The sequence below is a fragment of the Lepidochelys olivacea genome (genome assembly GCF_965140295.1).
Source record: "Lepidochelys olivacea isolate rLepOli2 genome assembly, chromosome: 1".
Taxonomy (NCBI): Eukaryota; Metazoa; Chordata; order Testudines; family Cheloniidae; genus Lepidochelys; species Lepidochelys olivacea.
In genome coordinates this window covers 137,725,626-137,797,714 of record NC_140411.1, presented here as the reverse complement: position 1 = coordinate 137,797,714, position 72,089 = coordinate 137,725,626, and the positions used below count along the sequence as shown (strand labels likewise).

At 41.4% G+C, this 72,089-nt stretch overlaps 1 protein-coding gene across 1 annotated transcript; it reads left to right on the top strand.

Moving 5' to 3' along the window:
- The first annotated feature begins 36,241 nt into the window (after positions 1 to 36,241).
- On the top strand, positions 36,242 to 71,728 carry GEMIN8 (gem nuclear organelle associated protein 8). The gene is made up of 4 exons (XM_084616732.1): positions 36,242 to 36,334; positions 42,714 to 42,750; positions 45,603 to 46,050; positions 69,831 to 71,728. Exons 2-4 carry the CDS (start codon positions 42,748 to 42,750, stop codon positions 70,085 to 70,087), a joined length of 708 nt encoding a protein of 235 aa, XP_084472858.1. The 5' UTR covers positions 36,242 to 36,334; positions 42,714 to 42,747; the 3' UTR covers positions 70,088 to 71,728.
- Positions 71,729 to 72,089: the final 361 nt, after the last annotated feature.

Here is a 72,089-nt window from a genome sequence, read left to right as displayed (position 1 = left end):
AGTGGGTGAACCCCAGGCTCGGGGAGGCTAGCCTCTGGCCCAGCCTGCCCCTTCTACATGAGGTCCCACCCCCTCCCACTGAAGCCCAGAGTCATCGTCCCCTGCACAGCCACCAGCTTCCCCCCAGCCCTGGGCCACCCGAGCACACTCTCCCCACCCCAGTGCGCTGGGCAGGCGGTGCGGTCCCCGTCCCCGAGCCCCAGAGCACCGTGGGGGGGGGGGTGCGCATGGCCCACGGCCCCAGAGCACCAGGTGGCACAGCCCACAGTCCCCCTCCACCAGCCCCGGAGTGCCAAGTGGGTGGCATGGTCCCCCTCCCTCCAGCCCCAGAGCGCAGGCCGGCCCCCATTAGCCCCAGCCTGGGGCCACAGGGGGGGAAGAGCCCCCAGCATCACAGCACTGGGATTGGGAAGCAGGAAGGGGTCTGGGGGCGGAGTATGGGTAGGGCCATGCAAGACTGTTTGGGGAAGCTCAGCCTTCCCCTGCCTTCATTACCTGCTGCCCATGGACACCAAGCAATGGGGATTAAGGTCAAAAGTGTCCACTAGTCTGAGACACACAGGACCTGATTTTTCAGAGTATTTAGCATTACATAGCACATTATATGTTCAAAGACACCTCCAGTTGATTTCTGTTGCAGTTGTGAGTGCTCAGCACTTCTGCAAGTCAGGCGCCAGTGTCTCAAGGCAGGCAACCAGAAAATGAGGACCCCATAATTAGTGACTACCTGTGAAAAGTTATTTTAAGTGACTTAGCCAGCGTCACATGGGAACTCTATGGCAGAACCAGGGACAGAATCCAATTCTCCAGGGCAGCATTCAATTGTTTGGTCCCAAATTCAAATCACATGCTATTTTTCAATTCTGAAACATCACTGTGATTTTCTAAACATAAATACTGTCACCAATAAAAAGGTATTACTGGCCTCAGTGATCAAACAAATAGGAATGGGGAGGAGGGAATCTCAAAACATAGTGTGGAAACAGAATTAAAATCAGTTAAGATAAATGGGTAGGGAAAGGATAGTGAAGGAGACTTAACACAAAGCTATTTTGTTCATAAAAGGTGAAATTCAGAGATGCTCACACACATCCTGAGAAATGGACTACGTGGGATGCTACTCTTGCCTTAAGAGGAACCAGAATCCACCACTCTAATCTGGGGGCAGGTTGCAGGCGTGTTGCTCCTTCACAGGGGCTGAAGCAATATACAATTCCCCTCCATGCTCCTGTGTAGCTATTCCCACCACCATATTTAAATAAGAACCAATCTGTAGCCCCACCTCCAATATGCTCCTCCACTCTGGTATATTCTGAGCTGATTAGAAATCCATCTCCCCAGTGTGCTAAGGATGTTTCTCCCACACCCCATCCCATGAAGGGATGCTGTAAGTCTTCTGCAACACAGCCTTCTTCCAGGGAAGACTTTAACCCAAATGGTATCAGAGGAGTTACTAGAGGATATAATTACATAAGTGTTCAGAGAGAAGTTTAATAGGTCTCTCTGCAGGGCTAGAACTTGGGACCCTGGAGGGCATGGGCCACTGATGCCACTACATCACCACTGCCTGGGCTCCTGTATGAAGATCCTGGGAGGCTAGGCCAGCACGAAGTACCACCCAGCAGGTGGCAGCTCCTAGCATCACACTGATTGACTGGCACCAGTACTTAAGCCAGGAAGACATCACAGGGAATTTTCTGAGCAACAATACATACTGCTCCCTTGTCTTGTTTCAGACCCTGCATGTGAGATCCCAGACTCCAGCTTCTGACCCTGCCTGCCTCCTGGCACCGGTCTTGGTTTACCTTCCAGCCTACCTCAGACTCTCACCTCCTGGTAACTGAACCCTGTTTGTCTACTGATGCCTGACTCTTGGTTTGCCCTCTGGTACCTGACTCAGCGTGACTCCTGATTCCCGCACTGACCAATAGGTCTGACCACCCATGACCCAGTCATGACAGTTTATATGTTAAATACTTTAACAGAAAAATTAACTAAATTCATGAAACTCTGTATTGAGCAGCAGGCTTCATCCAGTTCCTTTGAACACTATCTTCTCAGGTCATTAACATGCAGGGGATGTAAAGGCTGTGAGTAAAGGCTTCCAAATTCAACTTTAGCAGAAAAACCCAGACAATTTATGGCTAGAGTCCAATACCTTTATTCACAGCAAGTGGCATTTTCCTTTGTGAGTGGTCCTATTGACTTCAGTGCCCCACCCGTACAGTAAACACTGACCAACATGACTGAGGGTATCAGAAACAGCCTTTTCTTATGTGCTTAAATAGGATGTACGTTGTGCTTAAGTTTTGTGCTGGCCTTCTGCATAGGGTGATTTTCACTCAGATACCAGGGCACTGCTTTCCTTTATGAACCAGCAAGTTCAGAACCATTGGTTCTTCTTCGAGTAGTGTCCCGAAGGGTGCTCCACTATATGTACAGTACTGCCTCTGCACCTGGGATCAGAGCTCTTCGGTAGCAGTGCCTGTTGGACTGCACACGTGCGCCTCCTCATCTCATGCCGTGAGCAGCATCTACATAATGCTGTGCGGTCCAACAGCCCTCAGTTCCTTTTCAACTGCCTTTGGTCTGGGACAGAATACTGAGCAGAGCCCCTTATACATCCTTAGCCTTTAGCAATAATAGTGTTTCTGTTATGAGGTTGTAGATATTAGCCATTTCCTTTATTTCACTTTCCCCTCGAAAAAAACCTTCTCTTGCTCTTCCCTGCACGTTATTCTTTAGCTTAGCATAGGTTTCCTTTCCTACACCCTTCACAGAGTTCTCCCTTCTCAGGGTTATGCCCTGATCGCCCAGGTTCAAGAGGTGCCTCTTCTGTCAGGAGGCCTTCCCCATGAGCGACAGTCACTTAGAGTGCATATGCTGTCTCAGTGAGGGACATGTCTCACAGAAGTGTACCCACTGCCTCAAATTGAAGGCTCAATCCAGAAAGGAGCATGAACTGAGGCTAAAACTTTTATGAATGGAGAGCTTTCTGCAACCAGCCTAAGATCCTGGCCATGATACCTCTCCTACAAGGCGATCGCCATTAGCATAGTCATCGGCCGACCCTCATTCACCACGCACCACCAAAAGAAAATCTACTGTCTCCTATCCAGACAAAAAAAAAACAAAACAGGCCACTAGTTCACCCTCTAAGGAGCCACCTCAAAGAAAGGCATCCCCTGTGAGATCAGTAGCCTCAATGTCTTCAGGGGTGAGACTTAGCTCCGGCAACCAGTACCAGTGGTAAGGAGAGGTCGGAGGACCCTAAACGGGCAGGACTGCAGACAGAGACACTGTCACCCAGGACCAAGAAGGACAGTGCAATAATTTCAAAATCAGTACTGACCACCTCAACAAAAACAACCTAGTGCTTCAGCATCTAGCAATCCCTCGGCACCAAACAAGCCCTTGGCACCATCTACTGGCTGCTCAAAAGAATACACTGCACCCTTGGCACCAGCAAAATGCTCTGAATCTCTACACAGCCACCTATGCTGATGATGTTCCTCACAGTACCACAGGAGTTTCAATACCCAAGACACCTGATCATCTCTGATACTCCAGAGTCACTGCTTCTCCGTAGTGAGCTCCCTACAGCTCATGCCTCTTCCTCAGAGACACAACACCACTCCCCTTCATCACCAAGGATTGCACCACCCTTCTCTAGCAAGGAAGAAGAGGAGGAAGAGGAGAAGTACTCCATTGCACCATGCACTCCACCATCGTATCAAGGGAAGCCACAAAGAGAATCATCTCATCCTTCTCATCCTTGATATCCAAAGACCAGAAGCAAATCAGGCCACTGGTACAGACCCCATGGATGCAACCCCATATGCCAGTGGTTTTCAAACTGTGGGTCGTGACCCAGTACTGGATCGCAGAATGTAAGGCACTGGGTCGTGACAGCTCTGGTCAGCACCACCAATCAGGCCATTAAAAGTCCTGTCGGCAGTGCTGCCTGGCTAAGGCAGGCTAGTTCCTACCTGTTGGGATACCGCACTATGCCCCAGAAGCGGCCAGCAGCAGGTCCGGCTCCTAGGCGGGGAGGCCACAGGGCTCTGCGCACTGCTCCCACCCAGAGCACTGGCTCCTCACTCCCATTGGCCACTGAGAACTGGGGGTGGTGGTGCCTGCAGGCAAGAGCTGCACAGAGCCGTTTGTGCACCTCTGCCTAGGAGCCGGACCTGCTGCTGGCCGCTTCCAGGATGCAGCATGCTCTGCAATGCCACGACAGGCAGGAAGCCTGCCTCTGCACCAACACTGCGCTGCTGACCGGGAGCCAACGGAGGTAAGCCCATGCCCCAGTCCCACACTCCAATCACCTGCCCCAGCCCTGAGCCCCCGCCCAAACCCAGAGCCCCTTCCTGCACCCCAAACTCCTCATCCCCAGCCCCACCCCAGAGCTTGCACCCACATCCCAGAGCCCTGACCTCTTCCTGCACCCCAACCCCCTGCCCCAGCCCAGAGCCCCCTCCCACACCCTGAACCCCTCATTCCCAGCCCCACCCCACAGCCCTCACCCCAACCCTCTGCCCGAGCCCTGAGCCCCCTCCCACACTTCAAACCCCTCATCCCCAGCTCCATTGGGTTGCAGGCATCAACAATTTTCTTCAACTGGGTCACCAGAAAAAAAGTTTGAAAACCATTGCCGTATGCCAGTTACCGTACATTGGCCCTATTGGGACCCAAGGGCTGCATATAGGGTGCACTTTCTCAAAACACCTGCAGAGCAGAGACAGAGATAAATATACGCTCTGTCTTCATCAGCTCTATACCACCTGAAACTGAACCAAAAGCACTAGAGAAGCACGAGGAAGAAACTGAGGTAGAAGTTACACCGCCAACCCACGATTCCTCATCTTCCCCCAATGAGGCCATCATGCTATCACCTCCAATATCGGCAGACACTTTTTAACTGTTCCAAAAACTGTTCCGCAGGATTGCAAACTCCCTCCAGAATCTTCCTCTAGGGAAAGTCAGAGAGCAACAGCACAAGTTGCTTGGCATCTTGCAGGCCTCTACATCAGCAAATATAGCACTCCTGATCAACGAGGCCTTGCTGAACCCTGCCAAGGTGATCTGGCAGACCCCAGCATCAATACCACCCATCTGCAAGTGAGCAGACAAAACTATGTCCCCACTGAGGACATGGAATTTCTCTTTTCCCACCCCACTCCAAACTCCCTTCTTGTCAATGTGGTACAAGAAAAAAGGGAAACAACACTCTACAACAACTCCCTATGACAGATTAGACCTCTTCAGTTGTAAAACATATTCTTCAGCTACACTCCAGTTCCATATCGCTAACTATGAGGCACTTATAGCCAAATATAATCAAAAACTATTCCAAATTCTAGGAATTCTGTCAACACCTCCCAGATGACAAAAAGGAGCAGTTCCAGGCACTGGTGACAGAAGGACAACTTCTGGCCTGTACTGTACTGCAAGCCTCTCTGGACTCAGCAGACATAGCTGCCCACTCTATTGCATCATCGGTGGTGATGAGACGGGCATCATGGCTTCACTTCTCTGGGTTCCCTAAAGAGGTACAGACCACTGTCGAGGAACTACCCTATGAAGGATCTAAACTCTTCGCCGAGCACATGGACGAGTCCCTACGTTCTTTAAAGGACTCTATAGCGACACTCCGTTCACTAGGCATTTATACATCACTGTGAAGAGAAGATGGGGTATGCTGGTATCTACCCTAAGTTCTCGACCTGCACATTTCACCCCTCAGCAGCAGTATGATGCGCAATGCAGGTGACAGAGGCCTCCTCCTAAGCAGAGGCAGACACCAGCACAAGGGGCTATGCCTCACACATCCACCTCCAAACAACAATTTTGAAGCTCTGGTTGAGGACCTGAGATGCCTCCCTCGGGTCCAGTTACTGCAACCATTTCCAATAGCCCATCAGTTTGGAGACTGCTTGGCCCCTTTTTACCCATCATGGCAAGAATGGACAAGTGGGTCTTGGAAATCATCAACATAGGGTACTCCATTACATTCCTCTATCTCCCATGCACTCACCCAACCCCTCCTATAAATGAAAAAGATTCCAGACTTGGTGCAACACGAAACATGTCCTGGCAATGAATGCTCCTTTCCACTCATCGTAGGCTACATTCTAGAACTCAAAAGATCAGGACTATCCACAAGCTCCGTTTGCGTACACCTGGCCACTATCACTGCATTCTACCCGAAGATAGAAGGTCATTCCTTATTTACCCACCCACTAAAACAAAAAAGATTCCTTAAGAGCCTTCAAAACCTTGACCCTCAAATATGAGACCCCACACCACCGTGAGATCCCAGCTGAGATTTGCACTGTCTCACTGACCCCACCCCCCGTTTGAGCCCATGGCTACGTGCTCAAATATACACCTATCCATGAAAACAGCATTTCTCGTCGCCCTCACGTGCACCCAATGAGTAGGAGAACTAGGTGCGCTCATGGTGTACCCTCCATACACAATCTTTCACAAAGACACTGTCACATTATGACCACCCCTGAAATTCTTACCCAAAGTGCCATCCGCTTTCCATCTAAACCAACCTATCCACTTTCCCTCCTTCTTCCCAAAGCCACATGGTATCTCAGCATGAAGCCATGCTACACCCCTTGGATGTCAGATGAGCATTAGTCTCTTATCTTTACAGAACTAAATCTTTCAGGCAATTGCCACACTTATTCCTTTCTACGGCTGAAAGATCAAGGGCATCAGCCATATCCAAACAATGTCTCTCCAGATGGATCTCTCAGTGCATCCACCTTTGCTACCAATGACACAAACTATGACCCACACCTGGAACTTGAAAGCATTCCACTTGATCACTGTCCGCCTTGATTGCCACTCTAAACACCGTGCCAATTACTGACATTTGCAAAGTGGCCACCTGGGCATCCACACACACTTTTAGTCAACACTATGCAATTACCCACAATGCAGCATCAGATGCCATACTAAGACACACTGTCCTATCATCCTCAGTAGATGCCACTCCAAAGCCCCAGCCTTCCATTTGAGTACCCATAGGGCCACCATTCAAAGAAGAAGAGAAGGTTACTCACCTTGTGCCATAACTGAGGTTCTTTGAGATGTGTGTCCCTGTGGGTGCTCCACTGCCTGCCCTCTTCCCCTCTGCTTTGGAGTTCAAACGTGGACTCTGTGGTAGAGAAGGAACTGAGGGCAGTTGGACCATACAGCGCTATATAGCGCCGCTCATGTCGTGAGACAGAGAGGAGCACATGTGCAGCCCAACCAGCGCTGCTACCGAAGGTATTTGATCCCAGATGCAGGGGCCTTACTGCACCTGCAGTGGAGCACCCATAGGGACATACATCTCGAAGAACCTCAGTTACTGCACAGGGTGAGTAACCTTCCTCTTTTCCAGTCCAGACATGAAGGCCTCTATTGGGCCACCACTCACACTACAGAAATGCAGAAAAATATGCATGTGACTCTCCCAAAATGCCCTCTCCTGCCTCCAGGCCTGCCCTTGGGGACAGAGAAGCAGCACATGACCACTTGTAGAAGCCTTCTGCAGTGCCTGTGCCAAGAAGAAAAAGTTGGGCCCAAGTGGCAGAGGAGAGAGGTGTGTAGTCTTTTCCCCTACCTGATAGAGGCAGGGAGGAAATCTGTCAATTGTTAGCTACAGCCCCAGAGGAAGAGTTACTTTATTTTATGCTATTTATATCTTATTTTCAACCACTAAATCATGCCCTGAAGCAAGGACCTCAAAAGGACTTGGGTGTGATGTTTGCTTTCCTTTCCAGAGCAAAATAACCCACTATTATACACACCTGCATGTCAGGTCACAGCACAGGAGACAATTAAAAAAAAACCCACAGAGCTCAAAGTGGCATAAACAGCTGCTCCTGAAGTATCTGATTGCAAACCAGGAGCAGATACATTCATCTTTTCTATAAATTGTAAGCCTTACTCACTGAAAACAAGCTTTTTTGTAGCTGTTCTGTTTAAAGGTAACTCATTGCTAGAAAGTCTTCGTCCCAGTAATAGCATGAACAGGTTTCATAATCTTATTCAAAAGAGTACACTGATATACTAAAAGATGGTTGTATTTCATTTAGGGCCAGAAAGATGGAGGAGAGTCATCTAAACTGAACCTCCATTCCCATTTTTAAAATGTGAATAAATATGGCCTTAAAAAACTAGATCTATCCCTTACCTGTTACAAGGCATCCAGTCCTGACTGTCCATTTTCTGGCTATAAATTCTCACTACTTTTGAACTGACTTTTCTTACTACTGAATCTGATGTGTACAATTTACAATTAAATGCCACTCATAAACATTCAGACCTAATGTAACTCACACCAGTGATAATTTGGTCTGCTGAACATACTGTAAGAATACTGGGCTAAATTCTGGTCTTGGTGTACATTTATTGTAGCTTGAAAGTAACTCCCCTTAGAGTTACTTTGAATTTACATTGCATACATGAAAGCAGAATGTGGCTTACTATCTAATACCATTCAAAAAGTTTTAACAATATTTACCCACTTTTTATGTGATCACAGCAATTTTTCAGGTTGTGATCAGTGGGACAGAGTGTAGAAGTGTATGGAACTACCAGCCTTCACTTCATTAGTATGAGCAGGCATAATCTGAATTTCTACTAGTATTCAGTCCTTTGATCCAAGACCCAATTTTTCCATTGATACCATTTTCAGAACTCAACTTTTCTTTTCTTTTTTTGCAGTGAAATGGCAGTTTTTTCCTCCACTGAAGCTGCTTTTCAATGTTAACAACAACAACAACATCTGAGGAAAAACTACTAAGTTTTTCTTGCCAGAGGTAATTATTTACCACAGCGCCCTCAAGCAGATCAGCATTACCGGAGAGTATAATAGGCCTAAATATATTGATGATATGAAACATCCTAATTGTCAAGTTAGGAAGCCCCACAGATCTGGCCACAGTCATCCATGCATTTATGACCTTGAGGCATGATTACTGCAAGTCGTGTCTAGGAATGAAGCTACACAACTTGCGGGAAAAATGGTACAAAATACAACAACTGATTTGCTTAGCAACACAGGTTACCATGAGTGTATTAGTCCATGGCTCTTTACGCTAGGTCCCCATTGACTAGATACACAGCCTATTTCAAGGGCTGTACTGTTGTTCAAAGCCTTCCAGAGGCTTAGACTTTTGCTACCTGAAAGATCTCCTTTTCTTCCCCCATGACCATGATTTCCTATAACAGTTAGACTCCACTGGAACAATGCAACTCTTGACTAGTATGGGGGAGCTTGTCAACGCAAGAGACAGAACTTTTGCAAGAGCTGAAAATGATGATAGATCTTTATCATTCTCATTTTATTTGTTCATCATAGCTTTCCATTAATAAATTTACTCTCACGCTCACTCGCTCTCCCTCTCACACACACACAAACTAATCAAGCTATTTTTCCTTTATGCTGAAAAGAGAGGGATTGTTATTGCTATTTCCACTTGTAAGTGTTTTGGAGGCATCCAGATAATATGGTGATAGGACCGATAACAAAACCTAGTTAGATAGAAGTAAAGCATTTAATATAGATCATGGAATTGAACAGTAATATTGATTATGGATGATCTATGATCAACAGTTGCATCTATTTGTAATAATTCACTTAAATATATTTTTGGATTATCATTGAGGCTGATACCTGTGTAAAAATGTGACAGGTATAAACACTATGGCCAACATTTTCAAATCTGAATGCTTACAGCACCCATACCTTCCACTGAAGTTAATGGAAACTCAGCATCTCTGAAATTCAGGCTGCTTTGCATTAAGGAACCAAATCCCTATTTAGGCTGCAACTTGGAGCACTCTGATTTGACAATGTTGGTGTTACACCCCAATTCTGAAGTCAATAGGAGTTAAACTACTGTAAGAGCAGGGAGAATTGAGAGTGAAATCTATTATCCTGTAGAATAGTTTCCCAAGGCAAGTGATGAATGTCATACTAAAATACTAGAAAATAAACTGTAGGGAGGAAACTGCATTAATAAAACCTTTGATTGACAATTTATATGCACAAGAGTCAGGAAATTCACAACTATGGATCCCAGCACAATTGTGGGATTTACCCATGTATATTAAGCAACAAATGTAAGATTACGATTTACTACCTTATCACTTATACAGTAACATTGGTGTGCATGGCACTGTGCAATACATTAGCTGTGACAAGGCAAAAGAACTGGTCCCTGCTCAGACAGAGTTTACAGTATAAAGATGGTGACAGATTTATGTTACCAATCTGTGTGAGATGTCAGGTGATCAGACTGAGGCCACAGGATCGTTAAGGGAGGAGATGACGTAACACACCAAGTGTCTAAATTTTAAAGCTTTATTGATAAAATAACAGCAGAGAGTGCTGGGGGGGGGGTTCCCCCACATCACTCAGAGGAAGGAAGAAAGCCTTAGTGCCCCAAGCCTTAACCCACTTTCATACTCACACCCGCACTACCTGAGGCTGGCCAAGCCTGGGTGTAACATAAGAAGAAGAGGGGGAGGGGTGGACAGGAGTTCTTGTCCCATGCACAGGTCGTCCAGGAGCCACTGTGATCTCCGAATTACTCCAGTTCTCAGGAGGATTTTAAGTCCTGGGTTTCTTTGGGGATGTTCCATTCCACAACCTCTGTTCCTGGTGCTCTTTGTGCCAGTCCAAACTGGCTTTCTGTGGTCTTCTTCGCTTTCCCAAAACACAACGGCTCCAGGGACGCAAAGCTCTGCTCCCACTCCCGCCCCCCATCATCTTCACCTGTGTTTTTCATCTCTGCAGCCCTGTTTTTTTCATGGCTGGCTGTGGCTGGGTGAAAGATAAACTTCTTGTCTAGCGCCATGACCTTGGACTGCGGCCAGCGTCTTATCGTTGGACTGAGCTTGCTAGCTGCAGTGTTGAGTTAACCCATTCTCTGCTCTCTTTCCCCTTCCCCCTTTGGCCTCTTTCAGCCTGCAAAAGAATTTTTCACTCTTCACTCACAAATGCTCCCCAAAATGCTTTGCGATCCGTGCCACAGTGTTAGCAACATGCAGTGCTGATCTGCCTTCCCCAGGGAAACCCCTGAGGTTGTGATATTGATACAGCCCATATAGTGTCATATAAAATACTGACAGCCATAGTATAGCTGTAGGCATTAAACATGCTTATTTGCACCCCCCCTAAATAGACAGACATACGTGATACAGAGGCAGCATTAATGTAAGCCTGTATTCTGGCTGCTTTCAGCTGCATGCAGAAGCTTCCCTATATATATATATATCATTCCTAGGACTAATTTGTGGTAGGGGGGTCAGGGTAGGGTGCAGGTGAATTTTACCCTTTAAGGTCTAAACTACCACCTCTAGGTATGGGTGACCTGTGTTTAGGATCTCTGCAGGCAGTCACTATTGGGACACACAATTCCTGTCTTGTGGTTTCCTTTCCAGGCCCCAGCTTTTCAGTTTTATGGTACATATGTACAGCACAAGCCAAAATTAAGCCAAAAATCACTTAACTGGGCTAAGTTTGATTGTTGCTGGATTTTCTCTCATTTTTGTATCTTTAAATTCTCAACCATACTGCTTCATTAATTTAGGTTTGGGGGGAAGGGTATTTCCCATTGAATAAATTTGTGCTTAACTAGGACATCGTTAGATGATGGCTTTACACTTCTGTATTGCCCTGTTTCTTGTTTCATGGCCTTCTGCAAAATTAAATCCAGTTCTACCTGATACATACTAATGAGTCCAGGGTACATTCATCCACATGTTGTGAGGCTTTTATGGCATATGTTACAGGTTGGAATGTATTTCGTATGTTTGCCCCAAAAAAGAAAGAAAACAGAAGCTGAAAATGAAATCCTTAAGCAATGAAACAGCACCAAGAAAATTCCCCAATTACTACAAGACTTCGCTCACTCAGACCTGCTGTGCTCCCAACAGACTACTAAAACCAAGTTTGCACTATTTACACTTGAACAAAAATGCTGTAAGTCTACAGAGCTAGCAGGAAAGTCAGTGGCATAAAGACAACCCCAAATGACAGGAACATTTAATGAAATCACTACATGAAACATAGCCACTGATGGAATTTTCAGTTTTATTGAGGTCAATATTGAGTTCATACCTCTCTGTAAAAATTGTATCTGAAGATGATAGTCTCCCCCGATCTGTGTCACTATTATTATAAAGTTCTAAAATAGTGTCCATCCTGTGCCTAAGTGCCTAAACCGTCAATTAAAAAGCAAACAAACAACTTCCCATCAATATAGTCACTTCAATCCACCCCTGCCTCAACAGCCTTAGAGGAGAGAGAAAAAAAAAATGGGCTTTGCAACATTCCCAGAAGACTAACAGATCTGGGCTCTGCTGCACCAAGAGTGGATGGAGATCTTCAGCTCCTCCAGTTATATATTAGCCAAAGAGAGCTGGGGTACTGGGAATTCTGGCAATCTGGGGAGGGAGGGAGGAAGAGTTATTTTCTTTCTCCCAGCACAGAGAGTAAGTGGGTGAGGAAGAACAAAAGGGAGGTCTAGTGGATTGCTGGCCTGGGGGACAGGAGAGGAATCACTGGGTTGGGGAAGAGCTCAGTGAGTTGGGAGACAAGGCAAGAGTGGGGTTTCACTGGTCCTTGCCCGAGTTGAAGGTCAGAGAAGGACCTTGTCTGTAACAGCAGCCCCCTCCTCTCCAATAAAACAAGTTGTGGTCTATAACACTCTGCTCCCTGATGAAGGGATCCTCTGATCCATGTCACCCCTACTGACTCGACAATCTTGATTTTATTTTTTTACAGTGCCTAACCTGCTTTGCTCTGCAAGCACCATCAGAGCTCCTTCAAAGGACAAAAATCAGATAGGCAAAACTCTGAATTGCCCATGTCAATAGGTTATTTTTATAGTAGTTTTTATTTTGTTCATTTGACTCGGATTTCAGACTAGCTCCTGAGGATTGGAAGTACTTCAGATGCCGTATGCTGCCCTCAAGGCAAAATGTTATTAGGACAAATTTAAACTCCTCTTAGGAGATTAAATCAAATCTGACACAGAGAAACAAAATTATTTACCTTTTCCCTTATGGGAGAAGTGGAACACTATTAAAATAAATGCATTTCCAGTAAATAAAACTGCTCAGTTTTCTCTCAATTTCATTTTTAAAGCAACATTTTAAGATTAATAATACTCTTAAAAATATGGAGGAATGGGAGAGGGAGAATAAACCCTCAACTTTCAATTAGTTGTACCTCCTGGCCTTCAAAGGATCCTTTTCGTTTTTGAGATTGTTTATACATTATTCACAGTCTATTTCCAGGAACACCCAAGATCTTTGGTTAAGTATTTATTGAATTGGTGTGATTTATCTTGTCACACTAAGGGCAAGTCTACATTACAAAATTAAGTCAACCTAAGTTAAATCGATGTACAACCACCCCAGTAATTTAGTCGCTTTTGCATGTCCACGCTATGCTTCTTGTGTTGGCAGTGCGCATCCTCACGAGGAGTGCTTGCACCAATTTAACTGTCAGCATGGGGCATTGTGGGACAGCGTCTGAAAGGAACAACAGTTCATGTAAGCAACACTGATACTGTGTCAACTTAACTATATCAATTTAAGTCCTACGCCACTCGTATATGTGGAGTTATTAAGTCAGTGTAGTGCAGCGGTTCCCAAACTTGGTTCGCAGCTTGTTCGGGATAAGTCCCTGGCGGGCCGCGAAATGCTTTGTTTACCTGAGCGTCCTCAAGTATGGCCGCTTGCAGCTCCCAGTGGCCGTGGTTTGCCGTTCTGAGCCAATGGGAGCTGTGGGAAGCAGCACGGGCTTGTTAGTGTAAGTGTTATGCTAATTCACACTCCATGCTAAACAGACCTCAGCTCAACTACTCCTGGGGTTTGCACAGCGGTGTTAAAAAGTGAGACACAGAAATGCTTTAGGAAAAGTTTCCCCAAGTCTCTTTTATACGACACCCTCCCTCACCACAAATCACAGAAAAACTGACATAGTACAAAGTTGAGTAATCTACAATATCAAGGGAAGAAAAAGGAGGCCTGATTCTAATATCCCGAGTTAGACTACTATAAATGAAAAGAAAGTCAGACCCTCAATATTTTATGCCCTTTGCACAGGTGTGAGCAATCACATCAGGGATAACATAGTAGAGACTCAGGACCTAAGTATTTATTGAAATGGACCTTACTTGTTCAGACAACTTTCCTGGCTTCACTTGAATTTTCTGCCCCCAGGTAATGGCTTATCTATTGCAGTTTCTTCAGTAGCTCGGTCCTCAGCAGCAGACCCCCTCAAGCACTCTACATTGTGTGTGACATGCCGGTTGTACCTGCTGTTCTGACTCAGTTGGAGAGACAGCCTTATGCTGGGTCTCTTGCTTCTCTCCTTCCCCTCCAAGGAGCAGAAAAAGGCATCCACGGGAGGGACCCAAGTTGTCCAGGACCCAGTGGCTGTTTTTGAGATATGGGAGGCCAGAGGGGAGGAAGTAGCTGGATGGATGGAAGAGAGGAGCATTCAGCTGCTGCACTCTTCACAGCTCGCTACAGTACAGTGATTGCCATTAAAATGACAACATTTGCCAGCTGATACCAAACATCTATCACAGCTATTGCCTGTTAGAATTATAGGGGGAAACTGGCCATCTGAGAAACGCCCATGAGGATAGTGGTAGCAAATGCTGCATATCACAACTATAAATAGACCCAGGCACAATCTAGCAAAATTCCTCCTCCTAATTAAAGGTCTGAACTGTCATATTTGGACTGGATCCAAGCTTCTCCCAAGTCCAAGGTTGTTTGGTTCTGGTCTATCTCTGCTTTTAATCCCCATTTCTAGAGGTATTGTAGCTGATATAGGTAACTCTGAGCCGTCTTCTTGCTAGAACTGATAAAGAGACAGGAAACAAGTTTTCACAGTCATGGATTTCAGTCTCTAGGGTTGGCTAATTATGTTTCTCCATGGATAAAAATTACATGGTTTCTTTCAGTTTGAATCACTTACTTTAGAAACATGAAGAACAAAAAAACCTCCATAAGAGAGCCAGCCCAGTTTCTGCCTGCTCTGTGACATGCCACATCAAGTCAGCTGCATCAAATAGCAGCTGCTCTGCAGACAAACCCTTTAGAAACTGAAAGGTACAATACATAGAAAACCAGTTGTATGTTACATAAATGCATATACCATATCATCTGGTCTGGAAATTGTACCCAAATCTTCTGTGAAGATTTAATTTCACACCTAAATTGATGTGGAATCACCACTCCTCTCTCTGTCTTCAGAGATACTGAATTTGTCATAAATAGCACCTATGAATTAGTATTGAGCATCCTCTTTGAAAATGCACACTACACCAACTTTAAAGTGCACCTTTTTTAAGCATCTGAACGGCAGGTTAGATGTAATGATCCTATGAAAAGGAGGATTTTCTACAGCTGCTGTTGTTTGATTTCACCATTCATTTTAATTATAGCTCATTTGATTTGTTACATTATGAAATATACTGAAACTATGGTGCCCTTGGTCAAAGAAACATTCAGTGAAGATAATTGTTGCCATATTTTATTACTAAAGTTATTGCAAGGTTATATAATAACTTGTATGAATTACCGGTAGTACTGAATATTTTGCCTTGCCAGCATTAATATAAGCCAGCTATTTTGCCCTTGACCTACAACAGTTTACATAAAACATGACAGATTTACAGGAAGAACAGGACATTTTCCCCATAGTTTGAAGAATGTTGAGCATCCATAGAAAGAAAAGCAGTTTAAAGGTAAACCAGTACTTTGTTAGGCTCAGTTGTGTTCAAAATGAATAATGAGAGAAGAGTATTAGAAGATTGGTAGGAAATTATTTATTAGGATATAACTACATTAATTAAAGCATTTACTTGTGGTTCACATATATATCTCTTTCCTATCTCAAGTGTATAACTATAATATACTGTGACACCCTGCATATGGCTTTTATATTTATACACATTGTGCTTTTTAATGTATTGATTTTTTCTTGTATATTCATCTTTCATGTCTTTCCTATGTAAATATTAGAAATGTATAAAAAAAACTTTAAACAAATAGCCAGATAAATATACAGCTGGCCACATAAATGGGTTGGACTGTTTTCCAGTTCTGACAACAAAGAATCTTATATCACAGTGTATTTAAAATAAAAAGTCTCTTCTTACTCTTTTCAAAAATGAGCTCAGTACAACAGGGTAAGCACAATACTTTTGTATATCCAGACACTGTACATTTCCCTTTATTACAAATACTTACTGGTACTGATTTTACCCACTGTGATTTTCTTTCCAGGGATGCTTTGCATGTTTATTTTTCAAATTACGAGGGCAAAAGGTCCTATTCTTCCATAACTCTGTCATGTTTTGTGTAAACCGTAATAGGTCAAGGCCCTAATAGCTGACATTTCACTGCTGGCAAAGCAAATCTGCAGAATCAGGGACTTTATGTGCAAATAACATGTCTTTAAGGTGATAATTTGACATATACCTGCTTGACAAATTGTACACTTACTTTATAACTAGCTAACAATATATTAAAACTTCAGTAGATAATCTGGTCCTATATATATATATATGCATGAAGTGCTGAGATGGTCTAAAAGTTATTTTTTCATTAATTGTATTAATTTTAAAATATATATCAGCACTTTCTAAATAAATAAATGAATAAATATTAAACATCTTGAAATTAATTCATTTCACTTAGTTTTCTGCATTTGAAAGAATACCAATGCTTTTATTATTTTAGGCATGTCTTTAATATCCTCTGTAGAAAGTGAGAAGGCTGAGATAAAATGAATCAAACTTATACTTGTGGATTATCGGAATGTAGGCTGTAGAGTCACTTAGTTTATATGATTCTGTGTCAAATTAAGAAAAGGAGTACTTGTGGCACCTTAGAGACTAACCAATTTATCTGAGCATAATGTGCCAAATTAGTGGCAATCACCAGCTGATACTATCTAATAAAGTCTTGTAAGTTGTGTTTAATTGAATGTCTGGGCAGATAAGCTTGGTGAAATGCTTGTTGATCATTAACTAGTTATTGATTATTAAACATTTAAATTGTGTTGCAATGCAGTTCTTTTGGAAGCTGTAGATGTTGTTAAAAAACATTTGATCCCTCCTTCAGCTTCTCTGCCTAAAATAATTTCTTAGGTTCAGTTTGGATGCCTACTATTTATACCCACACATGAAGGATGCCTACACTTTATACCCAAATAAGAGAATATAAACATTATCATGTAAAAAAAAAAAAAAAAACCCGCTGTGGTGTCAAAAACCCTAAAAGTGCAGAAACAGTCTAAGGAAAACACCTAGCTAATAAGGAGTTTGATGAACTCCAATAGCATAGTGCGGCACTATTAAGATCCCAATTAAGACTGCAATCCTGTAATGAGATACATGCAAGTGGACCCCTATTACTTTCAATGCATTGCAGGGGTCGGTATACATACATTCCATTGCAGGCTCATTCCTAAATAATTAGAATACAGTTTTCAGACACGTGGTATGAAACCCTTTTGTAAAAAAGGGTAGCACAGAGTGCCCAGGGCAAGGTGAAAATGTAGGCAGTGTAAGTGGTAGAGGAGCCATCCACATTACCATATTTTTATCTATTGCAATTAAAAAGAGCAACAGCATCATATGGCAGAACAGTCTTCTTTAAGCAACATATAGCACCATCCAGTGAATTCCCCAATAAACTCACATAGAGACAAGAAGCATAATTTTAAAGGGGATATTTTTATAAGGGAAAGTGTGATGAAGTATTAGAAATTAATAGATACAGTCTACTATGATGGAAAGCTAGATGTGGGGTTCTTTGATTTTCACTTTCCATATTTTTGTCAGTCTCCTCCCTGACCTGAGACCAGTATGCTTTTGTCTTGTATTTTGTCTTTTGTTTTTTCTATTGCTTTGCATGTTTACTTTCATTAATTTCAGAATAATACTGTTTGAAGAATCTCTTGGGACATTTTTGTACGCCAGACAATTTTTCAGCTGGAAATGTATACTGTGTGTTGAAATTTGAGAACATGTCTATGGACTAGGAAGTGCAGTATCTGAGACGGATTGTGCTTTTAAGTCTCAGTGTAGGGTTATTGGGTGCAGAGGGGCTGCATTGTAGAGGGAGCTGCAGAAGGAATTCTTCCTGATGAGGCTAGTAGGCTTGGAGGGAGTACACACAGTGGTGAAACCATCACCTACCCTTTGCCCTTTCACAGCCTGCCAGCTCTGGAAAGGATGGGCATTGACCCTGACTTCTGAGAACACTACTGTTGCCTATCCCACTAGTTTCAGAGTGGTAGCCGTGTTAGTCTGTATCAGCAAAAAGAACGAGGAGTACCTGTGCCCAAATAAAGCTTATGCCCAAATAAATTTGTTAGTCTCTAAATTGCCACAAGTACTCCTCGTGTTTTTAATCCCACTAGTGTGTAAGTACATCAAAATAGCAATCTTTTTCTACTGAACAAAATTATATATACCACTAGTTAGACAAATGTTAGATACGTCAATATATTAAACATAAATACAAATTGAACAAAGCAATGAATAAATATAACACCTACAAACATAAAGCAATATGTTGAATAAACATAACTGATGACATCATAAAAATATGCCCACTATGTTAAAATCAAGAACTATTCTTGTACTAAATCACCGCATTTGATAATATGGAACAAATCATTCTCACTCGTATGCCCAATATTTACCCAAAACCCCAGTCTCTCCCTCTGCTTATACCAGCCCTTATACCAGCCAGCTTCTACCTCTGCCCCACAATGTTCTACCTCTGCCTCCTTCTCCCCGCCCTGATCTCAGACTGACAAACACACACCTGTTCTCTCCGTGCCTCCTGCCTAGTCCTCATATTTAATTCAGTCTTACACTCATTGAAGTTATTGGCAAAGCTCCCATTGACTTTAATGGCACAGATTGAGGGGTACGTACAAAATGGGTAGCCATCTTAGCTGAAGGCATCCTGACTTTATTCCTATCTTACTAGGGGCAGCATCACAAAGACTTGAGAGAAATTATGACCATCTTAGCCAAGGAAGCCTGGTTTCATTATTATTGAAAGTAATGTGAGATTTTGAAAAAGGCCAAAAAACTAAACAAGATTGTTGCAATAGTTCATGGAAAGCTTTTTAAAAAACCTGATACCATGAGACTCATAGAATCATAAATATGTACGACTGGAAGGGATCTCGATAGGTTATCACTTAGTCCAGTCCCCTGCATCAAAGCAGGACTAAGTGTTTGTCCCTGACAAGTGTTTGTCTAACCTGTTCTTAAAAACCTCCAGTGATAAAGATTCATGGTAATATAGCAGGAGTTGACAACTCTATAGAGGGTAGACCCACTAAAAAGAATTTTGATAATGTTCATTTTTCAATGTCTGTAACTCAAGTTAACAGATTTAACTGTAAAACCTCAAAAAATATTACTATACATAACAAAGATTTATTTTTGTCAACCATATTACAAGATGTTGTGCAAGAATGGAAAATATGTTCACAGAAAAGTTGTATAACTATCCACTTAAAGTGCACTGCATCCATCACCATCATATCTGAATACCTTCCAAGTACTTAAAATAGGAATAACATTCTCTCTCTCTTCCTTCCCAATTTTAGAGAGGTTCATTATTCTTTCATGTTCATTTCTAGGTTTGTTGGTATACATCATGTGTGTACAATGCCTAGCACAAGTGGATCTGACCTCTGCTGGAAGGTGCCTCTGGGCACTAGCACAATAAACTCCTCACTTAACATTGTAGTTATGTTCCTGAAATATGTGACTTTAAGTGAAACGATGTTAAGCGAATCCAATTTCCCCATAAGAATTAATGTAAATGGGGTGGGGGTTAGGTTCCAGGGAACTTTTTTTTTTGCCAGACAAAAGGCATTATAAACATTTTAAACAATTTTCAACAAGCAAAAGTTTTAAACAATTTTAGAACAAGCAATTTAATACTACAATCATTGCTGAGTATAGAGCTTGGTTGAGGTGGTAGAGTCAGAGAATGGAAGAGGGTGGTTTGCCCGGCTGCTCTTCTTGCTGAACTTTCTGAACTCGAAAAAACACATCTAGAGATTGTTGTTTTGCTTTCCCTTTTTTCTTCCCTCTTGGTAAATTTCTTTATAGCAAGTCATTAGATGACCAACTCCCCTAATCACTTTGGAGCTGCGTTCCCTGTCAGGATCGTCATCACTCAGGATTTGCAAGCCAGCTTCGATCATTTGGAAAGCTTCAGAAAGACGTTTGGCAGTCAAATTTCAATGGATTGGTGGTTCTTCTACTTCTTGGCCCTCTTCTTCCATGCTCTCGTCACCTCTAGTTGCATCAGATCTTCATTGGTTAGCTCTTCTCCGTGTGGTTGTAGAAGTTGTGTAACGTTGGCTTCTTCCACCTCATCAAAACCTGCTTTCTTGGCCAAGCTGAGGATATTTTCTTCATAGCGGGGACAACATCTTTAAATCCTATTAAGTCACTGGAGACAATGAGGCCGGCAAGGAGGCTGAAGGTGCTGTAGGCTAGGAGAAGCACGTTGTGCAGCAGCAGCTTACCCTACTCTGCAAGCACCAGGGGCAGAGGCCTCAACCCTCAGCCTGCCCACTCCACCCCTTCCCCCAAACCCCCACCCTTGACCCGCCTCTTCTTCCCCCTGCCCCCCCGACTTCATCCCCCTTTACTTTGCAAGCTGCTTCCTCACTCCTCCCTCCCCGTCCTTCTGAACACTGCAAGCCAGCTGATAGCCATGGGCAGGATGCAGGGGAGCCTGTGCTCCAAGTCCTCGCTCCTATTCCCTCTCTCCTGCCTACTAAATGTGGCAAGCCAGCTGATTGCCGCGGGCAGGAGGCAGTGTGGGGGAAGAAGGGAAAGGTGCTGATCCGCAGTGTCTGCCGGCGGGGGACACGGTGGGGGGGGGGGGAGTGTAGGGAGGCTGCCTGCTGTGGAGAAAGCAGGCAGCCAAGCAACGTAAGAGTTTAGTCAAACTTTAAACGAGCATGTTCCCTAATTGATCAGCAACGTAATAACGAAATGTTAACCGGGACAACTTTAAGCAAGGAGTTCCTGTACAAATAACAACGAAGGATGTACATATCTTTGTTTGCTTGTTTATGCTGGCGTGTGCGCGGGTGAAGACGTTGAGGGAAAGCTATACTGGATCAATGTGAGTTGCAAATAGTTCTGAAAGCAGCTACTTTTTTGAGCATACTAAAAACGCTTATCCTGTTTGACAGAAAGTTATCTTTACTCATGAGGACTTTTTGCCTCACTACTCTGCTCTGGCCCCCAAACTAGGCCCGCACACCATCTGGTGCAATAAGCCATCAGGAAATGTGCTGACAGTGAGATTATGGTTTTCGCATTATACTATTCCACTCATTAATAAAAAGTTTCATTGATATCTTCTTTGGGAGTTTTTCTGCAAATGCTGAAAACAAACATTAGGGTTTTATTTTTTAATTTAAACAGGCAAAGGATTTATCTGTGGATTACAGCATACCAAATAGGAAAGATCATTTAAATTAGCAAAAGATGGACCCTGCAACGTCTAATTAATGCTTTGGGAACTAATGTCACTACCATTTAACATCAAGTACGTGTGAAGGAATAAAAAGCTCTCTTACACTCCCTCATACTCCTGTGTCTTTTGCTTTCCTTATAGCATACTTAATGCTGGCCAGATTCCTCACTTGTGTAAATGTACTGAAGTCAATGATCAATCTTCCACTGACAACTTCTATAGAATTGCACCATGGATGAACTTGGCCCAGACAATCTGCTTTGACTAACTTCCATTCTTCTCCAGGGATAAAAGAAGCAGTACTTTAAAAGCTTGTTTATTAATTCAGTTTGACTGGCTGTAAATGGTTATTTGAAGGTGTGACCGAGGGATGTAACCAGACCATGCTTGATACATTTTTAATAAGCTCTCCTTATTTATCCTCTTAAATTTGTAAGCTTTACTTTTATCTGAGTTTAGCTGTATCAGTGTGAAATTAGAAGTTGCTCTTGCATCTTGATTAAAAGGAGATCAGGAACTGCTTTGATCATGGTGCTAAGCCAGTATTTGTTAAACCAAACCCTGTTTGGTAAAATGGCCAGCTGAGGAGAAATAGCACTATTTTTGGTAGGATGTTGTCTAATCTACAAGCAGTGAGCAGTGTTCTACACCATGAGTAAAAGCCTGGTCGATGAGAGTTTTGCTATTGACTTCAGTGAGGCCCGGATTTCACCACGTGTCTTTACAGTACATTCTCTTACTAAATTCAGTAATATTTACATTTAATATCAAACAATTATTGTTTTACTGTCTCGTCAGCCTTCCGTCACAGCGCTGGGGAGATATGAATGTTCCAATATCAATTTTAAGTGAAATTAATTATTTCCTGTGAATAATTTCTGTTTAACTAGTCTCATGCAGACGTGGGGGCTGCAGTCACACAACTTCCATGAGAGCTGTGCACCTAAAGCCCCAAACAGATTGGTATTCATCAGTCCTATTCCCTACTTTTGGGCCAAATCCTGAAATCCTTACTCAGGCCAAACTCCCATTAACTTCAGTGAGAGTAAGGACTACAGCCCAGATTTTCAAAGGCATTTAGGCATTGCTGTGCTCAGTGTTACAATACCTAACTGATTTAGAAGCCTTAATCTTACTTTCAAACGGGATTTAGATGCCAAAATCCCATCAACTGAATGGGATTTGAGCTCCTAAATCAGTTAGGCCTTGCAACACTGAGTGCAGCAATGACTAAATACCTTTAAAAATCTGAGCCTGAGGGCCTCATGCAAAGCCTATTGTAACTTTGTAAGAAAACCACTGCTGCAGTTTCCACGGTATGCATCCGATGAAGTGAGCTGTAGCTCACGAAAGCTTATGCTCAGATAAATTGGTTAGTCTCTAAGGTGCCACAAGTACTCCTTTTCTTTTTGCGAATACAGACTAACACGGCTGTTACTCTGAAAACTGCTTTAATAATGGGCTTTGAATGAGATCTATCTAATGATTGCAGGACTTGGCCTTAAGTGCAGAAAACCAATTGCTTGTTTTCATTTAAATCATGAAAACAAGACCTTCATGAAAATATTATTACACATGTCCTAGAGTTCAGTCTGATGGTGAAGTTTTGGGGTGATTAAACCAGTTCAGTTTACATAAAACCAGGAATCAAACTGTACCTGAAATTCACACTCGAACACAACTTGTTTAGAGGCTTGATTAAATATTTTTAAATTTCTGGATTTTTAGAGGTTTGTGCTGGGATTTTAAGCAGAAACAGCTAGCTAAAATAAGAGAAGCAATAATCCCAATCTGGTCAGAAGCAGTAATTAATGAAACCTCGTAAGAGAATATGTACTCATGCCCTTTCTATGACAAGGAGATTTAGAGAGACAAGGTGGATATATTGGACCCCATATCAAAGAGCTTCTTCATAGAGAAGAGCCCTGTGTAGCTCAAAAGCTAGTCTCTTTCACCAAAAGAAGTTGATCCAATAAAAGATATTACCTCACTGTCCTCCTCTTTCTATTATCCTGGGACCAACATGGCTATAACAACACTGCAAACAACAAAGGAGATTTAGATTAATTCAAATTCACTTCCACATTTTGTTTCCAGACCCTTTGAGGTTTGCTCAACACTAATATAGATCCATTCTACTTACATTAATACTGGCTATTGTTACTTTATCTAAATTTAGCAAGGGCTAAATGTTGAGGCACTTGCTATCTTTAAATTAAGCCTTGTGCCAGATCCTGAAGTCCATGCTCAGTTTTTATCCAGTCCTTACTCAGGAGTGAAAAATGAAGTGAAGGCCTCAGGTTTGCACTGCAATACGTAGCATCATGTCTCCCAGATCCATGAATGGAGAGGGTAGTTTGCATGTGGACTTTACCCCTCCTGCCTGGAAGCAGGAGTCAGCCACCTCCAGAGCACCAACTTCCTGGGCCCTGCAAAGGGCGTTCTATGGCTCTGAAGTTGGCATAGGAGTAAAGAGCAGACCAAGGGCAAGCTGGTGTGACACATTGTCCCTCCTCCAGCCCCCAAAGGAGCTTTCCTGAGAAGAAATACTACTCTGTATTTTTCTTCTGTGATCCCACCTCTTCAGTGACCCCAGTTGTGACTTGCTACTGTGCTGCTGTGCACAAACCAGCCACAAAGTGGCCAATAGCAAGTCTTCTGATGAAAACTGTGGACATAACACAATAGATGCCTTGTATAGTTACAAATGGGTTCAATCAGTAATCCAGCAAACAAAATATAACAGTCCTTTGACACTCAACCAATAGGCAAAGCAATTAAAATGTACAGACATAAATAACGTGTTTATTTCAGGGGGAGTGATGAATATATTTGTGTTTATGCATTTAAGTTACTTTGCCTATTTTTTCTGGCATATCTACAGACTGCTTTATATTTGGCCTCCGTGTATACGGCCATGGTTTATTATGACATCTCTGGCAAATCCAACAGGATGACTTGCCACATGGTGCCTGTGGACACACACAATGCTTGGAGCGAAGAATAAAATGTTGATACTGGCCTATAAACTGGAGTCTTGCGTTCAGGGTCATATAGTTTTATCAGGAGGATAATTAGAGCATTTACTCTATCTAGTTTAAAGTGAAAATGAAAAAATCATCTGTAGCTGGATTGAACTTTGATTTAGCTGGCTATTTTATCCTGCTTCAAAATTTGTGGTGGAAGCCTGACAAGTTTTTATTTTTTCCTTTCTCACAGATGCTACTGTGTATCTGGATTAAGAAACATGGCACAATAGCACAAGAAACATCTTCTGAGATTCAGGCATATAATGATTTCAACCTTTCCTCTTGTAAGCTTTATATAGGGGGAAATGCCATAATCTTCCTTTTCTAAAGGGACCACTGAATGTGTTTAAAAGGGGATAGAATTGCATATATAACCAAATCCTACATTCTTTGCTTTCCCGGTGTCTAGGAAAGATAATACCCTGGATGAAATTTAGACTAAATTCAATCCAAACAAGACAGAGATCTTGCTAATGGGTAAGTGAAAGAATCTTTGTGGATAGACAGAGCCTCTGACTGATCCCTTTATGGAGCAGGCATGCCTTCTTGTCTGTCCCTGTGATTTGCCATCTCGGTCTTTTTTAATCCATTGATGCCGCTGGATTCTCAGTGCCTTTTACCATATTGGCTAGCCTGCAGGTTATGTCTCTTGAAGTCTGATGTTGACTTTACTACAGTTATCTGTGCCTTTGAGCTCAAAATTTGACCAATGGAGTGTGCCTTACATAAGGCTCTTCTTGAAGACCACAGAAGTGTCAGCTAGTATAAAGTACATCTGCCTTTTTAATTGGGACAGAGCAACATTAACACGTGATACACGTACTCTGTACTCACTCTCAGTTTTCTTCTGGTTGCAAGGAGTCAGTGATTATCTTAAAAGAAACATCTTATATAGTCTGGGACACGATTATCTCTGAGAATGCTTTTCTCTATAAAACCAGTTGTAGCAGTTGGATTAGTCGGCATGGTCTTGTCTGTCTCAGGATATGTAAAATTATCATTCTGCATCTACAGCACTAGATAAGCATGTTTGGGAATTTTAATAATTAAATAAAGACAAAAGCTACACAACCGTGTAAATGCAAGAAATCATGGAGACATCACTGAGGCAACCAATGAAGGAAGGCTTCCCAGTGCAAGGTCTACTGCTCAGGTATGTACATCCAGTGTTATTATTTATTTCATGATATCAGCTTATGAGAATCGTGGGATCCTGCTGTGTTAAGTGCTGTACAAGCACATAGTAGGGGACAGTCCCTGTCCTGAAGAGCTTATAATCTAATTAAAGGTAAGACACAACTAGTGGCTGTGAGAAACAATAGGAAAGGAAAGGGGGAGAGAGAAGATGGGGGAAACTAATAAAAATCACAAAGTTACAGAGGCTAACAATGTGCACAACTTGATGCTTCCCATTCAAACAGTATCTTTATACTTGCAGTTGGCGTGCTAAAAATAGAGATTTAGCCACAGCAACATGGACTAGCCATCCTGAATACAGCCCCACCCCAGACTTTGAACGGTATACGTTGTTGTGGCTTTTAAATCTTTGCCTATTTCCAGGTTTGCTTTTTAAAGATATACAGCAAACCACACCTGCACGACTAAGGGCCTGATTAAGCCTTAAGAGTGGGGCTTGCAAAACTGCCTACTGGGTTTGGATGCCCAATTCCTGTTAATTTCGGAGTACACTCATGTCCAAAACCCTTACGCAGCTCAGCTTAGCCCACATGTAAAAGTTAAATGGCTAAAGACAGAAAATTCTCTTAGGGAAGTCAGTCTCATCCCTAATATGCCCTGCTATGCCAAAGTACTAACGCTTATGCTATATTTACTGTATACACTCTATTATTGCAGGTCAGACTGTTTGAAAAGCCCTATAACTCTAGGATGCAATTTAGATGCTATATTTTAGCATTAACTCAGATTTATTTTTGTGGATTTTAGGTCATTAATGTAGATATTTAACATCTGTGTACACGATTTACATACTTTTGAATTTCTGTATTTAGTATTATTTCAAGAACTGAAGGGAAAGTTAAAAGAAATCTCCCATTGAGCTGGCCCCAAAAAATCATGGGGCCTGAAAAAATGGGCCAAATTCAGTGGAGTAACTCACATGGAATTTGGTCCAACATGCTCAGATAGGGCCAGATCTTGAAATGCTTTACTCATTTTAAATAGTACCCTACTTCACTTATAATCCCGCTGAAGTCATTAGCACTACTCATGGAGTAAGATGTAAAGTAAAGTAAAGATATCAGAATCTGGTCCATATCTTTTGCCTTTACAGTCTACAGTCCTCCTGCAATTGCCTCACCTATCCACTATTTAGAACACTTGTGACATTTATTTAAATGAGATTTCTAAATAAAAAAATAACTGTTGAAGCTTCTTTTGTCATTGAAATAACTTGGTTGTTTTGTATTCAAGGAAAAGAAAAGAAAATAAAAGTGACTGGATCACATTATCAGCCATAATTCCTAATTATAAAAACTAGACACAGTTCCTAAGAATGCCAAAAATGACAACATTCAAAGAGCTACATTAAGACAAACTAAAAAGCTGACAAACCCAAGGGGGTAAAGAAATTCAAAGACAAGAATGAAACTGCATCATTACCGTATTTGATTATGCATACATACTGCATAAAGTACAGAAAACTCTGAGCTATTTCATCATAGACTGTTGTGACAAATATCCCAGTGCTAAACCTTCAGGAATGGGAATTTGAGAATTGAGTTTCTAGCTCTGAAAATTCAGACAACACAGGGGCTCTGTTTTCCAAGAAATCATACAGAACACAACATTTTATTGAGTATTAGCTGCACATGTCATTTTTAGTTGGCAGATGATTTACCTATTCAAAACAATTTCAGATTCACAACTATTACTGTTCCAAAGAATCGATGCATTTGCACTTACAATACTGCCACCTACTGACGCAGATGCAGTATTGTGTATTATAACCAAAAACCATTGAGACTTTTTTTTGGTAACACTTTGCACTTTTTAATCACCTTTAAGCTCTGTGTACTTAATTCCCATGCCCCAATCAGTAAATGAGGAAGAGACCTTCAGCACAGGAATGCTGTGAAGTTTACTGAATTAATGGTTTGTAAATCACATCCATGTACTTGAGTGGGAGACACTGTAGAAATGTAAGGTAATATGTTATTACTGCTAAAGTTTGCCAAAATGGGGCAGCAGTCTTTTCATTAGGTTACATTATAACTAGAACTAAATAGGATTCACAATGCCACTTTGACTTTTCAATGCGGGCTAGATGCCTAATTCACTTAAGCACTTGAAGATTTGACCCTTGGAGCCCAAGTCCTGTTTTCAGAAGTGACTTAGGACCTTAGGATTCTCAAGAGGTATTTAGACATCTAACTTTCTTTGATTTAGATCTGGGCCCTAAGCATCATTGAAAGTCATTGGTAACCAAGTTTGTTAAAAGGAGCAGGGTAGTTTTAGTGGGTGATCTCGCTACTTGTAATGATCAGGCTGAGTTTATATCTCACCTCTTTTAAAGCATAATGCAAAACACATTTTCCTTCAACAATGATAAGTAAAAGTGACACTGCCCATTTCATCCTTCTATATATTTTCTTCCAAGAATGCTCTGAAGAAAAATATAAGTAAGGAGGAGCTGTGATGGTGGTCATACTCAGCAATGATATTCTTTTAGTTCTTCTGTGCCACAGTGATAGGCACACTAAGAATAGATAGAATTGTTTTGCTATTTTTTCAGCAGAATACCTTGCTGCTGTCTGAGAGGAAGCATATCAAAATGAAATCCAAATGCTATGTTCCAGTGTTGCGGTTTGATATAGAACTTGGACAAAAATCCTGGAAAGGCTGATCAAGGATGCAAACAGTAAAGAATTAAAGGATGGCAGCTTAATTAATGTCAATCAATATGGTTTTATGGAAAATAGGTCTTGTCAAATAAACTTGATATTTTGAGGAAATTAAAAATTTGGTTAATGATGATATACTTAGACTTCTATAAGGCTTAGTACCACATGACATTTTGATTAAAAAATTAGCACTGTACAAAATCATTACAGCACATACTAAATGGCTAACTTATGGAATCCAAAGTAATTCTAAATGGAGAATCATTATGTCCATGTTTCCAGTTGGGTCTCACAGGGATCTGTTTTTGGCCCAGCGCTACTCAATATCTTTATCAATGACCAGAAAGAAAACATAAAATCAATCTGGTAAAGTTTGCAGATAACACAAAAATTGGTGGAGTGGTAAATAATGATAAGGACATGTCAATTCCACATATCGATCAGGGTTGCATGGTAAGCCTGGGACTCTTGAACACAAGCTAAGCTACAACACGCTGACTCACCCTCTGCCAGGGCTGCAGCCAGACAGAGGTCTACTACCCATGGGCCACTTCCACACTCCCCTGCCAATGGTACCTGCTGGTCCGGTGAGGTAAGGTGATCGGCGGGGGCTTCAGTTGCCAGCAGAAGCTCTGCCAGGGTTGGGCCAGCCGGCAGTCCGGGCCAGCCATCTGTCTCCTGTAGGGTCGGGTCATCCAAGGGTTCGGGCCAGTCATCTGCTTCCTGTGCGGCTGGGTCGTCCAAGGGTCCAGGCAGTCCGGGCCAGTCAGCTGCACTCTGCGGGTCTACTGCCACCTCCCAACGTGAGTGCTCAGGGGACGCGTCTGTCCCCTCCAGTGGCTGCGTCCTACTGAACTTCCAGGTCCCACCTTTATACTTCCAGGTCCCACCTTTATACTTCCAGCCCCACCCCTTGGCTTCTGGGGCAGAGCTAGGGGGTAGGGCTCCGCCCACAAAGGGGTGGAGCCACCCTCTGTGTCTGGGGAGGGCCAGTCCACCTCACTACACCTGGGTTATGCAGGAGGCCAGATTAGTTAGTCATCATGGTCCTTTTTGGTTTTAAAAATCTGTGAACACTGATATTTGAAAAACTCATTTTTAGGAGTGGTATAAAGAGACACACCCCTATTCACTGCCCATTGCCCTGTGTGCCCCTTATATAGACTAACAAACATTTCACAGTTCCATTTCTGGAAAAAAATGGTATTGGAGTGTTCCAAGACACCGTCTCCTAACATCAATCTAATATACCAAGCTAGAGACGGTGATTTTCACAGAACTGCATTGGCAGGGTCAACTAAAGCCTGTTGAAGAGAAGAGCCAGATTGTTTGTACTTGCACTGCCTCCTAGTTCTTGGGCTCAGAGAGACGAAGGAAGAAAAGGGGGAAGAACGAAAATCCAGAATGTCATTTTCTGTAAAAAAACATTAAAAACTCTACGTCAGATTTGGTGATCGCTTTTACTTTGTCTGTGATTGATGGTGATGTCTTTAACAAAACCACCACATGTGCCATACTTTTGTGCAGTTTGTCCTAAGATTTGCTTTTTCACCAGTACAAAGACACAGTAGTGGCATTTCAGCTGTAGTCTATAACTCCGAGTGCCTTTGTTTTAATATAGAAGTCTGTCTGCACCTCTCAGCCACAGGCTTCCCCCATGGGGGTGCTAGCACTGACCAAAGCAGGGGAGCATGTTGTCCAGATGTAACCCATAGGATCCAGGATAGATATGGGATTCAGGCAATTCCCAGTGAAGAGGGAGCCAAACAGAGACTTGCAGGGAGCAGGAAGTGCTGGGAGGCTATCTAAATGTGGGATCTGGTCTTGGGAAGATCCAGTGCAGGAAGGAGGTAAGGAACCTGCAACCTATCTCCTCTGGGAGGAAATTGTCTGTCTATGTACTTCTTAGCCAAAGCCAGGGGGAGAGGGGAGAAAGAACAGGGACATTAGCATTAACATGTGACCCAAGGAGTTGAAAAGGCCTAAACCCAAAATGGTAGAAGGGATTATTTATGAAGCATTGCTAGATTATGTGAGACCCAAGCAACCTGCTTATGTAATGGAACCAGGATGACTTAATAGAGCACTCCTGGGGAAGAAGATGTTAATTGGCATGCCAGGAGAGGAAACTGACTCATGAAGCACCAGCATGCAGTAACCTTCTTCCCACCACACCTTCCCTCAGTAACCCCACCAAAATCACATCACAACCATACTCCTGACAGATTGGGGGTAAAAGAGATACAAGGCTCTATTTATGTTCACTTTTAATGACAACAGGCCCTCCGTTAGAGGCTAGCTGGATGGAAAGCTATTACATCTACTGCACATTTAGATTTTGAAGAAAGATGTAATTTTAGAGGGGGGTGATTTACAACTTTCCAATGCATAATAAATTTATCTCAATACTTTTACTGCAGCACCATCATTGCCAATGCCCTCCCATAATAATCTTAACATTTATGTCAAAGCAGTGAGGTTGTGCTGTAAAAACTTGCTGCAGTGTGATTCATCCCTTCATTATAGAATTGAGGAAATATTTATGTTGACTGTAGTCTGGTGTGGCAGCTTTTGGAGTTTAAGCAAAGGAAATAGAGTCACTATTTTATAATAAAACTGTAAATTAAAAAAAAAAGAAAGACAAAATGTAGATGGACATTTCACAATAGAATATCATTTCAGCAGATTAAAGTTGTTGGGGCTCACATCTTACCTAAAAGCTTCAAACCTCCTGTGATGCACTTTAGCATACAGTATATATTTATACATCTAACTTAAATTCATATTTAACAAGTCAAATCCTTAGGATGTTCAGGGCAAAATTTTCAAACTTAGATATTTAAAGTTAAGCGCCTAAATCCTTACCTAAGTAAGGCTGACCTAATTGCTCCTGAGTACTTACTGCTCTAAATGACTGTTAGAATGTCCTCAGACTCCAGTGAGTATTGTTACACTCAATAAATATTTTTAATATTTGGTTGGCTTTTACTACACAATAAGCATCTCTCTGTATTTAAACAGATACAGCTAGTTGCGACAATTCTTGAATTATATTTATTGAGGTGTAATACATAATCCATTGTACATAATGATATGCATTATAGTTGCTAGACTTAATATTTTAACAAAAGAAAAGGTGTTTATTTAACATACAATTCCTCTATTAGGAAGCGACCATAGCCAAGGTAATTCCATGCTGCCAGCAGGGAGAGCTGTTAGCACTGGCTGCCATGAGAGCAGCACTACAGCTTTTCACTTGGATGGGCTACACTGTACCATAGAGCTGCCTGAATAGAAAAGCTTTCCAAAAAGTTCTCTGGTACATACTGCTGGAGTGCAGAGAGTACTAGGAACATCGGTTCCGTGCTTGCTTCAGATAGTAATTTCCTTTAAAGCTTCCTCCCCTTTTGTTACAGCTTTATGTTTTCACATTTTATTATTAAAAAGGAGAGAGAGAGAGGGGAGTCATTAATCAGGAAGGGAAAAGAAGAATCTGCACTGAGCAGCAACAGAGAGTGCCCCATCCCCCTGAATGACAGCTGGGGGGAGGAGGGACGGGGAGGAAAGAGGCTTAAGAACTGATATCACAGACCTAGCATCATAAGAGTCATTCTGCTGAGTCTAAACCAAGAGATTTATTTTTGTTTTTTAATTCCACCAGAGTGTGTGTTTATAGAAAAAGAAACATATGAGTGTTGTGAGGCTCACCATCTCAGTGCCCCCCCTCGCAGCAAGACCTGGAATTGCAGCATTTTACCTCAGTTTCCCTACAACAATCTTTGATCCACTCCCACCCTACAGGTGACCTGGCCCTCTAACCAAGCCAAGATTCCCTGGAGAAAGAGAGGCAGGCTGGCTTACCTGCAGAGGATTCTAGCAGTCTTGCCCAGGAAACTCCTCTTCCTCCTTTTAAGTCCCACACCCTGCACCAGTGGAATGGAATAGATTAACTGAACAGGGCTGACCGGCCTAAAGCCTTTCAGCCCTTAAAGGAGCAGGCCACTCTGTTACAGAGAGCCTTTATACTTAAATGAGAGAGGCCCAAACAAAGTGAGGGCTGGCAGAGAGCATGAAGGAGTTTGGACAGAGTGGACATTCAGCACTGAGTAGAAAAGGCTGCTCCATTATTTGTTAATGGCGTAAATTAGAGTCTCTGAAATAAACAAAACATACACACAACTTTAGCTTCTAACTAAGAAAAAAAACACAGGTCAACCTAGTATCCAGTCACAGAGTAAAAACCCAGTATAACTATGTAGGCAGAAGAGTACCAGCAGATCAGTCAAGATGGACTGCTTACCTTGTGGCCAAATGGCAATGCTATAGGTGTGCAAAAATGTGTGTAAACAGAACACTTTTAAGTTTTAATATTCTCCAACAAACAGCTTCTCTCTTTGAGAAGATGACCTCCGTTACTGCATTTGTCTACTGACAGATGCTTGAATTCAGTGGAACTACTCAAATGTGTAAACCATTTGCGTGTTTGCAGAATCAGGGCCCAGAACTCCAGAATTTTATCCAAACTTTTCTGTAATGGCAGACCCAAGAAGTCCCAACTTTGGGAGATCAAAAACCAGAGCAGAGCTAGACCAATGCTGAGCACTCTGAAAATCCCACCTAGAATTTTTTTTTAAAAAGTTGTTTCTTGTTTACATTTGCAAATTCAAGAATAGTATTTTTTATTTTATTTGCAAAATAATAATAATAGCACCTAGGATCCCTTGTCATGGAACAAGACTAGGTTGTGTTAGCCGCTGTACAAGTACTGGACAAATTTTTTTTTCCCTTCATCATTGCATTTCTAGTGTATGGACTTGCATTTTTAGTAAGTGGCTGCTATTCCTGTAATATTTGCAGTTAAAATACAAATATCACTACAGAAATCAAAATTCTCTTGTTTAAAGTATCCATTGCTTCACTTTGTGGATAACGAAATCAGCTCCTTTGGTCAACATTTCAGATCCAAAGCTTCCTGGTGGTAATGAAACAACAATTTATGGAAGCATATGTCCCTCCCACACCCCTGTTCCACTATTACCTGAACAGATATTCATTTTATTTTGGAGATCAACCAAACTTCTTACCACTTTCTGTGATCACAATTGATATTGAAAAGAAACCCTTCTTATTCTCCCCACCATCTACTCTACATTTCATGTAAAAATCTTCTTACCCAAGGAAATTGCTGATGCTGTTAAAAGCAGGAGAAATCAAACATATACCATTCCCTATGATGTTCAGTAAGCATTAATATGATCGCTTGGACAATAATTCAGCAAGGTGCTTAGTGCAGGCTTAACTTTAAGCACATCTCTATTTTGGAAAGTATTTAAGCAGGTGCTTAAATTTAATCAAATTAAGAGCTTTACTCTGGTGACAACAGATTAGGAAATGTTTGTAAAGCTTCTTCTATAGCTGGGAGTGAAACTGCCAAATCTGGATGCTATAACCTATCTGCAGGTAACTTCAAAAGTCATTTACGCTGCTAAGCAGACTATAAATTATATACTACCTATGGTTTGTGCTAGGTGTAAGTAGCTGACAATTACAACTCCTATACTAAAACTGAAACAATTTCCCTCGGTCAAGGTTCCTTCCCCACTCTGAACTCTAGGGTACAGATGTGGGGACCTTCATGAAAGACCCCCTAAGCTTATTCCTACCAGCTTAAGTTAAAAACTTTCCCAAGGTACAAACTTTGCCCTGTCCTTGAACAGTATGCTGCCACCACCAAGTGTTTTAAACAAAGAACAGGGAAAGAGACCACTTGGAGATATCTTCCCCCCAAGCCCTACACCACCTTTCCTAGGGAAGGCTTGATAATAATCCTCACCAATTGGTACAGGTGAGCACAGACCCAAACCCTTGGATCTTAAGAACAATGAAAAATCAATCACGTTCTTAAAAGAAGAATTTTAATTAAAGAAAAAGTAAAAGAATCACCTCTGTAAAATCAGGATGGAAAATACATTACAGGGTAATCAGATTCAAAACATAGAGAATCCCTCTAGGCAAAACCTTAAGTTACAAAAAGACACAAAACCAGGAATATACATTCCCTCCAACACAGCTTATTTTACAAGCCTTTAAACACAAGAAAATCGAATCCATTTTCTAGCTAAATTACTTACTAATTTAACAAGAGTTGGAAGGCTTGCATTCCTGATCTGTTCCTGGCAAAAGCATCAACCAGACAGCCCAAACCCTTTGTCCCCCTCCTCCAAATTTGAAAGAATATTGTCCCCTCATTGGCCATTTTGGGTCAGGTGCCAGCAGGGTTACCTTAGCTTCTTAACTCTTTACAGGTGAAAGGATTTTGCCTCTGGCCAGGAGGGATTTTATAGCACTGTTTACAGAAAGGTGGTTATCCTTTCCTTTATATTTATGACTCCCTCAGTCAGGGATATTACCAGGGTTCTGATATAAAACAGTACTAAATATAATACTGCTACTAATAAATCTATTAAAACATTAACAGTGCAGTAAAGCAACTATCTCCGTTATTTTTGTTTTTTAAATAACTGTAAATATGTCTTGACATCAGCACATTCCTAAATACACAATGTTAAATTAAATGAGATTATTCAATGTTCCTTTCATGAGCTAACCACAAACATACATATAAATGCAAGCAGGGAACAGAGATAAGTCCTACAGAGGATGCATTAGCTAGCAACAAGGTACACTGAGTTAGGCCTGGATCCAAAAACGGTATTTAGACTTCTAACTTCCTTTGAAATCAGTGGAAGTTAGGAGCCTTACTTTTGAGGATCTGGGCCTTAATGTCTAATTCAGGCTAAGGGAATGTTTTCTGATCAAAGCATGAAATATTTGTACATAAGCAAAAGATATCCATGAAAATATTCTGCTTCTTTTAAAGAATAATAATCAAATAGCTTGTTAATAAACTATATAAAGGATTAGTCAATAAGCAAATATTTCCCATGCACATTGGTTGTAGAATGGAGGCATTATCAGCAGCTCTGTAGTTAACCCTGTGTGTAGATTTTCACTTCAAGCAGTTTCAGATGTTATGGGAAGAAAACAAATGTTTGTTACAAACATACTGACACCACAACTCTGAATACAGATGTAGGTCGTGGCTTTCAAAGGAGCCTATGGGAGTTTCGTGCCCAAATCCCTCTGAATGCCAATGAGATTTGGTTGTCTAATACTTTTAGGCTCCTTCAAAAATCCCAACCTTCATCTTTTGCAAAGTTGCTAGAAGAGCATTCAGCAGCACCAGCCAGGGGAAACCAAGAGGCCCCAGTCTGAATATATTTCAAGCACCCAGCACAAACTGGGCATGGGTGAGTTACAACCTTTGGTGCGGGCCTGGGGCCTTCCAGCTCCTTTCCCTGCCTGTGAGAGCAGGGGTCCCAGCGTTGTGAGGCGCCCAGGCCCAGCGCCTCTCTGGGGCTTGTTCCGTCCCACACCAGACAGGGGCAGCTGGAAGGCACCAGCACCGCCCACTCGAAATCTGCCCCGTGCAAAGGTGTGGGGGGGGGGGTGGCCTGGCTGGCGGGCTCCGCTCCCGCTGAGTGAGGTGTGGGCGGGGGGAGTGACCCCAATCTCCTGGCTGCTACACACAGGGGCTGGTGCCGCCGCTTGGGGAGGCGGCCCGGTGTCCCCTGACGCTTCTTCCTGGGCGAGCCCCCAAGGCGCCCGGGCAGGCGCGGGGAAGCGGGGACGGAGGACGCTGGTTGCGGCGCCCGCTGCGCTGCGCTCCGCTCTGCCCCGCCAGGGAGCGCCCCAGCCCAGGGGATCGGGAGCCGGCAAACCCCGCCCCCGGGCCCCGCTTCCCGCCGCGGCAGGAAGGAAGGAGGAAGGACGAGCGGGTCTCGGCGCCGGGGCTGCCCGCCCGGACCCACAGTACGTGCCGCGGGCCCCGCTCCACGTGGGGGTGCGGGCTGGGGGGAGCCCCCGTGGGGAAAGGGGCGGGGCTGGCCCCAGGGCCAGGATCCAGACACCTGAGGCGGGTGGGGGAGCCCCCGGTTCCCAGCCGTGGCAGCCCATGTACCTGAGCCGCCTGGAAGAGGGGACCCCCGGAGCCGCCCCGGGGTGGTGGGGCAGTGGGAAGAAAACGGAGAAATCTCTCTCTGCCCCCCCCCTTCCACCCCGCCTGGGAACTCAGCTGGTGAATGGGGAGGGGGGCGGATACCTTGGGGTGTGAGGGAGACACCCCCCCCGCGCCCCAAAACCATCCCGTGAACTGGGGTGAAGCGATGGCGTGGGGAGACCACCCACCCCTGTGTGAAGTGAGGGGGGGAAAGGGACCCCCCCCGCCCCGCAAGCCCCTCTCCCTAAGGCAGGGGTGCTTGGGTGAGGAAGAAAGAGAACCCACCACTTCCCACCCCCAAGTGATAACCGCGGCCCCCGTGCTGGGCTCCCCGTCGCAAGGTGGCTGCCCCAGCAATGCTCTGCAATACACCACCAGGGCCTTGCTGTGTTGGGTGCTGTGCAAACGTAGAGCACGAAAGATGGTTTGATGCAGTGTGGATGCACCAAACAGCCCTACTTAGTAAGCTTAAAACTGCTAGTAGTTAGTGGCCCGTGACCAGGATTCATCATCGGATTTGGTCCGCTGGTTGGATCACTGGCTTCCCCGGCCGGAGCCGGGTACTGAGGGGCAGCACGACAAGAACCGCTGATCTGTGCCCTCCAGTGCTAGGCACTGTACGCAAACGCACAATAGGAGATAGTGCCTGCCCCAAAGAGCTTAAACTACCTGTTTCCTCCTCATGTGCACACTACTTCCTACCATTGACCTGCCAATGCCCCAAGATAGGACAAAGACCCAAAATAAGGCATATTAGTGATAATTTATTGTTCACTATTACATTTTTTTTTAATATAGTTCAAATTGACCTTTCATTTTTTCCAAATCCAAAACCTGCATTTTCCCTATAAGCCACTCAAATGCACCAGGTATCCTGGATTTCAAAGCAACACCCTGTATTCTCAGATCCATATAAGACAGGGGTCCCCAAACTGGGGGGCACTCCTCCAGGGGGCACAGAGACACATTTGTGGGGGAAGGGGGCCTGGACCAACCCCAATGGGGGGATGGGGAGAGAGTGCTACCCAGCCCCTCTCTGCCCCCCACTCCAGTCCAGCCCCGCTCCCAGTCATGGCCCCACCTGCAGTTCCGGCCCCAACTGCGGCCCCGCTCCTGGCCACAGCTCCACTCCCAGCCATGGCCCCTAGCTCCCAACATGGCTCCACTCTCAGCTAAGGCCCCAGCTGTAAAGGTAGCGATATTAAAATGAACATAGGTGGTGATGCACAATGGTAATGCCCCTGGCTCCCACAATGCACAATGCCCTTGCCCACATGCGCGATGCACAATGCCCCTGGCTCCCAACACGGCTCCACTCTCAGCTAAGGCCCCAGCTGCAGCACAAGCCCTGCTTCTGCTCCCCCCTCCCCCCCCAACCATGCTTCCTGGGGAGGAGAGAGTTTGGGGACCACTGATATAGGAGTAGAGCCTTAGGCTCTTGGGACCTGGTGAACTTTATACATGCTACTGCATGGTCTGCGTGGAGTTTTTGTACTGATTTAACTATTTCAGTGTGCGTTTGTGAGGCAAGGGGTTGATTTTCTACCAAAACAGTTAAATGAGTACAGTCTCTAGCCTGGCCACAATTATACCGTTATAATTTATTCCCCTTTCCTTACAGCAGTAAGCTGTACCTGCATAAGCACCTTATACCAGAATAACTGCATGCATATTAGATCGCTGTAACTATGCTGGCTGGATAACAGCCAGGTCCTAACCAGAGAACATTTTTTATATTTACCGACATCAAAAGTCAACCAGAGAACATCTTTAATATTTAGCGATATTCACAAACAGGAATGTAGTCTACAGGAGTTTTTGTTAAAGGGGTATACAGGTGTAATTAATTGGTTCTGTGTTGCACATCTGCATTTCTACAAGAATTATAACTGGGCCATGTTGATATTAAAATTAACATAGGTAGCGATGCACACTGGTAGTTAATCAGTAGCTGAGTGACAGAAAAGGCTGAATGGACTTTCTTTAAACATCCTCCTGCCCCCAGATTTTCTAGCACTAGAAATGTAAAATGATCATTTGAAAAATATAAGCTGTTGGTGCTACAACATGGCATTTTGTTCTCACCGAGTTCTTGGAATATGTACAAAACACTTACAGCAATTTCAGTATTGGTTCAAGTAAGTCATTGGTCGATCTGTTCCTTTATCCGACTGTCAGCATTACCAAATACTTAAAGATTTGGTGAAAAAAGTGGGGAAAAAATCATTCCTGACCCACACAAATGATTGATGTATTCCCTGAAATAAAAGTTGTAATGACTTACTTACTAGTTGTCTTATTTTGCAGAGCTACAAAAGTTAGTGTTGGTAAGATTCTCCAGTCCTCTCTAGTTTTATTTACTTCAGTGACTTTCTGTGACAGTAAATTCCACAGATTGACTGTGGGATCTGTGAAGAAGTATTTTAATTTGTTCTAATTCCTCCCCCTCTTAATTATATCATTTTCTATTTCTATGCAACAGTGTGAAAAGAAGTGACTGACTAGCTCTTGCTATGCTCTTCATAATTTTAAATAACTGAAAGTCCCCTCAATCTTTTTTTTTTTTCTTTCCTAAATAGTCCTGTTTCTTCAGGTCTTGCCATACTGAGCAGTAAGACTTTTGTTGACTGTAGGCCTTTTCAAGCTGTGCAATATATTTCAAGTGTGGTTACCAAAACTGTGTACAATACTCCACCAGGGGGCTGTGCTCTCATGGTGTACAATGTATCATCACATTTTCAAAATAGCAGGTTTCAGAGTAGCAGCCCTGTTAGTCTGTATTCGCAAAAGGAAAAGGAGTACTTGTGGCACCTTAGAGACTAACAAATTTATTTGAGCTCACGAAAGCTTATGCTCAGATAAATTTGTTAGTCTCTAAGGTGCCACAAGTCCTCCTTTTCTATTTTCAAAATAGAGCATTCCAGGATCCAATCCTACGGGATGGTAATCCGTCTCAATTTAACTTCAGTGGGACTGAGTGATGTACAACACTTTGTGGGATCAGACCCATAGTCAGTTATGGCTTTCTTCTTTCATCAGTATTTAATATAAATGGGGAATTATTATATGATTTGAAAGGTTAGGAAAGGAGATAAAACAATGTATCAGAAATGGACCGTTTGTCCTGTGTACAGTGCCTAGCACAATGGGGTCCTTATCCATGACTGGGACTCCTAGACGCTGTGGTAATACAAACCGATAATTATGTGGTTGTGGTTAAAAAAGGGGGGGGAGGGGATTTTCTGTGCCAAAGCCCTCGAAGCAAGAGAACATTTTAATACACAAAAAGGGACCAAGTATTCTTTGTCCAAGCATTTTATTGTTGCGGCCTGCAGCCTTAAAATCTTTTACTTTAGTCCGCAATCCTGCCAGATGGTCTCTGCCAGCAACTCCCCTATCCCTGCATTGAGACACATTCAGTGACACTCCATATGGGCACCAGGGTTTTCCTGCAGAGATCATTTGGCAAGACTGGGGCCTTAATTTTACTACCATGAGTAGTCCCATTGATTGGACTATTCACCGTAGTGAAGTTAAGCACATGTACAAGTGTTTGCAAGGTTGGGACCTTAGCTTTAATGCCAGCATGCAAAATTCTGCCCATCCAATTGCCTGGGGATAGTCATTTTTGTATGAGCAAGTAAATTTTTTCATCATCATTATGGTAAGTGCGGGCAAGTAGATTTTTTGCCTGGGCTAATACATTTTCTTGGTAATTTTACAATGATGATTCATACCTTTTTAGTAATTTCTTCATTCAAAAGTTAAGTGGTGTTCCCAGCGACATTAGACTATTTTCGGTTTGTGCAGCAACCGCCGTATTTTAACTTTTAGGAATTGAAAAAAGTAGAGCCAGAATTATTTTATTTATTTTCTGCTTCTTGAGTGATTTTGATAACCTATTGAATTTACTTTTGAAGAGCCATTTTGCTTTTTTGATTTCTTATTAATGATTTCTTTGTTGTTTGTATTATGGTGGTGCCCAGGATCAGGACTTTCCTGAGTTAGGAGTTATATTTCTATAAGGGTTCATAAATAATTTATGACAATTATTTTTTTTCTGTTTGCTAAAGTGTATATTTATTTCATGTTCCGTAAGCTGATACATTTTAATGGATTTGTGAGGGCTTTTTCACCCCTCAAAAAGCTCTCTCTATGTGCTTCAGAATATGGTTTGTATTTTTTTGTCACTTATGGTATTAAAAACAAAGTCTCTTTATGTTAGGCTGTGAACCTGATTTTCGTTGATCCTTAAGGCAGTTCAGAGAATGGTTTGGTATGCAAAAGTCATAGGCAGACACAGAATTCTCGTGTGTGTAACTTCCCTAAACTACAGGCGGAAAATGAGAGAGGCAGCTACAATACAGTTTACATTTTAAATATGAGAAAGAGACCTTTCTGTTTACTCTAGTGACTTTGACAGTACCCAGATGTGCACATGAAAGAAATGAAAACTATATACACACATGCACGCACACACACGCACCCTATGAGAGAGAAACACAACTTTTAAAAAGATGATAGCATAGGAAAATGTTTTTTGAGATGAACAGAAAGGGGAAGCCCCGCCCATGTCTTTTATATATCTGTAGGCTCGTTATGCTGCAAGTCACTGCAATGTTTCATTAGTGACCTCCGCTCTTTCTTTCCCTCCTGCCTCTCTTGGCAGGTTGGAAGGAAGACAATCAGTTCAGTCTCTTTGACAGTTTTGAACCTGATTCTGCTAACCTTTACTCATATGAGTAGGCCCATTGACTGAACTGGGACTACTCATGTATGTAAGGACTGTTTGCAGAAGGGTTGGTGAGTGAGGGGTTTGCATATTTGGGCTCTGTCTCCACTATACAAAGGGAGAGCGTTCAGCCTTTGTGCTGATTTGTGGTAGCTTCATGATTTGCATTTCTTTGGTGGTGTCAGGGTGGACTGCATTCAGATCTCTTTTCACTCAGCATTGCTGTCTTAAAGAGACAAATAGTTGCTGCTTCGTCAATAAAGTCATAAATAGGAGGCCAAATGCTGCTCCAACTGTCACCCTGGGCAGCCCCAGTGGGAAGAATTCTACTCCGTTATGCTGGTGTAATCTGGGTTAGCCCCAAAGAAGACAGTGGAATTACTCCTGTTTTACTTTCAGTCACACTGGTGTATCATTTGACCCACTAGTTGGATGGAGTAGCTTGGGAGTGTCAGTTAGTGGATTCTTTGGCCCACACTAATTTTTTTAAAGTGTGGAGAGGGGATGTTAATCTTTGTATCATTCCCCTCTGCTGCCCCTCGTGTCCCTTCAAATGAGAGTTTCTGGGTGATGACACTATGCGGAATGGGTGGTTTGGGTTTGCTCTTTTAAAATCTTGATATAATGAAATAGCTGTCCAATAGTCAGGGCATTTTCAAAATTCCCTTAAGTGGTTTGTGTTGGTAAATAACTTTGAAGATTAAAAGTGCAATGTATGTGGTAGGTGATAGTAATTTTAAACAGCAGCTTGTAATTGCAGATCTTCTTATGATCTGGTCCTTTCCAGTTTCCACTTTTGTACTTAACCTCCCCTCCTCTCTCCATTCAAGTACTTGATCACCACCTGAATTTGTCTGTGCTTCGTTTAGGTGAAGCAGTGTTGCAATCAGGGAAGCATAAAATGGGAGAAGACTAAGAGGAGATGGTTATACAAATAATTACAACATAGGATTAAAAATAAACAAAAATCTTACTACCTGAGTGAAATCAAAATGGTTTTAAAAATGCTTAACATAAAAGTTTTATAGGATTCCTTCTGCAAACACTACTGAGGGATAAAGTAAAGTCTTTCTCATTTAAGGTCATTCCTTAATGTCATTAATTTTGAAGATACCTAGAAGTAGAGGAAGCCACTATCATGTGGAGGATAAAAAAAAATGGGTAATGAGACCAAGTTTATTTATCTCTTCCTGCTTTCTAGGCTGCAGGGAGATGGGGGCACAGAAAGTGCTCTGCCCTTTGATCTTTTTGAGCCTTATATATTAATAATCTCAATATTTAAAAGTTCCATACTAAAACCAATTAGAATCAATGAATAAGAGGTTTCAAGTATTCTCTGATTACTCAAAATCCCTCATCTGTTGACTTGACTCTTATCTGTAGCTACTAGGGTTCACTAAAGATGCTTTGTGTATTTAACTATCTTTTTATAAATTAAAAAATATTATTTTCTTTTCTAGTTTACGTTGATCATTGGAGCAAACTCCACAGGTGATGGTAAGCATTCTTTACTTCTACTGTGTATCTGAGAGTATGGGCAATGCACACTTCGTATGTTAACTGCATATACAAGCAAATTGTATTGAACTGTCAGCACATAGTTAAAAGAATTGTATTTTAAATTGCATTCAAAGTAAAATTTATTTATTAAAATAATTGTTTGATTGGTCTCCTCAGAGAAGAATCTAGAGACATATAACAGGAAAATAACAGGGAAATCTGCTGATCACTCTTCTTAGATTTATAGCTTTTATACGGTTGAGAAAAACTCCTCTGTATTTCCATTTATACAACAGCTGAAAAAACACAGACATACAGCTATATTCCATAGTTAGCCTTTAAAGTGTTCCTTTTCCTTCTTCATCCCAATCTAAAACATCCCCTTAATTTTTTTTCAACAGATGGATTTTAAAAATTCAAAGAAAGAGTGAGGTTTTCTACAGTCACTTTTTTTCCCCTTCCAAACACAGAAGTATTTGGATAAGCACCAAAATCACAATTCTATCTACATGAAGTGGCCCTTTGTATTCCTCTCCCCCTAAATTAACATCTGGGGCTAGTCAGATAGACAAATCAGCCAGCTGTATTCCAAAGTTTTCAGTGAGGTCATCACCAAGGCCCATTTTAGAAACATTTTAGTTAAAAGAACTGAAGATATTTTTTGTATTTTAAAAAGAAATGTTGTCATCTTGGAGAATACATAGAATATATGAAACTTTCCTTTTTTGTCAAGCTGTATTAACTGCTCTACTGATGTTTCCAAACTTGATGTTTAATTAATTCAGTGGGAAAAATTAAACAAAGTGCTCCAGAACTAACTATGTGAAATGGGAGTTGCAACTTCTCAGATTTGACCACAGAATTTTCTGGTCTTGACTATACTTTGAAGAACTAGAGTCAGTGTGACATTCTCATTTAATGAAAGCAAAGTAAAAACCTTAAATATCCTGGTTTTTACAAGTTCATTTTCCTTCTTATAAATAAATAAATACATCCTTGCAACAGGGCCAGATTCTCCTCTTACACCAGCATAAATTGGCAATAAATCCCCTGAAGTCAGTGGAGTTTCACCAGCCCAATTGAAGTGCATCAGGAGCATCTGGCTCATAAAGTCTTAGCCAAAAAGACAGATATTTTGTTATGCATTTCCATAAAAATTAATTTGGTGTCTGTTTCTTAAAATCACTTGTATGACACCATAGATTTGTATAAACAGACGAGACACAATCCCTGACTCACTGTTTAAGTGAAATAAGGGGAAAAAAAAAGTTTATTAGCTTGAGACTTTGTTCTTGTAACTACTTAAACATAACCTTAAAATTATGTTGTCAGTGTTTTTAAGCCCCTTTTGGAGGGGCGGGGTGCAGGAAGGGAGGTTGGTTTTGGGGAAGGGGTGGTAAGACTTTAGCTATGAAGTGTCGCTAAACCAAATTCATAAAATTTGATTTTTTTAAAAAAATCATTCTTGGTGATTTAGGATGTTAATAATACAGGTAAAAAAGTATGATTTTTTTATCTTGACAGTATCCCTGAAAAAGAAAAGATGACCTTCCACATTTAAGTCTAAAATAGTCCAAATGTTTGGCATAAAAAATAGATCAAGTAAAACTCTCCCTCCCCAGAGACGCACAAAATATCTACACCAAGGACATGCATTATGGGAGGAACATCAGACTTTATACTAAATTTATTGGCTTTTTTCAGTTTAAGACAGACACGTGTTGTTGCATCATCGATATCCAAATTAATTAAGTGAGACCAACTTGTTTTTAAATCCAACATCACTTTCCATGCGTTCAGAGCCCTTACTCAGAAGCTCTACCCCAAGGACAGACAGTGGGCAAACACCACCCCAAGAGTGATTTAGCTTTCCATTATCCCTGACCTTTCTCCAACACTACCCATGTGTAGCCGAATTAGTAGGGGAGGGGAACCTATTGCAATCTTTTTCTATACAGAATTTACTTTACTATATAGGGCTGCTGCACTCTTATAGAGTTATGTGGCTGGAATAGAGCCATGGGTAAACTGTTGTCAGGCAAACAAACATTTTTAAAAACAGTTGTTGCTGTTTTACAACTTGTTCAGATTTATAACTGGAAAGAGATATTTTAGTTTACTTAAGTCAACGAACTTTATTACCCTTTTTCAGATTATAGCTGCTGATGAATAGAGAAGTGAGATTTATTAGCAGCACAGCACTTTGCTACGCACGCTGTGGGGGTTAATTGGGACCTTGACTAAGGTGTGATTGAGACGTGACTAAGTTGCCATCTGATCTCTACCACTGAAATTATTATGGCAAGGAGATGGGGTAAATGCATTACTATATGAAATAGGTGCCTTTATTTAGTACAGAGGAATTTCAGAAGCATTACCCGCTGCCTGTTAACATGAAGCTTGTGTATTCATAGTATGAGGCTTATCCCACACGCACTTTGAAGTAATCAAACCTCATTCAGCTCAGCTTTCACCTGTGTAGTATATGAATTCACGTGAATTTATTTGCATTAGTAAGTGTTGAGTATTTATATCCACACAGGCTCGGTTTGCATTAGTACATTTCAACATGTTGCCCCAAAGGAGTGGCTTCCACTGTAATAATAGCGCTTTGGGGTAAAGCTTTGATGCAGTCATTCTCGTTACTTTCTTCCTTGGTGACTAGTAGAGTGAGCAACATGATCTATTTTTGTATGTATAGTATGTTCACGCTTCAAGCACTTGTCATTTTTCCTCCAAAATACATGGATTTTGCTATCATAGGAAGTAAAGCATTTGGAATGAAAAAGCTTTTCAATTCTAGGAGTTGCCTCAACACTGTCTCTCCCCTCTGCTCCCACTTTTTTAAGGAGGACTCACTGCACGAAGACTCTCACCCATGGTATAATCAACAAGTATATGCAAGATACTGGAAGCATTACAACCAAGCCATGCACTGGATGTACAAGCACAAAAATGCCTACAGGAAAGCCATGGAGTCCTTTCATCATCTGTCATGGTATCCATCCAAAACCTTTCCTACAGGCCGTTACTCGGATTGGGATGGAGGCAACCCATCGGATGCTGACGACTATTCTACCTACACTCCAAACAGCAGAGCACGTTACCCTTCCTGGCCCCAGCAATACCCAGATGCCCACTGCAGTACCAGAGTGACCAAGAATATGGGCAGGGATTCTGAAATGGAGAAGGATTCTGAGTCTGAAGAGGAGATAGAATGCGATCTGAGCAACATGGAGATCACAGAAGAGCTCCGCCAGTATTTTGCACAGACAGAGGCGCACAGGCAGGAGTTACGTAAGTTCAGGCCTTGTTTGTATTATATACTTTCCATCTGAGGCTGTAATGAATATGTCCTTAATGCAACATTAGGGTGTTGCAATATAATACACAAGAGTAATGGGCACTAGAAGTAAATGAACCAGTGAAAATACTTGTGGTTTTTCTACCTAGAGAGAATGAGTATGAATGCTTTGGAGAATAGAAGTAGCATGTATTTGTTCAGGAGAAAATGCTTTGTTTAGAGCAATTCTGGGGGAAATTGAGGAATCTGTAGCATTAAGATAGGTAGTGAAAATCTCTATCTTTTTCCTCAGTAAAACAGGTAGTACCAATATTTTAATTATAAACTTTTTTCTATAAAAATGATCCTTTGAGTCATTTCCAACTTTCCATTACTCTGTCCCTACTATTGTTCTGGTTTATCCTATAAATACCCAAGTGCTGAAAAATTTTTGCATTGACATCCAATACTTCCTTTAAAAACCAAAAGATTTTTTTAACATTTCAAAATTCTTAATCAATTGATGCTCACATTTTAAATTAAAGCTTAAGTCAGCTGAGTTAAAAAAAAAATGAATATGTCAATATTCTCAAAAATCTGGGCTTCTTAAGGTTAAATTTAGTAAAATCCTAGATTCCTGAGAGGTCCAGCCCAAAGGAAATTCCTAGCTATGTTGTTTAATGCTGGAGGAAGCTGCAATGTACTCTTTTAAGATGGAGTAGCCATTTGCTTTATTTTTCTTTGGCTCACCAAACAGTAAAAATTCCAAGACCTGTCTTCCCCCTCGGTACCCTTCAGTGTTGTACAGGAAATATTTTTTTCTTTCACATTCAAAGCCTCAAGCCCAGCTCTGGGAAAATAGTAGGGGGATATTAGCCAAAAAAATCAGTAGGGGAGTTTTTGCAAGTCTCAGTCCTTGGAGATCTCCAAGTCATCTTTATCTCTGTGAAATCCTTTTAAAAAAACAAAGTGTCTTGTTGTCCTGATTTATAGTTTATTGCATAGACAAATAAAGTTTATACGCAAGTTTATAATCTGTTTTGAGGAAACAATGTGAAAAACATCATTTTCCCCATGTTCTTTGCATGGGAAATATCCAGCATAAATGCTTAATAGAATGAGCTTTCATTGTAATTATGCTATCCTTTCTCTGGGCATTAAGGAGGGAGAGAGGAGGGAAATAATTTGAAAAAAGTGTAATCAACAAGTAGGAATTTTTTATAAATTACATTCTGCTATTTAAATCCTTAGAGTCAAGAATATCTGGAATGTTGAAACACACAGGCTTAAGTGTACACATACAATCAATAGCAAAATCAGAAAGGCTAAGGCACACAATGAGTTATACCTAGCAAGAAATACAAATGGCAATAAGAAGAGGTTCTTTAAAGACATTAGGAGCAAGAGAAAGACAAAGGAAAGTGTAGGTCCTCTACTTAGCCAGAGAAGGAGAGCTAATAGGTAATGACATCAAGAAGACTGAGGTGTTTAATGCCTATTTTACTTCAGTCTTCATTAAAAAGGTTATTAGTGATAAAATACTCAACACAATTCACATTTAATAACAACGGAGAAAGAACCCAAGCTACATTAGACAAAGAGGAGATTAAAGAATATGTATGTAAATTAGATGTTTTCAAGTTGGCAGGGCCTGATAAAATTCATCCAAGGGTACTTAAGGAACTAGCTGAAGCACTCTAGGACCTTACCCATCCTCAGTGGTTCTGAGAGGACTGAAGAAGGGGAAACATAGTACCTATTTTTAAAAAGTGAAACAAAGAGGACCTGGGGAGTTATATACCAGTCAGTCTAACGTCAATACTTGGAAAGATTCAGGAACAAATTATTAAACAATCAATAGCCAGGATGCAATTGTGAAGAACAAAGCATGCCAAGCCACCCTAATTTCCTTCTTTGACAGGGTTACTGGTCTAGTGGATGCGGGGGAAAAGCAGTAGATGTGTAAGTAAGTAAAGGGCTTAATCTTGATCTTAGTAAGGCTTTTGACACAATCATGACATTCTCATAAGCAAATTAGGGAAATGTAAATCTAAATGAAATAACTGAGGTGGGTGCACAACTGGTTGAAAGACTGTACTCAAAAAGGAGATATCAGTAGTACACTGTCAAACTGGGAGGGTGTATCTAGTGGGGTCCTGTAAGGGTCAGACCTGGGTTCAATACTACTACATATTTTCATTAATGACTTGGATAATGGAGTGAGTATTATAAAATTTGTGGATGATGCCAAACTGGGAGGGGCTGCAAGCACTTTGAAGGACAGAATTAGAATTCGAAAGGACTTTGACAAATTAGAGAAATGGTCTGAAATCAACAAAATGAAATTCAGTAAAGACAAATGCAAGGTATACTATGTTTAGGAAAGCAAAATCAAATGGACAACTACAAAATGAGGAATAACTGACTAATAGTACTGCTGAAAAGAATTTGGGGATTATATTGGATCACAAATTGCATGTGAGTCAACAGGGTGATGCAGTTGCAAAAAAGGGTAATATTATTCTGGGGTGTATTAACAGGAGTGTCGTGTATTTAAGACACAGGAGGTAATTGTGCCGCTCTGCTTGGCACTGGTGAGGCCTCAGCAGAGTACTGTGTCCAATTCTGGGCACCATAATTTAGGAAACCTGGACAAATCAGATAGAGTCCAAAAGAGAGCCCAAAAAATGAGAAATATGACCTATGAGAAAAAGTTTTAAGTAACTGGGTATGATTAGTTTTGAGAAAAGAGGACTGAGGGGGGGGAACCTGATAACCGTCTTCAAATATATTAAGGGCTGTTATAAAGAGGACAGTGATCAATTGTTCTCCAGGGTAACAAACCTTGTGGATAAGGGGGGGAAGCAGTAGATGTGGTATATCTTGACTTTAGGAAGGCTTTTGATACTGTCTCACATGACCTTTTCATAAACAAACTAGGGAAATACAAAGATGGAGCTACTATAAGGTGGGTGCATAACTAGTTGGAAAACCGTTCCCAGAGAGTAGTTATCAGTGGTTCACAGTCAAGCTGGAAGGGCATATCAAGTGGGGTCCCACTGGGATCAGTTCTGGGTCCAGTTCTGTTGAATATCTTAGTCAATGATTTAGATAATGGCATAGAGAGTACACTTGCAACCCCTCCATCTTGGTATCATCAAACTGGGATGATACGAAGCTGGGAGGGCTTGCAAGTGCTTTGGATGATAGGATTAAAATTAAAATGATCTGGACAAACTGGAGAAATGGTCTGAAGTAAATAGGATGAAATTCAATAAGGACAAATGCAAACTACTCCACTTAGGGAAGAACAATCAGTTGCACACATACAAAATTGGAAGGAGTACTGCAGAAAGGGATCTGGGGGTCATAGTGAGGATTACGAGTTAAATATGAGTCAACGGTGTTACACTGTTGCAAAAAAAAGCAAATATCATTCCCAGATGTATTAGCAGGAGTGTTGTAAGCAAGACCAGAGAAGTAATTCTTCTGCTCTACTCTGTGCTGATTAGTCCTCAACTGGAGTGTTGTGTCCAGTTCTGGGCGCAACAGTTCAGAAAAGATGTGGACAAATCGGAGAAAATCCAGAGAAGAGCAACAAAAATGATTAAAGGTCTAGAAAACATGACCTATGAGGGAGGGTTGAAAAAAATTGTGTTTGTTTAGTCTGAAGAAGAGAAGACTATGGAAGGATATGATAACAGTTTTCAAGTACATAAAAGGTTGTTACAAGGTGAAGGGAGAAGAATTGTTCTCCTTAATGTCTGGGGATAGAACAAGAAGCAATGGGCTTAAATAGCAGCAAGGGCAGTTTAGGTTGGACATTAGGAAAAACTTCTTAACTGGTTCTGTGGTCTTAACTTGACCTTCCCTGGTCACTTCCAGCTCTATGTTTCTGTGATTCAGGGCAATACACTGCTCAAGGAAAATAGCATTAGCAACATAATGAAGCTCAGAATAGCGCTTGATGTGCAACCTGTACTCGTGTGAGTTCTGCTGTGGCAGAAGCAGGCCTCTGTCGAAGATCTTAATCTGAAGAGAGAAAACACTTCGAGAACTACAACTAAGACCATTTAGAAATGCAGAACATTTTCCTTTTGTTAATTTTTTTCATGCATGGTGGGTATTTGAGGATTGTTATGATTAAGGCAAAGGCCTGGTACTCAGGAGATCTGGGTTCAGTTATTGGCTCTGCCACAGACTTTGCTGTGTGACCTTGGGCAAGTTATTTAATATCTCTGTGCCTCAGTTATAAGCAGGAGGAAGGCCTCTTGGTGAAGGCCTATAGCTCTGAGTTGGGACACCAGGGCTTCTATTCCTGGCTGTAGCACGGACTTATTGGGACACCTTGGTGAGACACTGAGGTCCTGATTGTGCTCTCACACTAGTTTTGGCAGGTGTAATTCTATTCAGTTCAGTGAAGTTATTCTTGATTTAGTATGGTGCAAGTGAAAGCAAAATTAGGCTCTTCTGTGTGACCTCAGATTCCTCATCTGTAAAGTGCAGATAATGATGATTACCTGCTTCATAGAAATATTGAAGCTAAATTAATAAAGTACTACATATTTATAAATTGCTCCCACAGCCTCAGATGAAAGATGCTATTTAAGTGCAAACTTTTATTATTAATTCAGAAAATACATTATCTGTACATTCAGGAATAACTGCTTCTGATCAATAAATAAATAAAATAGGTTTTTATAAATTCTGTTGGAGTTGCTCAAAAAAAGAAAGTAGCTACGCAGAGGGAGGGGAAAATATTATGTTCTCTACTGTGTGCTGTAAATGAGTAGTGGTGAGCTCTGTTGAGACCATGTGGGTGGTGAAAGATACAGTGCTGCTATGTTTAATTATATAGAGCTATTGATTTTCCTGAGTACTGTTTTTAAGCCAGATGAAATTTATAGAGGGTTCATGAAGCTGAACTCTGTCATGACACTATCTTGTTCTGTCTTTCATCCTTGAAGCTGTATTGATCCTCAAGGAAAGGTAGACGAGGCACATAAAAGTGATCACATTATCTGCCTTGTATATATCCTCTCTCCGGTATTTTTCTCTTTGTAATCCATCACAGCCCAACATGGTTCTGGCCTGGTAGCCTCGTGACCATGGAGGGAGCTCAAGATCAATATCTTATCTGCCATAAGAGTACATAGTGCTACACACCATAGTTTGTGCTGAACAATTAACAAATCCACACCCCAAGAAATTAACAATCCAATAATACAAGTGAAAATAAACTGATATAATATAAATCAGAATAAACAGACATGGTGTTTTATGGGTGTTGAGGCAAGCATGCTTTACAGAGAAGGGAGGGTTTAGACTTGTTTTCTTTTGAATGATTATAGTGCAAGAACTTGACGTATGTTAATTGGGATTTTATTCCAGACATATACTATTGGGTGGGACGCAGAAAGTCATGGAATCAGGAGTGGGCATAGAAGACAAATGGGGCAATGAGGAGAGGACATGGTTGGAGATTAAGGAACATGAGATAATGCTGGCAAGAAGGGTGAATAGACAAATTTATCTCCCATCTTACCCTGCTGCTGCTATTTCATTGATTGTTACTATATTTACATACAAAAACACATTAAAAGAATGTTGTTTATTTCATTTTCAAGCACTCAAAAGTTACTAAATACTTTACAACTGTAACTCCACTCCCTTGTGTGTATGCATATGGCGGTCTTTATTCTGTGATCACATACTGTTTTTCCCCAGGATCCTGCCTCATTCAGTGCAAAGGATGGTCTAAACTTAAACCCCTTTTATTTTAAAAGCATCCTCCTTTAATGGCAGACCATTACATTACTACAGATCATTGAGGTTAACAGGAAGGTTCACAATGACTTCACTTAAGAGAATCTTGCAGACTGTAGTGTGTGGGAGGAGAAGGATGGAGATGTGCAATGCCTTGAAGGTGAGGACAGGGAGCTTGAACATTATATGAAAAGAGGGATAAAAATTCAGGGTGGGGAGAGATGAAATGTCAGAATGATGGGAGAGGATGGTGACTGTAAGTGCAGTATTTTGGAAAGACAGGGAAAGTGAATAATAAGGAGGTGGGGGAAGAAAAAGCTGCAGTTAAAGTAGGCAGGTTATGTTTGGTCAGTGAAGGCTCCTAAAGCTACGTGTATCCCAGTACACTCATATGTGTCAACACTAATTTGCCACAGTACTATTCTTTATAGCCATATATCCGTGAAAGTGAAAAAAAAGAAAATAACAGAGCTTGTTTTTAAGATGTTATGCTTTTTTTTTCTCCTCCCAGGAACCACTACCGACTTCAAGAACCTATAGGCTACTAAAGTCTTTTTGTGTCCTGGCAGTGTGCATTGCAGTAACTCTTTACTTTTACACTAAAGCCTTTGAAACTGGCAAACTCTGAATCTCGCTGTCTGATGGAACACTTCAGTAGGGACAGAGTTTTTTCTTTACAAAGACCTCTCTTTTAAAACACCTCCTTTTCTTTCCTAGAGTTCTGCTCGAGTGCTCTCCAGCTCTTCGTATTCTCTTTGTGATCACGTAATCAATACGTATATTACAGCTGAGGTGTATGTTCCTAAACTACCCCTAACTAATTCTGAGAGCAAAATTTAACTGACATAATCTCCCAAATCAGTTACATTATCACACGAATCACATACTGTAGTTATAGTATGAACACAACTGTGCTGTTAACCTACTTCACACTGTCCTTCCCTACACCCATCACTTGCCCACTCATCTCTATCTAGCAATGAATTATAAGAAAACTTCCTTTCATTACGTTCAGAATTTGTGTAGTTATTTAATTATTATTCCCTTTTTTAATTATTATGATGATGATGATTTTATTATTATTTTATTTTATTGGGCTATGCCGGCTATTCTGTTTGGTTCCCTGCGGAACTGGTGATTCCATTAAGCCAGTGGTCACCAGCCGATTGTTGAACTGCTCCTTACTACTGTCGAGGCTTCATGAGCCATGGGAGCAAGGGGTAGGCTGGGGTAGGTGCGACCGCGAGCTGCTGCCGGCTGGGAGAGCAGCCTGAGGCAGAAGCCTCCAGCTCGCATGATATTCCAGGCAGGACTGAATCTCCATGAGATGAAACTTAAAGAATAGAATAACCTGGAGTCTCTGGATTCCATTTGGTGCTCTAAAAGGAGAACAGCCATGTCTGTTCAGGTGTCCCTGATCGACCTCACCGAGGTCTGCCAGGAGCACCCAGGAGATGTATGACGGCTATCCGTCCTACTGCACCATCTGCCACAAAGGCAAGGAGCTGCTGCTGTGTAGCAATGCAGTACCGTGTCTGCCAGCAGCACGCAGGAGACGTATGGTGACGGTGAGCTGAGCGGGCTCCATGCTTGCCGTGGTATGGCGTTTACACGGATAACCCAGGAAAAAAGGCACAAAATGATTGTCTGCTGTTGCTTTCCCGGAGGGAGGGAGGAAGGAGGGCCTGACGATATGTACCCAAAACACCCGCGACAATGTTTTTGCCCCATCAGGCATTGGGAGCTTAACCCAGAATTCCAATGGGCAGCAGAGACTACAGGAACTATGGGATAGCTACCCACAGTGCACCACTCTTTTTAAGTCAATGCTAGCCACAGTAGTGAGGACGCACTCCACTGACTTAATGCGCTAAGTGTGGACACACACAATTGACTGTATAAAATCAGTTTCTAAAAATCCACTTCTACAAAATCGACCTAATTTCATAGTGTAGACAAGGCCCAAGAGCCTGTGGATGTGAAAGACACTTCCCGGGAATGGGGAGAGTGACAAACCGTGAGTACTTCCAGCTGGAGGAGGGAGGGATTGTCTGTGTGGGACTGTGGAGTACTAGGGGATTGTATCTGAATAGCCCAGTGGGGAGCCTAGAATTCTGTTTTCCTCTAGAGCTAGTTCTGGCACTGGACTCTGCTACACTAGCAATTTTCTGAAGTTAGTCCTGCTTATTTGCTTATTCTGCTGGCATCTGCAGCTGCTCTTACTGGCTCCCATGCTCTCCTTTACATTCTTTTCCCCTCCAGGGGAGCCTGGGAGAGCAGCTGCAGCTGCTGGGGAAAGAACTGGTAAGACCCTGCTGACAAGAGCAGCTCTAGAGGAAAGCCATGTCTCCTGCTCCTCTGGTGGCTCTTCAGAAGTAGTCACCTCATTGCCTTGAATACTTAATTCAGCTCTCTATGTGCTCCTCTCCCCAGACTGTGTGTTTGTTGCCTGCCCTGTAACCTGCTGTGGTTGGATACCCTTACTACTTACTTACTTACTTTGCAGGAGAACTGTCTGGCATTTCTGGTCTCCAAAATCAGTGCACCTCGGCTGGAATTCTGATGGTCAGTTCTTTGCCCTTTCCCTGATGAGTCCTGCAGGAGTGTACCTCAGCAGAGCCCCACGCACTGTCTCTTACCGGGAAGTGGAAGCAGGGACCTGGAAACAACGAATAGCTAATAATCTATTAAAATAAGAATTATTTACTATAACCCCTTTTGCATGGGAGATGGGGGAGGAACTATTACAGTAGCTATTTCTATGAGAACTTTTAAAAGTGTTGTGGTATAAAACAGTAGGATAAATAAAGCAGGGTGAAGGACCAACATTTTAATGAGATATAAATAAGGTCCATAGTTTCTGCAATTCCCTGGTCACAGAATTGGCCACATAATCTACCACCTGTCCCAGAATATGGCTGCACAATATCTAAAGTTTCATTTTTAAAAGATTAATTTTCTAGTTCTTATGGTAGGGATTGGCAACCTTTGGCCCGCAGCCTGTCAGGTAAGCCCCCTGGCAGGCCAGGCCAGTTTGTTTACCTTCCGCGTCCACAGGTTCAGCCGATCGCAGCTCCTACTGGCCGTGGTTCACCATCCCAGGCCAATGGGGCCTGCGGGAAGCGGCGTGGGCCAAAGGATGTGCTGGCCGCCACTTCCCGCAGCCCCCGTTGGCCTGGAGCAGTGAACCGCGGCCAGTGGGAGCTGCGATTGGCTGAACCTGCAGACGCGTAAGGTAAACAAAGCGGCCTGGCCTGCCAGGGGGCTTACCCTGGCGGGCTGCGAGCCAAAGGTTGCTGATCCCTGCCTTCTGGTTACAAAGAAAACCTTCCAAATGCGTAGCTCTGAGAGGTGTCAACTGCTCCCATTCACTTTAATGGGTGTTAATGCGCAAACTTAGTAATGACCATTTAAATGTCAGCATCTTTCACTATTTCTCTGAACATGTTAGCAAGCATCCCAATCCGGATAACAACGCTCTATGCATTGTTGTTAGAGGCAATCAGGGGAAATGGAGCTGAGAGGTCGAGTGCTGCTGCCCCCACCCCCTTCCAAAATTGTCACCTACTAAGCTGCTCAAAAGAGAGAGTGAAAGAGAAGGGGAGAGAGTAAGGATGGTTAGGGTGCTGCTCACCTCAAACTTGAAAGACTGGGTTCAATTCTGTGCTCTGCTATGCACATCCAGGGTGACTTTGGGAAAGTCACTTAGGCTATGGCTACACTACGGCCACCCCCCTGAGTAGCATAACTTATGCCAACATAAGCGCCGGTGTGGACGGTGCTCTCCCGCCAACATAGTTACCACCACTCACGGGGGGCTGGAGTAAGTAAACTGCTGGGAGAGCTCTCTCCTGTTGGCTTAGAGCAGCTACACTAGAGAGCTTACGGTGGCATGTCTGCATCAGTGCAGCTGCGAAGCCGCAAGCTCTCTCATGTAGCCATAGCCTTAGACTTTCTGTGCCTGCAAAATGGAGATAATAGCTCTCCCCTATTTCATAGGGTTGTTCTGAAGATATGTATGTTAGTGATTGTGAGGTATTCAAATACTGCAGAGATGGGGGCTATATAAAGTACTGAAAATAGATTGGAGCATCCCCTCCCCAGTTCCACAATTCTCATTTGCCTCCTGAGTGCCAAAATCCCCTGTGCTGCTGCCAAAGTCTTCCCTGATTTTTGAAAGTGTTGTCAATATAAAATTCTGCAACATGTTGAAAATATGGCAGAAGTGTAAAATGAAAAATAAATTTTGAACTGAGATTTGTATTGAAATTAATATTAGAGTAAATAACACAGGGTGCTAGAGAATCACTCTCCTGATTCTGTGATTGCTCATATTTAATTCAGTAAAAACCTCCTAGTTTTGATTTCACTTGGAGCTACTGCAGAAATGTCACAGCACCAGAAAATTCAGCACTACTTTGCCACTGAAATCAACTACAGAATTTAGGTCCTCAAAGTGTGTTTTAACACTGTTGTCCCCAAGTATCAGTACACCAACCTTCTGATATTCTCTCCCACTGCATAGTCCTTGCAAATTGCCTTCCTTTTCAGCAGCTGGAGACAGAGCTGTGGAGGAGACTAGAGCACCAGTAATAGTAGATTATTTGCTCAAAGCCTCATCAGTTGTGATTGTTTTCACCTTACTATGCCAGAGTTGTGGTACAGTATAGCTAAGTAATCATTTTCTTCTCTTATGACAGCATTGGTGAAGTCTACACCTGTGGAACTGTTCAGTGGGGGGTTTTAATTGTAAAGGACTTTTTTTTTTTAACTGCAAAGAAGGAAAATTCATAATAATCAGAGCAAGCTGTCTGGCACATTGAGGGAGATACTGTCAGGGCAGTAGGTGTTAAATGCCTTCTCATCCTTTGTGGACTTTTCTTGCTAAGATGGATTTTAAGAGAGCCGAGTCTGCCCACTTCTTATGGGGTGGACTGTTGCGCTTCTTGGTTGGTAAAAGCCCCAGTTCACCAAGGCTCTTCAGAACATGCCTAAATGTGGTCATGTGAGTAGCCCCATTGAAGTCAGTTTTTCAGTTGACGTACACATAGTTTGAGTGAGCAGATAATTTTGCTTTCAGTGTAGAATTACAAGGGAGGGAAGTGACCTTTTTTCAGTAGACATTGTAAATCTTAATTTACTAAGATGCCCTGGTAGATGAAAGACAGTATCAAGACTAGGAGACTCTGGTCTGGACTTTTGCTTCCTGGCATACAGGAGGTTTCTCCTTCTTTGAGTTAATTTTTATAGCAGCGTGGAGTGCCAAAGTTGTTGACCAATAACCAGTGAAGTTGGTGGGTGGTCAGCTACCATAATATAATATCAGAGGAAAATATGAAGAACATTCAGAAGAAAGTCTGAGGAAAAATCCCAAATCCCTTGCTACCGAAGTTCTGATCAACTGAGCCACTCTGGAAAGTGTGATGACCCCTCTCTCAAGAGGCCCCTTATGAAATGATGGACAAGCCAGGTTAGGCAGCTTGCCCTGGTTGCCTAGAGGCATGGACTTTTGGGGTTTTTTTGTTTGTTTTTTTTTTAACTTGCTGAGGCCAGCTTAATCCTGATCAGTGTAATTTATTTTATTCTGTGTGTCTGCAGTAACAGTTACTTGGATCACTGCTAGTTAACTAAAAGGTCAGTGCATAGTTTCTGTATGTTTCCTTTAAAAAAAGAAAAGAAAAGGTTAACATGACAGCTACAAAATGTTACCCAAAAACACCTGAAGAGAGTTTTTGCTGAAGCAAAGAGTAACCATTTCCCCATTGTTTATTATTTTATTTGCATTCATATAACAAACAGTAAAACTAGCTTCACTTCAGGGTCCCTGTCTGTAGCTGGAGTTGGGAAATATAGCTCAACAATTTAATATGCTATTGTGAGAATTACATTTTTAGAAAGTAATGCAGGAAAAAGTACTGTTTGGGATTAGATTCACAATTCACCTTTCAGTACTATTCAGTTTTCTGTGGTGTTCTGTGCAGGTATGAAACATTTATTTCGTAGCACATGTACTTAATCTTTGTTCACAACTATACTCGGAACATAGATGGTACTCTTTGACAATGGCAAAACAGATTTAAAAATAAAACACCTTTGGATTTGGGCATTCTGAATTTCTTTAAGAGGCTGATACAAGTTGTTTTTGTAATGGAGCAGATAATAAAGTACATTCACACTCCCCTGGTTTAAGTAATCTCTCTGTTTACCAGTAGCACTGGTGTCTTTGTCTGTTATCAGCATTGTTGCCATCAGCGACAGATTGGAATTGTTTTAGGGGGAGGGGAAGGAGTGCACAATCAGCTGGTCTGAATCTAATCTTATTGATGTAGACTTGATCCTTACTAAAAGCAGCTGCCAGGGCCTGATCCTGCGCTAATTTCAAAGTAATGGCCAGCAGCCCATTGACGTTGTAATTCTGTCACGTGACTTAAGCGTACAGACTCTGGATATCCTTTCCAATAGTGTGTGTGTCTTACTGGGTGAATAGTACAGCATAATATGACCTGGTTCTGGTCACTTTAACATTGTAAAACGATGCTATGCCTCAGTGACTCTAGATGCTTTAGTCCATTATGTATGCAGTGTGAATCGGTCCATGTGTAGCAGAGAGATATGCTCATGGATTCTGATAGAGCTGTCTTTAATTTCTAGAACAGACTTTCACTCAAAGTAGTTACTGCCAATCAAGCTGGTTTCTATATGTAGTAATGCTTGTTTGAGTTCATGTTATAGTTGGGAGTATGAGATTATTTAAGAACTTGTGGCACCTTAGAGACTAACCAATTTATTTGAGCATGAGCTTTCGTGAGCTACATCCGATGAAGTGAGCTGTAGTACTAAGGTGCCACAAGTACTCCTTTTCTTTTTGCGAATACAGACTAACACGGCTGTTACTCTGAAACCTATTTAAGAACTGTTAACTGTGGAAGGTAATGGGGGAAACATAAACCAGCTGACTGGCAGTTTAGTTGCGGATCCTGGACAGTAGAAATGTAAAGTGTTGCTAGTGTGAACGTTTGATTGATAACAAACTAAACAATAAATCTTGAGTCATTTCTGATCTTGGATCCTTGGGCAGGTATGTGAGATCAGAACCGAGTCCTTATTTGTTAATGATATTTGTAAAAGAGAAATTCATTTCTTTAATCTCCTATTACTCTGCACTTCTACAAGTCCTTTACTCCAAGGATTTCAAAATAATTTGTAACCATTAATCCTTCCAAAATTACCTGTGAGGTAGGAGAACATTTTACTAATTTTATAGATCAATAGACTGAGGCACAGAGAGGATAAGTAACTTGCCTACATTATAACTCCTGTAAAGCAAATCTGGAAATGGAACCCAAGAGTTCTGATTTCAGTTCCTTGTTTCTAACTACTATATATTTAAATTTTTTAATTTACATTTACTCAATATCTTGGTAGTGATTTCATCTTATTTCTACAGTTGTCAGTTTCCTTCTCCTAAAGCTCTAGAAAAGCTAAGAAAGTGTCTGTTATAACAAAAGGAAATAAGCTGAATTGAATACATTTGATTTGGGAAATCTGTTTTGTGTCTGCTGTAACAGATTGCCTATTACAACCACATCCGTTCTGAGGAGTATACTCTTTGGACTCTTTCCTACTCGTTTCCCCAGTGAGATTTCAGACTACAGCAAGACTGACAATGAAACACGTCTGCTCCTATTTCTTATGTTGAAATCCACAGTGAAACTGTTTTTTCTTAAGAGTTGTGGTGTTCATAGATTTAAGGCAAGCTCATGGTAAAATGTTTGATATTTATTCCAGGTATTAGTAGGGGTGGAGATGAGTTAGAACTATTCTGCATGAAGGTACCTGGGTTTATAATCCTTTGGACACTTTTTGTTAGTTCCATTTTGTGGTTGGCTGCCATGGCAGTGACTGAGCGCTTGTCTACATGGGGAATTATTCCAGAAAAAAGTTACTTTTATTCCAGAATAGTGTCCACACATGGGACTTATACCAGCAGATCTGTAGCAGAATAGTTACTCTGCTATAGCTATGCCAGTCAATTTCCCTGTGTAGACAAGTCCTAATCCTCCCCTTTGAGCAGTGATGTGATCTCCCTCGGAGATCATGTTTCAGTGGGAGGGGAGGGGGTTTCATTAAATTTTCAGTTGTAGTGCTAATATTGTCATTCTGCAAGCAAAAGTCCGTTTGAATTTAATGGCAATTTTAAGCATGGATGCAGCCTACCTAAGGTAATTCACAGCTGGAACTGGCTTGCTCACGCTGCATCGTATTTTCTCATTTAGTACGTATGTGCAGGACTTCTCGTTATTTAGTGCTCACCTGTGTCAAAGAAACCATATCCCATAAATAAGACTATGTTTCTGTTTAATCCCAATTTGTTTGAATTTGGGTTTACCCGAAAATTGGTTGCATCTCCCGGGCTCCCACTGACTGACATGCCATTCTGCAAAGCTCTGCATTGCTGCAGGAGCAGAGCTTGAGGCTTCAGCCTTGTGTGGAACTCCTAAGCTCCTTGGGATTTCTAAAGAGCTAAAGCTAAATACCTTGGAGATCCCAAGTACAGAACCCTCAGTTTTTAAAGTTTGTTTTGTGTTTTTATACAAAGGTATTTATTAATTGTACCTAAAGGTTTAGCTGGTGTTAGTGATTGATATTTTTTATGATAAAATAACCTGTTTCTGCCAGCTCAGAAAAGATCACATGGAAGTTTGCTGTAGTTTTATGGCTCCCTAGCAAAACCTGTGGAAGAATCAGCCTCTCAAACTGTGGAGTAGCATATGGGTAGAAGATTAGCACACCAGAGGACTGCTTCTCTTTAGAACTAGGAGCTAAAAACCTCAGTGTAAAAGGGGAATGTGACATGCTGCTCATGTCCAGCTTATATTTAGGAGTGGATCGGGAAGCTCAGAAATCAGACTATTATTTATCTTTGTAATAAACAGACAAATACACTGAACAGGAATACTCCTCAGACATCACAAAAGAAAAACACCGAGGAAAGTGAAATGTTTTTATAAAGAATAATCTGCTATCTATAATGGAAACTGGAAGACAGTCAAGGAAGAGCCATTTGCCACTTCTTCTGAAGACCAGGGCTGTGGACTGTTGCCAGAATATCGTTTGAATGGGCCATAACCCAGAAACATGGCAGAGTGCAAAATGTTTCCACCCAAAGAGTTATGGAGAAGTCTTTATGAGAATAGTTGTCATTTTGCATAGGCTCAGCAGACACAAGTCTTTCCATACAGATCTTTCTCCAACTAAAAATATATAAATCAGGGATTTGGAGCTCCGCTCTGACTCCGCTCCACACGCCAACTCAAATTAATTAACTAACTAAAAAAGTGCATACTGTAATTTTGAAAAAACATTATTTTTATTCAGACTTTTAAAACAATTTAAATGTCATCGGCAATGATACAAACTAGAATCATTCATAATTCATTCTGTAAAAAAATATTGCAGCAATCAAGTAGTCTTTCATAGCCTGCCGCAAATCATTTAAAATTAACTTTAAAGCTAAAAACAGTCGCTCTACAGTAGCTTGAGTTGTTGGCATGCTCGAAGCAATTCTACAGGCAGCCTGAATGCATTGTGGGTGGTGAATGGCCTCAAAAACAGACTTAACTTTTACCCTACCAATAGACTCCATCGCCTCACAATCTTTCCGAATGTTTCTCTCGAATAATGCTTCATTACAGTTATGAATCGCAGAAACTCGCCAGCATCTTTCTTGTTTATCCAGTTCCTTTTCGAAGGCGTCATCTTCTGAAGAATTGGTGCTTGAATTATCTCCATTTCCTTGTGGTGGTTGAAGACGTCTCGGGGATGGATGCTCAAACAAATTCAGAGTGGAGACAGAAGTTTGAGAACAGCCTGTTATTTCTGAAGGATGTAACTTTCTGAAACTGCAAATTCGATTGTTGATGACTCCTTTTGTTGTGTTTCATTTTCTTCAACCTCTTTTGCTGAGTTCAAATGTAGCAATAGATTTTGTTTTTTGAGTCGTCGAGCAATATCAAGGAGCCCTTCCTTTGCCTTTGGTATGTCCCTTGAGGTAAGAAGAATCAATACCGGGGGTCAACATAAACTCCAGCAAGGAAATTAATATTGTCAAAAAGCTTCTCTTTGCATTTCTGCATGGAGGATAGAATTCTTTCTACAATTTGTCCACTGTTTTCTTGCAAGAATTTTGACAGTTTTCGCCATTCCTTCATTAAAACTTCTGGGGTTACATCAACAGCTTGAAGATTCACAGTTGTTTGGTTTGGCTTTGCCAAGAGGTCTCACAGGTTCTTTTCATCCCATTCAGCTTTTGTTATCTTGAGTTCTCTTGTTCCAGCAGCAGCCACTTGTTCACAGTAAGATTGAAAAACAAGAAGCTGATCAGTCATTGCAAATGTTGAACCCCAGCGAGTCACAGTATCCAATGATTGAGTTACCCCATGTAGATCAAGCAGAACACTTTGAATACTTGGGGTTCGTAGTTTGACAACGACTTGTTGAATTTTTGCCAGAAATTTCTTTGCATGTTCTTTGTTCAGTCCATCCCAGATTACCAACTGAAGAGTGTGAATACCACACCTCATCAGTTGGACTTTTGAGTCATTTTCATGAAGCCATGTTGGAAGTATGAGGCTAGGGTCATTAATCCATTGCGCAGCAGCCTCCATGTTGAGTTTGATTTCATCCATTCCTTTAGTTCCTTCATCAGGCAAAATAGCTTCAGTTCTGTCCACATCCCTGTTCTTAGAGGTAGAAATGGTTTCATTATCCTCGCTAAAATTTTTGACGGCACACATCATGTTTGCTGCATTGTCAACGCAGATGCTCAGCACTTGCATTTCACTAATCCCAAATTTTTCTAAAATAGCTTTTACTTGACTTTTCACGTACGAAGAATTGTGACGGTGTCGATTATGTCCAAGGTTTTTACCACAGCTTTGTCTTTTCCTTCTTCGTAGTACTGAGCATTGATTGCAAGGAAATTTCTGTTTCCATGGGTTGCCGCATCCATTTTCAGGTAGCACATTTTTGCTCCAAAGCTTTCTTGAACTCTTCGCTACTACACTCAGCTGTGCTGACAACTAAATGACAAACCGCATCGTGCCCTGTCGAAACACCAAGCTGCCAACCCATTTCACCTGCAATTTTTTGGAATACTTTGTTCTTCAGCCTGAAGGTAGTGAGCAGCGTTGAACTCAAGCAAACCATTTCCATCAGCCCTTCACAGAAAGTACTGGCATCTGTGGTGACTGTAACCTTTGAGGACTTCAAATACGAGTCAAGTTTTGTTTGCTCAATTTTGGGTTTCTTTTCTCCAGGAGTTTTCAAAGAGCCAGATGAACGTCGTTTAGCCGTGTCAGCTTTCTGTTTTGCCTCAGCTTTCTGGTCCTTTTTTGTAACCAGAGCCGCATAGTTTTCAGGATGGTTACGTTTTACATGCCGCCAAAGGTTGAAACTCTTCACAGCATTTACTTCACTTGTCTTGAAGCTGTATGGTTTGAGCTCACCATTCACTTCCTTTTCCACCTTGCACGTTGCCGATTTCTTCTTTGTTTTTCCCAAAAGCCCAAATTTGGGCTTTTCAAAAGAAATTCTTTTCCATAAATTGGCTATCGATCATGCGGGGCAGATTTGATTTTTTTGTTGAAGCCATGGCCAAATCTTCTTGTGCTGCTACCCATCCAAATGTGTCTTGTTATGATCTTCAAAAAGCAATGAACAAAAGCATTACATTTTTTTTATAATGTACCTGCTTATGATATCTTAACCACTTAAGGTACTTCAAATTTATTTTGGATTTTCTGGACAAAAATGATCGTATTTTCTTTTTACACAAAATTATTATTAAAGTATATTTTAATATTTTAACATGTTTCTTTCAGTTTTAATGAAGTAAGAAGTATTTTTAATATCCATAATACACATTTTTATTTATAAATTGCAAGTTAGTTTTTCTTATAAAATTTTGCGGTAAAAATATTTGAAATATTTTCCAAGTTTTTAATTAATATCTCAAAAATGCTTTAATATAGATATATCAATGAAATTTGCTATGTGCCGTGGCGTGAGCATGTGCTATCGCTGTTCTACAACATTAATTGTTGGGAAGTAACGAGGCTACACGTTACAAGGTTGAAAATAAACTTTAATGGGAAAGCGGATTCAAATTGCAAGCTCTTTTAGTAAAGAGCAAATTTTCGGAAATATGTTTTTGCTTCATCAGCCTGAATAGATTATACAAGCTAGAACCTGTTATTTGCTCTATCTTGTATAATGTTTCCAGCCTGATGAAGGAAAAACATATTTCCAAAAATTTGTTCTTTTTACGAAAAGGATTGTGCTTGCAATTTGAATCCACTTTCCCGTTAAAGTTTATTTCCAACGTTCTATCATACAACATCATTCAAATAAAATTATTTAAACTACAGGCATCATGAACTGCGGGGGACTGGGCTAATTTTATTTAATATTTTTTAAATCTTCGACTCTTTAACAGATACGACCCTGGAATATGATTTAATGCTAAAACATGCATTAAAATGGTACTCTTAATTTATTTTGTATAATTAACCGTTTCTGAGAAAATTTGTTTAAAAATGTTAATATGCTTAGATTCTTAGAATGATACAAACAATTTTACTTATTACTTATTTTTCAACTTTGGAACCATAAATTTTAAACTTAATAATAAATAATAACCAAAAATTATTAACTTATTATGGAACATAATATTACCACTCGTAGCCAGGGGCAGTCGAAGACAAGCCTTTCTTGAAATAAAAACCACCAACCGCCAGTTCGGGACACCTGTGGTTTAAATAATTTTGGATAATGTAATACGCTAAGACACAGACATAATTTCTTTACTTTATATTAAAGCGTTTTTGAGATATTGATCAGAAATTAACTTTTCATCACCTCCTTGAAGGGACTATAGCTCCCTTAGAAAGAATTTTAGGACATGTGTTCACAGAAACGTTTTTTCTTAAAATGACCAAACAGTCACCCCCAAAGTTGTGTTGGACATTTTCCAATCACTCTGGATATATCACATAAATCATTCCTAATTTATGCAAAAATGTTTACTATATATTTATATGCCTGCTGCATGCGTAAATTTTTTCGGTAAATTTAAAATTACAAACAACACTACTAAAAGACCGTTGGACAGATGACATATAAAATAAGTCCACCAGAGTGATACGGGAGCATGTACAATGAACAAATGTACCGGTAACGGGAGCCCGTGTGAGAAATAAGCTTAAGTGGTTAATATCTCTTGTGATATCTTAATATATCAATAAAAAACACATTTTTTTTTGCAATATACTTGTTTGTGAGAACTTTAAATGTTGCGTCTTGCATCACGGTTTTCCGTAATTGCAGCACTCATCACGTCTCATTGGTCAACCCTTACAAAAGAAGTATCAACACATACTTATCTAACTAATCTACACGAGTAAGTACTCGCCTAACCTTGGCACAAGGGTGGAAGCAGTCTGCAATGTTGCCGGATGTCTGATAATTATCTGATTCTTTAATAAAACATATCTCCAAAAAACTTTGGCCAAAATCAAGATTTAATGTACAGATACAAAATTACAAAGTGAGAATAACTGTGACTTATTACGTAAAGTGGTAAAATAGATGTTAATATCAGTTGTTATACAGTCTGAAACTTTTTGGCACCTTTAGGACTTTCTTGCTAAATATAATTCATTTTGGATTGAAAATGGAAAAAAAAAAAACTGGAGCACTCAAGTTTTTCTGTGCTCCGGCTCTGTTCCAGCTCCAGCAAAAACCTACAGCTCTACTGCTCTGCGCTCCAGCTCCAGGCTCCACCCCAAAGCCCTGGTTAAATAAATAAAATATAAATTAAAAGTGTAAACTTCTGTGGTTACTCTTTAAGCTTCTTAGAAGATATTAGAAATAATGAAGGGCAAAATGGATCAAAATTACAGAAGTAGATGTTCTTTTAAATTGAGGATAAATAGTCATCTGGGCTACTAAGGGCCTTTGGGAAAAATTTCTTAAATCTTGAGAAGGACTCAGGCCCCCATCCTTCAAATGCGCGCACATGGAGGGTTGTTGTGTCCACATGGAGCCCCAGTTGCAGGCCTGGCGGGAGGGGCAGGGGGGCTTAATCCTTATTGAACTAACAGCAGCTTATTCTGATCCTGCCAGTGACAGTCAGTAGAATTGCAGTTATCTTTATTTGTGCAGATTTTGTCTCATCTAATACATTACCAAATTAAAGATGATTATTTATAGCAGGCAGTGTAGGCAAAAAGGGATTGCTTTGGTGCCTGATTACCAGGGTGACTTATCATTATAGGAGTTTTTCATTATTATTTTTGCACTCTGTGCTCCTAATCAAAATCAAGCTTTAGTGGGATATTAATGAAGGCTTGAAAACCTTGGTAGTGTCCCAGTACACATGAAAGTTAGTTAAATAAGTGTATTTGGGACCCTGGAAGTTGGAAAGGAATCTCCTCTTTACTGTATCTGAAAAATGGTCTGACAGGTTTTTGTTTTGTTTTTTTTCCAAATGGGGATCATCTCACATCAGAAATGTATTCAGTAGTGATATATTGATTCTAGAGATGGGTTTTAAGACAAAAGTAACTTTAGGGGTGGGGGAGGGAGAATTCCAGGAAACGGCAATTATAAAAATGTCAGCCGTGTTTATTCTTCATAGTATAACCAGATGACACCACAGGTGGTTTCCTGGCTTATAACATTTGCAAAATATTGTTCCACAATTGTAATAGAAAGTAAAATCTTGTCAGTAATTGAATGCTTTAAAGGGAAGCTTGGATATATTTATTTTAGTCTATGGGGAGTGGAAAGAGGGTCCACTCAGAATTGTGTAAATTGTTTTTTCAGAGGTATTCCTTGCTCCAGTTCCTTTGGCCATGAGGCTCAGATCTGAGAGTGCGAGAGGACTGTAGTACTCTTGGTTGAGAATAACTTTCCTAGTGAGCCCTACTAGCTTATGTATAGATTAACTTTGGTGTTTGCTTCAGAGGAGTGCTGGATTCCTTGCTTTGACCTATATACATTATAACAGTATGCAGTTTATAACATTTTCTTAAATTCAGTACATTGGTAGTTATTTATTTTCAAATCTTTTGATCCAAGGATAATTGCACATTTCTTGCGGGTTCTTTGTATTTTTGTGCCTGTGAAAAGAGCCAGATTGAGACCAAAGTCTGCCATTTTTCCACAGAGCAAGTGCAGTATGAGCAATGCAGTCAAACTTCCCCACTGTGCTGGAGAGACTACTGCTATAGATGCTTCAGTTTATATATCCATTCCTTCCTTGGCCTTTTTCCCAAGATTTCCAACAACTGTAGTAATTAGTGCTCATTATGATAGTAGCTTTTGTGACCACAAATAACTGGTTTCAGACCGCAAACGTACTTCACATAGGCCCCAAAACACCTCTGCTAGTAATGCCTTTTAGCATTAGTGTCTTGGGCTGAAGTTGAACAAGTGTCGTAGAAGTGAAAAGCTGTGTGTCCCTTTGCATGTCCTCTGAGTCCGACCTCTTTCTGCAGAGTATTAAACAGGATTGGCTCTGGGCTTTAAATATCTGAGACTATATGATGTAGTGATTTGGGGAGTCTCTTCACCAGAGCTATGGGATAATAAATGGGTTGGTAAACCTGGATTCAAAAATCAAGGGATATACATTTATAAATACAAAATAAAACATATACTGTAGCAGTGCATTGATTTATTTTGGGATTAGGATCAAAGGATATTCCTTAGAGCAGGGGTCGGCAACCTTTGGCACACGGCCCATCAGGGTAATCTGCTTGTGGGCTGCAAGACATTTTGTTTATGTTGACCATCCACAGGCACGGTCCCCTGCAGCTCCCAGTGGCCATGGTTCGCCGTTCCCGGCCAATGGCAGCTGTGGGAAGTGGTGGGCTGCAGGGACGTGCTGTCTGCTGCTTTCCGCAGCTCCCATTGGCCGGGAGCAGCAAACCACTGCCACTGGGACGGTCAATGTAAACAAATTGTCTTGCGGCCCGCCAGCAGATTACCCTGATGGGCCGCATGCCAAAGGTTGCTGACCCCTGTCTTATAAGTTTCTAACTGTATGTGGACCCTAATCTATGTGTTTCCTCAGGAGTATTGACAGAAGAATGTTCTTCCTTTGGAGACATGCCTTTTAAAACAAAATAATAGAAGAACGGGTGTGCTCATAGTCCCCCAAACTCTCCCTCTACTTCTGCCACAGAAATATGGACAAATACAGTAACCTTTAAAATGGCAAGACAAAGCTTTCTGTCTCTCCAGCAAAGAAACAGACGCCAGAGTTGAAGTTTCATATTATACTGTTTAAAATATCTATTTTCTGTGAACGAGGTCTGAGGAATGATTTGTTTAGTGAGGCTGACAGGCTGTCAGTTGGCTGTTCTACACACTACTTTCCAGCGTAAAAATAAACTGCAGATGTTCCAAGACAGATGTATCAAGATACTTAACTTTGGTTTTGGGTTTCCAGGTGTTCTGGGATTCACTAGGGATTAATCTCAGTGTTGGTGCTGAAAAAAAATGCATTCTCCATAACTCCACAGACTGAGTTTTGTGTGTGTTTAATACATTTTGACCTGTAACAACATGTTATTGTTTAAATACGAGAACGAAAACACATTGCTTGTCTTTTCTTCCCATAATAAGTAAACCAAAATAAGTTATTCATAATAGGTCCCCTGTTGTGGAAGATGTTGAGTACTCTTCTCTCGTCATAGGTGTTGGAACTAGTGGTGCTGGGGGTGCTGTCACACCCCCTGGCTTTTGAAGCAGTTTCCATCAAATACAGGGTTTACAGTTTGGTTCAATGGCTCTCAGGACTCCCACTATAATAATTGTTCCAGCACCCCCGTCTCCTGTTGTTTGCAATGGTTGTTGGAAATATTCGGCACCTAGCAGAGTGTATCGTCTAGAAGTTGTCCCACAATGTTGGACCTGTTGTTTTAACAACATAATTAATCTTCTTGCTGGAGTGATGGTTTTTCAATTAGCTTATAGTTGACTGCATGGAGCTGAGGTGGGGATGAGGAATCATCCAGATATTACTTCCAGATGAGTTTTAATTTATTTCCAAGGGCAAATAGAACTGTTTTACCTGTCTGAATTACTGTAACTTCAATTTAATAAAAAGAAAAGGAGTACTTGTGGCACCTTAGAGACTAACAAATTTGTTTGAGCATAAGCTTTCGTGAGCTACAGCTCACTTCATCACGAAAGTTTATGCTCAAACAAATTTGTTAGTCTCTAAGGTGCCAGAAGTACTCCTTTTCTTTTTGTGAATACAGACTAACACGGCTGCTACTCTGAAACCTGTTCAATTTAATATGCTGCTGGGTTTTTAAAACAGAAATTAATGAGAATATTGTCTGTGTGTGCTTTGAAAAACTCAAGTAAGGGATGAACTTGGTGCAAGAGTGTAAACATGGCACTGACAGCTGTATTTCCCGCAATATGCTTGATGGCTGGCACTTGCATGACATATTGGCTTGTTCCTTCTTTGCGTGTAGAATATGTAACTGGATACAATTGGCTATGGTTCAACTAAAGTTACACTGTTTTGTGTATCATCTCATCACAGCTGCAAAGTAATTACTTCCAGCATTGGGTCTTCCACCTTGACAGGATGCTAAATGTGTAAGGAAGAGATGAGGCGAAGCTGATTCAATTTTGGCTTTTATAAATGCAAGATTCTCAACAACTTCAAGATTCAAGTCAGACCACTTTGTTCTCTTTTTAATTTTTAGTTATGTGATTCAGTGGTGTTCTTACATCATGCAGCATGATATGTAATGTGAAATTTGCTTTGTGAATGTAACAATAAGCCTGAGTGACTGTGTTCTTCAGGTCTAACCATGGGCCCAGCATGCATTTGAATCTGTATTCACTTACAAAATAACAAACTGGTGAGATTTCAGCAGAGCTAAAGCATGACTGGGTGGTATCCTAATAAAATACTAAGTCTTCTGAGGTCTTTTTTCCCTAGGAAAGCAGCAGGAGCTTGAAGCCGAGCACCAGGACATGTATGTCGAAGCTGATCATGACCTGCACCTAACAACACGACGTTCGGTACAACCCCCTGCAGAAAGACCCGGGGAGAGACGTATGGCTGAAATGAAGAAACTCTACGGTGTGGGTGCTGCCAAAATCCAAGCCATGGAGACTGCCATGCAACTTGCCTTTGATAGGAACTGTGATAAAAAGCAGCCCAAGTACTGGCCTGTTATCCCTCTGAAACTGTGAGGGATATCTTCTGTACTAGCAGTCCTGCGCTGCAGCTGTGGGTGCCCAGTCGGGCTACACAGCTCAATGAATGAATCCGGGGTCATCACTTATTCTCCTTCCCACCCTGCCAAGCACACTCCCCCCTCTTCTTTTTAATCTGTCTACCAGAGTTTTCAGAACCTATAGCATCTCCACAGAGAAGTGCTAAATTCTTGATTTGTAGTGTAGGGGTAGTGAAATTTTACTACTTTTTAAAATATATATTTTCACTAATTTAATGTTGATCTGCCTTGACCGTGCTTGCAGGAAATGAAATAGCGTTTGTTTGCACTTAGTGAGCTGGGAAGACTGTTCAGCAACACTAAAATCTCTACAAATGGTCCACTTATTTATTATTTTAGTAGCCTTGAGATCAACTTTAACACAGTACAGCTTGAAGTGTTGTGAACTCTGAACTCTCATCCTTGATTTGGGGATCCTGCAGTCAATTAGCCAGGGTACAAAATACTAAATTACTGTAGCACAGCCATTTGAATGCTTTTTGAAAGCTTTATAATAAGGCAGGAATTTTTTTATTCCAGTCTCAAACTTGGCAGGCAGAATTATATGAAAACATGAAAAAAGAAATTTTGGCCATTTTTATTATACAACTGTTTGGTTTAATTTTTCTTTTCTTTATGTATCAATCAATTAGACATTTTTGCTACCATGCCAGTGGAGAGGCTTAGGTTCCCGTTCTGTCACCCTTCACTCATATTGGGTAGCACCTTCCTCAACTAATAATTCCACTGATTTGTGAACGTACTGAGTAAGCAATACTCACTATGAATAAAGGAGGCAGAATTGAGCCCTTAATGTTGAAAAGTGAGTACTCTGGATATGTAATAGTGAAAATCCTTCTGAAAGGCAGCTATGTGTCACTATTGTATACTTAATTTGCACCAAAATAAGTCTGCGCCCAGTCAAAGTAATATGGACTTCAAACATTTTTCTGTAGAAAGAGTTGTATAAAGAATATGATGATTAAATGGCCTCTCTGTGTAATATGCAATATATTCATGCTACATCGTAAGTGGTTGCAAAGAAACATATTAGTATCTTAACTGTCATAAACACGGGTGACCCGTTTTTGGGTTGGAGAAGGCTGAGGCTGAAGTTCCAACAGTTTAATTTGCTCTAGCTACGTCCTGTACTTGCCTATATGGTCTAGCTGTTGTAGCATGTGTGGCATATAATAAACCACATTAATCTCTCTGCCCTTTGCTGTATCGAGGTAGACTAAAACAAATTTCAGATTTAACTTTGAATGTCCTTGTTTTTATCACTTGGTGTTACAGCTTCTTCAAAAGTACTTCTTTTTTTTTTTTCTTTTTTTTTCATTCTGAACCCACTTCATTTTAGCATAACGTGAAGCGGTAAGATTGAACTCCTTGCAATTAAAAGCTTCCAGACTCCCAAGACTCATTACTGATCTAATTGAACTAACAAGCTCGTACACAGGGGAAAAAAATAAGTCGGGGTTGTGAAATGTAATCCTGCATTCGGTGTACTGAAATTTTGTCATGGCATGTTAGCGATCGACTATGAAATGTCAGGAATTAGTGTTTTTGTTAGGATCGCTCTTGGTTGACAGAATAAACTTTTATCTTCTCATAAAAACTCTGTGATAAAAATTATTTGTTTTTACACCCTGCCCCAGCTGTCTAACACTTTATTCAATGCCCAGGTATGGTAAACCTTCTCTTGCTCTCTCTGTTTGCCAGGGAAGGCTGCACTTTGCCAGGTGCAGCTTTAACTTAGTTAAGTTGTGAAAAGCACATATGGTGCAGATGAGGGCTTCACAGGAACCCTTGGCCCGCTCACTGCCTATCTGGTAAGGTGCAAAGTGGGTGAAGAGGGCTGCTGTGCTTTTTGAGGGAAGGGCATCTTCCCTTCCAGATCCATGTACAGATCTCTCTCTTCTCATGTGAATGGGGGACTCAGCTAGCTGCCCCTGCAACATCAGCGGCTATTTTGCTAG

Bases quoted from the DNA above. Each gene is read 5' to 3' on its own strand.
- GEMIN8 (XM_084616732.1), top strand. The intron at 46,051-69,830 runs GTAAGTTCAGGC...TTTTTTCCCTAG, and splicing joins GGCGCACAGGCAGGAGTTAC to GAAAGCAGCAGGAGCTTGAA.